This window comes from Eretmochelys imbricata, chromosome 2 (assembly GCF_965152235.1).
Source record: "Eretmochelys imbricata isolate rEreImb1 chromosome 2, rEreImb1.hap1, whole genome shotgun sequence".
Classification (NCBI taxonomy): Eukaryota; Metazoa; Chordata; order Testudines; family Cheloniidae; genus Eretmochelys; species Eretmochelys imbricata.
This window is the reverse complement of record NC_135573.1, coordinates 207,951,888-208,023,976: the sequence shown is the minus strand read 5'-3', so window position 1 is coordinate 208,023,976 and position 72,089 is coordinate 207,951,888. Positions and strand designations below refer to the sequence as shown.

Below are 72,089 nucleotides of genomic sequence, written 5' to 3'. Positions count from 1 at the left end.
GCCTGTAGCTTTTGAAAGTCACCGCTTGCACAGATGCAGACACGGGCACAGATAGATAGTTACCATTGAACCTCTATTGTTCCACTGGCACAAAAGTCTTGTTTACAAAGGGTTTTTACTAAACTCAGCCCTGGTTATCTCAAAGGCTTTCCAATCAATAGATAACAAATGGGAACAAAGCAAGTGCAATTGATATATTACAATACCACATTTGTGGGTGGTGTATTCTGCATGCTCCGTAACCCAGGGGTACCATGAAAACTCAGGCTGATCAATATTAAATAACTGTATGGCATAAACTGCTTTGGTGATCATAGAAATTAGAGGTGGAAGAGCCCATCACGGGATAAAGGCCATCCTCCGGCTAATGCAGGTTTAGTCCCTACAGCTATATGCAGTAGCAGAAAGATTTTGTGTGGGAGCTGGACATGAGCAGTTTTAATTTCATTTGGTGTCACAGATGAGATGTAAATCCAGAGTCCTCTCTAGTGGCCATTAACGCCCCCAGTGGTACTTGTCACCAAGGAGGAAGGTTTGCCGAGACCAGGTTTGTCAATGTTTTGGAAGCATGGACTGAGGATTTCAAATGCATCAGACCTCAGATCCAAGGTTGGGTTTGAGACTTGGGACGAATATCATGTGCAGGTCTATTCAGATTGTTCATTGAGTGCAAGCACTGCCTAGTGCTCTCACAGTGTGAGTTGTGAAAGCTCCCCATGACACCCCCTGTATAAAAGCCAGGCAGGATTCCAGTCCCTGCACTCTTGGGAGTGCAGGGACAGCTCCCACTCTCACCCTGGAGGGGACATGGCACTCCAGAAAGGGTGGTGGCTATGCAGAGGGAGTACACTGCATCCCATTAAGTCTATGCACCTGGGAGCTCTGGGAGGCACTCTCACTTCTTGTGGCAACATATGCCTTCTGGGTCCTCCCGCTCTGGGCTGGTGCAGTTCCCCACTCCCCCATACTGCAATCAAGCCCTAAATGTCATTACAATAGCTCAGTCTGAGGCTATCATTTTGTTAGCATTTCTGTTATCATGACAATAAATTCCTTTTCTGAGGGAGAATGAGTCTATGAAAAGGCAGTGTCAATTTTTCCACTGATGTCACTCCACTGACTGTTTCCTCACTGCCAGCCCTATCAATTCAACTTGGATACTGAAAAGCAAGACTGCCTTCTTCCACCAGTTTATGCCAATGTAATTCCATTGGCATCAATGAAGAATCAGGTTCCCTGTCTTTAGTGAGCGTGTACAGTTTTTATGCTTTACACTCCTGCTATCGTAGCTCTGCAGAGCCAATGCAGGTAGGGAGAGTGTAGTAGGGGACAGACTCAGGGACGTGCTCAGAAGAGGTTTATTTCCTTGTCCCAGAGGCCCTTGTTACAGAAGAAGTGCAGGATTCTATGCTGGTTTGAGCATCATTGAACAGACTTGTCAACTAAGATCCTAGTCCTGCCATCCTCAATAGCAGTTTTGTCTGAATAAGGACTGAAGGATCAAACCCCAGGTTCTTTTTTCACACTAATTTTATGACTGCTGAAGTGACAGCTGGAAAGAACACAACCCAATATTTACATACCTGGTTGAGTTTGCTGGGTCGGTCGTGAGAAATCCCATGTTTTGACTGGTAAAAATTGAGCAAATGTGATATAAGTGGTCACTGAGACAATACGTCTGGCATGCTGCAAAGCCAGTTTTCAGGAAACAGTTTGGAGCAGAACATCACTTTAAACATTTAAGAAAATCATTTGTGTGCTTCATGATCCTTCAGTGCACAACACTACTGGTAGGGAGTCATCTTAGTGCAAAGTCAAGTCTGACTTCATAGTGTCCTAGCATCCCTGCTGTGTAAGCACTTCTGAGGTGCTTTCAAGACAGAGCCTTAACATAATATATTGTGTTGGCTGTAAATTTCATGAGCAATCTTGGACAAATAACTTAACCCATCTGTGAGTCAGTTTCCCCATCTGTAAAATGAGGCAAATTCTCTCCACCTCACAGGGGTGTGGTAAGAATTAGTTCATTAGTACCTGCAAAGCTCTATGAGACCTTTGGATATAAGTCGCTCTGTAAGCACTAAGTATTGTTTTTATTGTTTTGTTACCTTTTGGGTAAAATTGCATGTAATGTGGTATATGTATCAAGTTGCATTAATAAATACAATATAAAGCTGTAACATAGGACAAATTTCTCACCATATTTTAAGCCATGCATCCATCCTCATTTTCCTGCACCCTAGAAAAGAGGTGGAATCCTTCAAAGAATGACCTCCTTTAGAACTGGCTCTCATCTTATTTATTTCTAGATTCTGCCATCATTCATTACATTAAAGGTTATTTTTTTAATGAAGCACTGTGGGTAGGAGAAATAACTTTTGCCTTCTGCTCTAATTGATGAATGATGTGTGAACTAATCAGAAAGCTTTGCTGTAGCCACCATTAAAGCAACAGATGTATGTGGCTCAGGAGAGATTTGTTGAATGGCTTCAACCTTTAAGTGCAGAGGATAAATGGATGGTGACATCATTATTCCCTGACAAATAGAAATTATATCATTCTCTTTTTTTCATTACTGAAGGATGATTTATTTCTATGGCTTTCATTTTCATAAGCCCATCCATTGTCTGTAAAGTTAAAGCCTTTTAAAATTGCAATATGCAACTAAAGTAGCTAATAACGTAACACATATGATTAAAGAGCATATTGTTTTCTGAGCTGTTCTCTTGGAAAATACTTTTCATAAAACAATACTATGAGTTACACTAATGGAAGAAAAAAGTATGTTTGTGTCCTACACCTGGGTTTATTTAAAATCAACTACAATTCAAAAGTATAACAAACTAGAAGACTCTTGAAATAGTGACATTTCATCTTCATCAGCTGCTAGAGGATGCTGCTGTGTTTGGAGGGTTTTGGAATTGAATCCTAAGAATAGATAGGATTGTTCTGCATAAAAGTTTTGTGTCATAATACATGGGCAAATGTTCTCCTGTCATTGATGATCTACCTGTATATCCTGGGCTGTTGTCTTATTTGATCATATTTCGCATAGTCATTCAGATGAACTGCAATTTCCATGACATTTTCAGTTATTATTGAATTATTATTATTCACCTGGAGGCGAATGCCTGGCTGCAAAGATGGTGTTGCAAGGAGGGCTTCAGCTTCCTTGACCATGGGATGCTGTTCCAGGAAGAAGGACTGCTAAGCAGAAATGGGGTCCACCTATTGAGGAAGGGGAAGAGCATAATTGAATACAGACTGGCTCAATTAGTGAGGAGGGCTTTAAACTAGGGTCGAAGGGGGCAGGTGACCAAACCCACAGGTAAGTCAAGAACATGAAGACCTGGAAGAAGGCTTGGAATTTGGGGGGAGCATGGGCTGTTATAGCAAGGATAAAGGAGAGACAAGACAGAATTGGGGGGCAGGAAATCAAATCAGTATCTTAGATGTCTGTATACTGCAAGAAGTATGGGGAATAAGCAGAAAGAACTCAAAGTAAATAAAGACAGCTATGACATAGATGGCATCACAGAGACCTGGTGGGATAATACACATGACTGGAATATTGGTATAGAAGGATACAGCTTGCTCAGGAAGGACCGGTAGGGAAAAAAGGGAGGAGGTGTTTCCTTATATATTTAAACGTATACACTTGGACTGAGATTGAGATGGAAATAGCAGACTTGTTGAAAGTCTCTGGGTAAGGATAAAAGGGGTAAAAAACAAGGGTGATGTCATGATAGGGGTCTACTACAGACTACCTAACCAGTTAGAAGAGGTGGATGAGGCTTTTTTTAAATAGCTAAAAAAATCATCCAAAGCACAGGACTTGGTGGTGATGGGGGACTTCAACTACCCAGACATCTGTTGGGAAAATAACACAGCAGGGCACAGATTATCTAATAAGTTCTTGGAACGTATTGGAGACAAATTTTTATTTCAGAAGGTGGAGACAGCTACCAGGGGAGAGGCTGTTCTAGATTTGATTTTGACAAATAGGGAGGAATTGGTTGAGAATTTGAAAGTGGAAGGCAGCTTGGGTGAGAGTGATCATGAAAAGATAGAGTTCATGATTCTGAGGAACAGTAGGAGGGAGAACAGCAAAATAAAGACAATGGATTTCAAGAAGGCAGACTTTAGCAACCTCAGGGAGTTAGTGAGTAAGATCCCATGGGAAGCAAGTCTAAGGGGAAAAATAATTGAAGACATTTGGCAGTTTTTCAAAGAGATATTATTAAGGGCACAAGAGGAAACTATCCCACTGCATAGGAAAGATAGGAAGTATAGCAAGAGACCACACTGGCTTAACCCAGAGATCTTCAATGATCTAAAAATCAAAAAAGAGTCCTACAAAAAGTGGAAACTAGATCAAATTACAAAGAATGAATATAAACAAATAACATAAGTATGTAGGGACAAAATTAGAAAGGCCAAGGCACAAAACGAGATCAAACTAGCTAGAGACACAAAGGGTAACAAGAAAACATTTTACAAATACATTACAAGCAAGAGGAAGACCAAAGATAGGGTAGGCCCGTTACTCAATGGTGGGGGTGGGGGGAGAGAAATGATAACAGAAAATGTGGAAATGGCACAGGTGGTTAATGATTTCTTTGTTTCAGTTTTCACAAAGAAGGTTGGTGGTGATTGGACGTCTAACATAGTGAATGCCAGTGAAAGTGAGGTAGGCTCAAAAGAGGCTAAAATAGGGAAAGAACAAGTTAAAAATTACTTAGACAAATTAGATGTCTTCAAGTGACCAGGGCCTGACGAAATGCATCCTAGAATACTCAAGGAGTAGTTATCAGGGGTTCACAGTCATGCTGGAAGGGCCTAACGAGTGGGGTCCTGCAGGGATCAGTTCTGGGTCGGGTTCTGTTCAATATTTTCATTAATGATTTAGATAATGGAATAGAGAGTACACTTATAAAGTTTGTGGATGATACTAAGCTGGGAGAGGTTGCAAGTGCTTTGGAGGATAGGATTAAAATTCAAAATGATCTGGATAAACTGGAGAAATGGTCTGAAGTAAATAGGATGAAAATCAGTAAGGACAAATGCAAAGTATTCCATTTAGGAAGGAGCAATCAGTTGCACACATACAAAATGGGAAATGCCTGCCTATGAAGGAGTACTGTGGAAAGAGATCTGAGGGTCATAATGGACCACATGCTAAATATGAGTCAACCATGTAATGCTGTTGCAAAAAAAGCAAACATCATTCTGGGATGTATTAGCAGGTGTGTTGTAAGCAAGACACGAGAAGTAATTTTTCTGCTGTACGCCACTCTGATTAGGCCTCAACTGGAGTATTGTATCCAGTTCTGGGCACCACATTTCAGGAAGGATGTGGACAAATTGGTCAGAGTCCACAGAAAGGCGAGAAAAATGATTAAAGGTCTAGAAAACATGACCTATAAGAGAAGACTAAAAAAATTGGGTTTGTTTAGTCTGGAAAAGAGAAGACAGAGGGGACATGAAAACAGTTTTCAAGTATGTAAAAGGTTGTTACAAGGAGGAGGAAGAAAAATTGTTTTTCTTAACCTCTGAGAATAGGACAAGAAGCAATCGGCTAAAACTGCAGAAAGGGAGGTTGAGGTTGGACATTAGGAAAAACTTCCTAACTGTCAGTGTGGTTAAGCACTGGAATAAATTACCTAGGGAGGTTGTGGAATCTCCATCACTGGAGATTTTTAAGAGCAGGTTAGACAAACACCTGTCAGGAATGGTCTAGATAATTAGTCTTGCCACGAGTGTGGGGAATGGACTAGATGACCTCTCATGGTCCCTTCCAGTTCCATGATTCTAAGATTGCACTTTTTCTTCTAAGGTGTAAGATTGCACCTTACAAATCAGAAATCCTAAAAATAAATTGTGCATCTGTCTGGCTACTTCATTCTCCACAATAGATTAAAATGACAGAATAAATGTTGGAAAAGTTTTGAACTAGTTACAACAGGAGATGAAAAAAAGCTGCTTTTGTTTGTCTAGGACATAAATGAAAGAATTAAGATGATGTTGGATCAGGGTGAAGTTTGCAGGATAAAATGGGTCATGAGCATGTAATATGGAAATACGTGTATAACGAACAGATTAAAGGCCTGATAGACCTTTTGGTGTGCTGGAGGAAATAAGATCAAAGTTAGCTAGAAGGAAAAGAAACTTGGGAAGGTTCAATTGAAATGGAAAGACAGATCATCACAGCTGGCAGGGCTATTCTGTTGGCAGTCTCAGCACTGAGGACAAGGGCTGAATAACTGACCTAGCCTCTCACCTCAGAGGTGGTACCTGCCAGACACGGCTAAGGCACACTGGCAGTTCCTCTACAGGCTCTGTGGATAGATAGAGGACCCTATACCCAAACTTTTACATATGGCTGCCTAAAACTAGGCACCTTAAATCCATATTTAGGCATCTAAATAAGTGACCTGATCTTCAGAGGTTCTGAAGATCCACAAGTCCCCTGGAAGGAGTGAAGGTGGGACTTATTTTCAATAGGTGCTTGTATATGGATTAGGTAACTAAGGGTATGTCTACACTTAAAATGCTACAGCTGTGCAATGTAGACACTAGCTACAAGGACAAGGTGGGTGGGTGGGATTTCTCCCACTGGGAAAGGTATTCCACCTCTCCAAGAGGTGGTAGCTATGGCAACCAATGAATTCTTCCATTGACCTCTCTACAGCGGGTGTTAGGTTGGTATAGCTGCATCTCTCAGGGATGTGGATTCTTCAGACCTCTGAGAGAGGTAGCTATATCAATGTAAATTCCTAGTGTAGACTAGCCCTAAGCTTGAAAGTTTGGGCCTTTCTCCCCAGTGTCAGCCCCTTTCATGGATGTTAAATTCAGTTCAAGGTGGGGAAGGCAATGAAAGAGCAATTTACTATAAATGTGTATGTGCTGTAGTTCATCTGAAGTGATGGGCTTGATGCTAGCACCTCTGGCCTGTGTTATGCAGACTAGTTGATCACAGTGATCCCTTCTGGCCTTACAATGTATGAAATTACTCATTGCGTCAGATCTTGCAGTCTAATCCATTAAGAAATGTAATACAAATGTTGAAATAATCACATTTTCCTCTGCTAAGGTGTGACACCCATTTTAATGACCTGGGTTTTCTTTAAACCCACTAAAAGAAGAGCATTTCTTACTAGAACTTCTTTTTTTTCATTTCCACCTGCTCCCAACAAGGAAAATCTCTGTCTGGCTGTACACAAATTATTGAGAGTAATGCACATGACAGTAGCACATTGTGTAACACCCCGAGAGCACTGGAGGCAGGCAGCAATTACACAAAAGGAGGGTGTCAAGGTTCCTCCCCCACTCTGAACTCTAGGGTACAGATGTGGGGACCTGCATGAAAAACCTCCTAAGCTTCTCTTTACCAGCTTAGGTCAAAACTTCTCCAAGGTACAAAATATTCCACCCGTTGTCCTTGGACTGGCCGCTACCACCACCAAACTAATACTGGTTACTGGGGAAGAGCTGTTTGGACGCGTCCTTCCCCCCAAAATACTTCCCAAAACCTTGCACCCCACTTCCTGGACAAGGTTTGGTAAAAAGCCTCACCAATTTGCCTAGGTGACTACAGACCCAGACTCTTGGATCTTAAGAACAATGAACAATCCTCCCAACACTTGCACCCCCCCTTTCCTGGGAAATGTTGGATAAAAAGCCTCACCGATTTGCATAGGTGACCACAGACCCAAACCCTTGGATCTGAGAACAATGAAAAAGCATTCAGTTTCTTACAAGAAGACTTTTAATAAAAATAGAAGTAAATAGAAATGAAGAAATCCACCCTGTAAAGTCAGGATGGTAGATATCTTACAGGGTAATTAGATTCAAAAACATAGAGAACCCCTCTAGGCATAACCTTAAGTTACAAAAAAGATACACAGACAGAAATAGTTATTCTACTCAGCACAATTCTTTTCTCAGCCATTTAAAGAAATCATAATCTAACACATACCTAGCTAGATTACTTACTAAAAGTTCTAAGACTCCATTCCTGGTCTATCCCCGACAAAGACCAGCATATAGACAGACACACAGACCCTTTGTTTCTCTCCCTCCTCCCAGCTATTGAAAGTATCTTGTCTCCTCATTGGTCATTTTGGTCAGGTGCCAGCGAGGTTACCTTTAGCTTCTTAACCCTTTACAGGTGAGAGGAGCTTTCCCCTGGCCAGGAGGGATTTCAAAGGGGTTTACCCTTCCCTTTATATTTATGACAGAGGGATTTTACAAAAATAGCAAGCACTAAAATAAACATGAAAACACACACTCAAATGTTTTAATTTGGGATGGGAGAATGCAATTTAGAAGTTCTAAATTATTTTAAAATTACTTCAGAGCCATTAGAAGTTATTCTTAGATGGTTCATGAAACGTGGGGTCATTTTTATGTTTTCAAGTGAAACCAGTGGTTCCTCCTAGAAAATGGCTGATGAGGGAACCCCACTTTTGTTTGCTTGATAGAAGTTGTTATGATGCTAGTGGACCAGGTGCCTGTTCTTGCCATGGCTGTAGGCTTAGCTGAGCATTGACAAACTCATAGCTGGAAACCAGACTGGCTCACCTGTATATTAGTATTGTTCAAGATACAGGTTAGACTTGTAAGGATGTGTTTAGTGTTTAGACTCTGTAAAATGCTTATAAGTTGCTGCATGCATTAATCTTACTTGTAATGTCTGTATCCCATGTTATAAGGTAATATGTAAGTTTTGCTTTATAACTCTAAATATGCCTGCTCTGAACTTGTGAACTCAGGCAGGAGAAGGGTTCGCCCACCGACCAAGAAGGATTATCAAAACTAAGTAAGCCATTGAGAAGCATCAGAATACATAGACTGGGCTATGGGCCTCTCATGCCCATGAAGGTTGCTTCGTACAGGAAAGCTCGTCCCAACAACTTGAATACTGGAAGAAGGAAATACAGACAGCTGACATGAAAATTCTTCATCTCTTTGCTGTTTGGACACTCACACGGCTGGAACTGGGAAACAAAGGCAGAGATCCCCAGGGTCAACCCTAACAAGACAGTCGGTGCTGGCAGATTACCATATTTCTGTCACCTTTTGGAACCATAGACTGTAACTCATTTGTGTATGTATGTTGCCTGCTTTAATCTTAAATAACCCTCTCATTTCTTTTTCCTAGTTAATAAATGCTTGGTTAGTTTACTATAGGATTGGATACAAACATTGGCTTTGGTGTGAGATCCAAGGTACAATCTGATGTGGAATAAGTGACTGGTCTCTTTGGACTGGGAGCAATCTGAATCTTTTGTGATCTTTAGTGTACGTGACCATTTATCATTAAGCCCAGCTTGCCTGGATCGGAAGATAGACTGGAGAGCCCGGAGGGATGGTCTGTGACTCCATGGTAAGACTGTTAAAGTGATCCAGGAGTTCACATTTGTTATGGGGTTGGTGAAATCTAATTATAGAACGTACCACCAGTTTGGGGTATCTGCTCTGAGGCTGGCACTCACAGCCATAAACCCCTCCCGACGGTGTGACAATTGTATCTTTACTCTCTACACAATGTTAACAAAATGAGGAAACCACATAGAGACAGTTGGGTTCCAAATAACCATGTTAACTAACTATATTCAAACATACAAGGCCAAGCTAAATATATACCCTGTTGCTTGCCAGCTAACAGGGAAAGATTCAGCCAGAGCAGGGACTGCAGCACTGAGGGGACAGGGGGTCTCCATTTGCTCAAGCATCCCTCTGGACCTAGTGCAGACCTTTGGACACACACTCTGGGGTCACTAGGACCCCAGTGGTCTCCCCCAACTTATGAGAAAACTACAAAAAGGAGTGGCCAGAGAATCCAGCCAGTAGGGGAAGAAACAGCCAAAGCAGGGACCACTGGATCTCCAGACGTTCACAGAACTTTCTACAATTTTGACTGGACTTTCTCTGCCCAGTGTTGTTTGGCTGTTTGCTCCATCCCTCCTCTTCTCTCTCCTTCACAGCCTCACTCTACTGTCCCTCTTACCCCCTTCTCCCCTCCTCTTTGCCCCTCCCCTTCTATTTTCTTTTCATTTAACCGATCCCTTCCTAAGAGCAACACTCCCTGCCCTCCCCAGGAATAAATAAATAAATTGAACTAACATGCTGTTTGCTGCCATCACATTGTTCACTCCACTTGTGCGTTCTACACGTTCCCCCAGCCCATGTCTGTCTAGTCTATTTAGGTTATGAGCTCTCTGAGGCAGGGACTATCTCCTACTCTGTGTTTGTTCAGGCTCGAGCACAACGGGCTTTAGGCACTCTGGTGGGCCTTTAGGCCCTACCACAATAAACGTGAAATTATAATGCTTTGCTAGGTTCTGGTGGCTTCTGCAACAGTAGACCCGGAGGCCCAAAAAAGAGCTCATAAATGGTTGAAAGGGTATTACCCAATTCCTAGACATTACCAAGTTTTTTTTTTTTTTTTAATTTAGATTTTAAGTTCTTTGGAATAGAGACTTTTATTTTGTGCTTCTCCAGTGTCCAGCATAACAGGGCCCCATCATGATTGAGGCCTCTGGGTACTCTTGTAATACAAATAATAATTGAATATGGCCGATTAGTCCCATCATAGTGTGTGTGCTGTAAAGTCTGTACCGTGAATTGGAATGTTGCAGTCCACTAGAATTTATCTCCCATTGGATGAGCATGTAGCGATGTACTGTTTCTCAGAATTATTGTAGGTTCTGACTCTCTAAGGAGACACATCCTAGAGAGGCATAAGCACGTCCAGGGGAGGCCAATGGTATGAAAACATAATTTTTTGTTCCTTTCATACTGGATCATTGTGACACAGGACTGAACTAAATAGAACAATTTGTTCAATACTGAACATTCATCAGAAACTTTGGCTTTTGATGAGTGTCAGAGACATCTCTCCAAAGTACTAGATGTGCTTTAACACTGGTTTCTCATTGATTTACTGTTGCAATCATCACTCAGGTTTTATTTTGATGTGGATTAGAAGTCTCCAGTGCCTTTTTATTTAATGTAACATGTCTGGAATGTGGATCAAATACAGCAATATATAATATATCCATTGTCAAGGTACTTCTAATTCTTAAAGTAATTGTGCTAATTATTACCTACCACAATGAGTGTCCTCCCCCCCCCCCCCCGAAAAAAAAAAGACTGCATATGGGATTTGGCCCGTTATTTCACTCACTATTGTTTATTAAACCAAACAAATCCACACTTTTGGAAAGTGGAAAATAAATTTTGTTTCCTTATCAACACATACTTTCCTCTAGTATTTTCCTCTACCAGTTTGTAATAATATTGCTAAGAAATTCTGGGTTAGTGGCACTAATTTAGTCATGTATTTAAAACAAAACAAACAAACCCACCACCACCACCCTTGAAGCACACAGCTCTGGGAAACGGTACTTGGAACAACTTTGAAGTACTTCTTTCTGGTCTAAAGTCAGGTTTTACCACAGAGAATTCCATCCCTATCCCTTTAAACACGTCTGCAGGTTGGACTGCAGTTTGGCCAAGCAGGGCAGCACAAGGGTCCTGTAGTTCATAGATCTCTTGGGATGTAGCATGCCTCTTAGTTTTAAGGCGGTGAAAAAAACATTCCTTTCAAATGTAATGGGTCATGTCCAATGCTTGGAGTGGAGATACCATAATACTCCAGTAAAGGAAGTCTGGGTTGGCCATTTTATCTACTCTGGCTTATGTTTCAAACTCCATTTTGCTTTCTCCCCTGGAGAACACAGTAAGCTATAGTGGTTCCTGTCAGTTGGCTTCAATAATTCAGAGGAATGCAATCTTAGAGCCCGATCCTCAGCTGGTATATATCGAGGTGGCTTCACTGAAGTCAACAGAGCTACACCAATTTACACCAGCTGAGGATCTGGCCCATGGTATTTCAGTGGAAATCTCTGTGTTGGTGTGACTCAGTATCTGTGCACTACTGCCTACTATCCTTTCTTTAGCCCTTTTCTACGTATGGCTCTCTTTGATCAGCAGCGTTATTTGCAACAAAATGACTTCCCAGAACCAGCAGCTTCTTTTTCAGATCCCAGCACCAACTTGCTTCATGTATTAAAATTAACAGGGACACAGACATCTTGTTGACAGCTAAAGCTGAATCAGAGAAAAATTTTGAAGGTTTCCTACAGGATCACCTACCTCACTCATTGAACTGCTTTGCCAGTATGCTTTTGTGCATCTGCAGATAATGCTTAAGCTACTGAACAGGATAGCTCACATTTTGACTTTTGGAAGACCATACCTTTCAGTTCCTGGAAAACTCAATCAGAGAGAATGGTGTCCAGGCATGTATGTGGTGCACAGAAGAACAATGACTCCATTAAGCTGAATTATACTTATGATTTGATTATGAACTGCATCTTTGAAGCAGTCCATTTATCATTTGCCAGTCTGTGTGGTTCAAGTGATCTGAGGCTTTATTAAAGATCATTTATTAAATAGTATTTAACGTGATCAGAAGGTGAATTAGAGGCAATGTAATCTAGTGGTTAGCACACAGCTCTGGGAAACATTACTCCTGGGTTCTATTACTGACTCTGTCTGTGACACATGCAGGACACTTAAACTATTGGTACCTCAGTTTACCCATTGGTATAATGGTTATAATAACATGTATCTACCTCACCCAGACGTTGTGTGGCTTGACTAACATTTATAAAGTGCTTTGATTCTTTGCATGAAAGGGACTACATAAAACCATGCTGTATTTATTATCATAAGTATTATTAATTTTCTCAAAGGAACCATTACATATCAGTATTTACCTTTAACATTTTAAAGCTGCACATTTGAATGAAGGTAAACACGAAAGTTATTATATTTCTGATGGTCAGTATCTGGGAAGTAGCATTTTCTCTACTTGGAGTTCATCTGGTATAGCCTTAAGAATATTTAGATTTGTGTTTCCCTCTGTCATGTCTTGCAGAATTTCCCAGCAAGCAATACAGAATGCTATCTGTACAAAGTGAGAAAGACACGGAGACAGACAGACACCCCATGGTTCAGGAGCCTTTGGTTATAGCTGGAGTGCATTGCTGATTTGTGCAAACTGCTGTTTGAGAAGCTGATTGCAAATTATTTTTGTGCTTCCATATACATTGTGAGTAATATTATGTCAAAGTCTCTTCAAAGATTATTATTTTGTCAATAAACTGGTACTTCAGTATGTAAATGTGCCTTGTAATTAATTTTATGTTTAACGCCCATAGCACCCTAGAGTTGTTATTTCATTTTTGGAGCATAATTTATTAGGCTTCCTGTAGGTATAATGTGGACCAAAGATGTTACCATTAAACAGGGAGCACTTTGTGACAGCCTATATGTGGGGAATGGCTTTTTCATTCTCCTCCTCATTCTGAGCACATACAGTGCAAAGAAATGTATTTTAGCTGGCAATGTTGCTGCAGCCTTCCCCTGCCTGGAGTTGAAAAAATCAGAGAGAACATCAAATTATATAGGCACTTTCTTGGGGTTAGTTGGGGTTAGTTAGTATATTTATATAACTATTTTATTCTTTCATTTAAATGTTTTCTCTTTTCCACGGAGGCACTTTCATTAGCCCAAATACTAACTCCCGTGTCCTGAATCTGACCACATTCCAGTTTGGTTAATTACATTCTGCCTTGCTAAAATTTTCCTTCCGTTTCAGTTGGATCCAATATTTTTCTTCACTTCCTGTTCTAAACTGTTATTACATACTTTAAAAAAATCCAATATGGCTGTAAATAATTAGAGAGTCTGGCCAAATAGAGATGATTTAGACCCAGGATTCCCCTCCCCCCCCCTTCTTTAATGTTTAATTAAATGTTAGATGAGAAAAAATGTTGAACAGGGTAGGCTATATTTAGGCTAATACACAGCTAGCAATGAGGCAAGATTTCCCAAGGATAAGATCTAACTTTCCCTCAAAATAGGTTTGTTTTGTGTTCTTTAAAAAGAACCCAATATAAGACAGTGTATATAAAAGAAAAGACGTAAAAAGACTTGAGTGAAGCAAGGTAGAAATTTTGCATTCATCTGGACATATGGAAGGAAGTCAATAGGTTATTAATAGCAGAGTGGTTGTGGTTGGGTCTCAATCCTGCATTTCTTCATGCATACTTTCACTGAAGTCAAGGATTGGAACCTTGTTTTGGAAAATATCAGTTTTCTCATCTTTTTCACCTCCTTGCCTACACTACTGGCAGATATTTGAACAACTGAGTAAAAAGCCTTCTACTTTGCAACTTTTTAAAGAGGACAAGAGCTGGATTAAAATCAAACACATTCAGTGTTCGCTTGCTACTACTACCCCCCCCCCCCAAAAAAAAAAAAAAGAAAGAAAAAAGTGTCTTAAATTCAACAGCAGCTGTGTTCTGGATATAGAGAAAGCAAACCTCCAAAGCTGATTTTTTAAAAACGCAACCAAAAGCTTTTCAGAAATGAAGTCAGGAGAAATGAGAAATGCTTTCCTCCAATGTTGCAACATAATGATAAATTGCTTTTGCCTTTCCAAAACCAAGTTAGAAAACCTCTGCTCACCTCTATTATCTACTCCTGGTCTCTAAAGACATATTACCATATTAATTCATTGTGTTATACAATTTGAGCAACTAAATGAGCTTACCTTATGCCCTCCTAATAGTATTTCCTTTTAATGTTAGCTTTAAGTGATACATTTTAGGGGATATTTGAAGCAGGATGCATCAAGAAAATGCATTTAAACTCAATTTTGTTTAAAAATTATGAGTTGTCTCATCTTGATGAACAAAGGATAGAAAAGCCACATAGGCTCCTCATATACTACACCATTTATCTTCCAATGAGACATTGAGAAGTCAGTTATGGACTAGGGGCGAGATTTTCAAATGAGCCAAAGTGATTTAGGAGCACTAAAATTCAATGGGACTTGGGTTCTTAATTCACGTCAGCTTTTTAGAAAATCCCACCCTAAAGTGGGTCAATTTGTGAAAAAAAACTGATTCAAGAATTAGTTCACACTTCTGAGCCCAGAGTTCAATTCACTACTGTTCCTGAGCTCATCTTACTAGTTAGGGAATATGTTCAAGACTCCTGAAATGTTCAGACATTAGCAGAAATTATTGTTCAGCCAAATATTCATCCTGCAGTTTGTTCTGTTATTCATTAAGGGCCTGATTCAGCAATGTCCTTAAGCACATGCTTAATTTCAAATATGTGCTTAAGTGTTTTCCTGAATTATGGCCTATACTCTCATGTAAAAAGTTTCAGACATTCACACAGGAAGCAAAGACAATGCTGGGTGATTTAGGCAAGCAAATAGTTAACATAAACAGTTTGCAAACCACCTGAAAATAATTCCTCCAACTTCAATTACTTACAAATAATGAATACATTAGAAAAAAGGGGGGCTGGCACATGAAGCAGAAAAAGAGAGTAAAGCCCCCAATCCTAAAACCGGTGGGACTCCTAAAATGTGTAAATTTAAGCACGAGTGTGCAAATGTTGGTAAAGAATATTATTGGCAACGAAAAATTTAACCAGAAGGATTACGGGCAGAGTTGTCAAATATTTTTCGAGGCCAATATTGTATATCACAAAATTATTATTATTCTGTTTCATGTTTTTCAAAAATGTCAATTTGGGGGTTAAAACACCCTGAATTGGCTGGCTATCTATCCTTGTTTAATGCTATTGTCTTTTGAGTCACCTGGCTATTTTCTTATTACAGTGAGCAATATAAATAGCACTATCTTACTGCCAAACTGCATGTCGGTTCTTGTCTGACCTTCCAGTGTGTATTAAACACCATCCAGTTTTTAGGGGAGTTTTATTTCATTTGTGTGACACTGACATAATAAGTAAATGGGAGATGTTTCCTATAAGTACATGATCGTTAGATTCTTAAGTTCAGTGATTTTAATGTAATAGACTTATCCCTGTGCTGGCATGGTATTCATTTAAACTGACCTTACTTTATTTGAATTATTGCTCAGATTTGCACAAGTATAAATAGCCTAATCTTCCAAAATACATTTTCTGATCGACATAAGCAAACAGTCTGAAGAAGCAATTATGTAAAAGAAATGGTTTTAGGCAACAAATGGCCCTATAAATAAACAACTACTTCCTAATCATAGGCTAAAAGAATGTGCCATTTTTCTTACTTTTTTTTTCTTTTTTAATAAAAAGTAATCAAAGTGAATTAGTTTTAATGCTTGTGGAAGTAATAGTGCTGTCTGAAGGCAAGTATAGTGCATGCAAATGCTGTACAAGCTTTTATTACCTAGAGTTTGGCCAATGTACCTAAATCTGACCAGTACTGCCTCTGTCATTCCAGTTCTGGACTTATCAGCAAGAGATTAGCAAACCTATTTTCATTTGCTACATACTGTAGCCTCACCAAATTCTTTTATGCAAGCTTTCCAGAGGTGAAAGCTCATGCTTTAACCCATGATGCTACCACCCCACCTTCATGTCTATTTTGTTTTCATCATGGATGCCATTCATGGCTCCTATTACTTATTAGACTTATATATTTTGGCTTAACGTAAATAAAGGAAGGATGGTGAAACATATGTTAGAATCTTATTTGAGGAGGGAGCATTCAACTATTATTGGAGCTTTGGGGGAAAGCGTAATTGTTAGCTGGTGAGAAAAGAAATTGGGAAATCAATATAGCACAATATCGTGGTGCAAGAGAAGAAAGTCAGTAATAGGTGTGTGAAATCAGCTCTCACACAAAGATTCTGATTCTCTTCTCAGACTGGGCTAAATGAGGAATAATTGAACTGAAGCCAATGGATAGCTAATCTAGTGTACAATTGGTAAGAGAGGAGAATCAGGCCTAGAAAGAGGAAAATGAGGTCAGAATGAAAAGGCAAAGGTCAGTAAAGACAGAGAATAAGGAATTACATTGTGGAAGAAGGGAGTAGTTGTTCAAGAGAAATAAAAGTAGGTTAAAAAGGCAGGATCCATTTGTGCAAAGAAAACAAAGAAATCCATCAACAGAGACGGTAAAATACAATATACTTAACAGGGAAAGAGAAGAGTCAATAAAAAGAGAAACAAACACCAGGAAGTTTGCCCTGATGTGGGAGTTTGCACTAAAGAAGAGACTGAACCCAAAATGCAGATCCAAATCCTCCCTGACATTAGGTGGACATCAGATCTGAATTTTGTTTTGGATTCATACACTGTGGCATGGGACCCATCTCTAACAAATGAAATAGTTCATGGGTCTTACCATATATTTTCAGTAGTTTAATGACCAGCCTTTCAAGTGTCTACCTCTTAAAATCAGGTTTGTTTGGTTTTGTATTATTCCCAATGAACAGATGGAGATATCTGCAGAGGGATTTGATGAGGATCTCATCTGCAAATATGTTAGGGCCAGATCCAAAGTCCACTAAAATCATGGGGAATCTCTTTCCACTCTCCCGATGGACTTTTGACCAGGCTCCCAATATTCATGTTCTATAGGATCCCCTAGACTTAGATGATAAAGGAACAACAGCTTAACCAAGGTGCCAAGCCTGAAGACAATTTTAAAAGACCCCCAATTACAACTGCTGGTAGAAATATCTGATAGCAACAGTTCTCTAGAGCTTGTAACTGCCCTACTCAAAGAATTAAATGCCACGAGACCCTGTGCTATGAGGGAAAGTCATGCTCATTTATCTCCTTATTTAACCACCATCTTGCAAAATTTGTAAAAATGTTGTGTCTTAATGGTAATCAAAAATAGAAGACAGAAACATCAAGAGGGTCTGATCCTTCTCTCAGTGAAACTAGTGTAAATCAGGAGTAATTGCAGTGAAGTCAGTGGAGTTACCACAATATAAAACTGATATTTGTGAGGGGGGAATCAGACCCCCTAATTTTGAGCTGACAAACCATAGTTATAGGAAATGTGGTCTGAAGAATGTGTGGGGAGTTGAGAATGTGTATAATTGCAGAAACTAGTAATTTATACTCTTGAACTGATTTATGTCTCACCTGTCCAAAGCTTCCTAGCTTTGGAAATGTTAGGAAGTTCTTAAAAAGGCTCCTAAAGTTTTAGAATTCATGTTTACATTTATGTCATTAATATTCGCATTGGAATTTCTCTGTGCATATTAGTGTTAGTGTACAGTTGTACATGCACGTTTTTATATCAGGAGGTATCCGAGAGATGCTTACAGAATAGAAGAAAATGTCAGAGGGCCAGATTATCTTCCCAGCCCATGGAAATTTGTCTGGAAGGAGGCTCAGAGGGAAACCTCTCTGAGTTTTCTCTTCACTTGCCCCTCTGACGGGAGAATGTAATTGGGAGGAGTATGTGTGGTGTGGGGAACTGCAGATTTTGGGGGCTACACATCCTCTCAAATCTATAGATCTTTGGGATCCACAGGGCTGGGTCATGCTGTAGCTGCTCAGTAGAAGCCACATGGGATGCAGAAGGAGGCAATTAACTCCTAAATGTATTACTTACTGCCTAGATTTCCAAACAGAAGCCTGGGAGCCTAAATGGGATGGCACCATAGGGAGTGGCACCTCTTTCATTCTCTCTGGCTGCCAGAAATGTCTGGAGAAGCCATGGAGGGACTTCCACAATGGATGCACAGTTCCTAGGAGGTGGCACTTGCCCAACTCAGAAAGTGTGTGTGGGGGGGGGGGAGGCGCCCTTCCACAGCAAAGATCTCCAGTGGACAATCTGAACCGATGTTTGGACCACAACCAAATGTGGACAAATAAATGGCTTTGTCAATTTAAATACGTTGCTCCTGGAAATGGCTTTTCAACGGAATGTCACATAAGATGAAAATAAGAAATTCAGTGTCCTCGTCGGAAGGAGCCCCTTTTAGATGTACCGATAAGCCAGTAATTTAGAGCTGTTCTGGGGATGAGGAACATGGTGGTGGTGGTGGAGGAGGAGGAGGAGGGGTGGGAGAAAGTAGCTGTGACAGAGGCAGAGTATTATGCAAAAATTTAGGTATGTCTCCAGGATACATGTTGCCCTTTCTAAACTGAATACGTTTGTGCAAAAGACAACCAAAAACAAAAACAAACTCCGCCGCAAAAAACAACCCTCCCCCCCACCCCCAATCAGACTATTTAAAGGAGAGGCACAACATAACATGCTAGGCTGTTCATTTCCTCAGACTTCTGGGTTTCTCAGATACCCCGCTTTGCGTGCTTTGGACCATGGAGGGTGTTTCCATGGTGACAAATAGATGTTATGTTTATTTATTGGGCAGCAGGGAAGAACAGTGTCAACGAATGGTATTTTTGTTCCTTTCTCTTTCTGCCCAGAGGAGATTTGTTTTTGCTAATGAACTAGCAGCAGCAGCAGCAGAAGGAGCTTATTCTTTGCTGTGGCAAAAATAAACAGCAGTTAATTTGCTTCTGTAAGTCTCTGAACAACACTCCGGAAGCCTCTTGCTCAGGCCTGTATGCAAATGCTTTTTGATGTGCAGGGTGCTGGCTGCAGAGTGAAAAGCAATATTTCATGTCATGGGATATTTGCTACACTGGATAGGTATCCCCCTGGGTTTGTATTGAGCTCTTCCACCTATTTGGTCTTGTTGATGGCTTCTGCTTCTTTGTCCATAAAAATGGCCTTACCAAAGGTTAAGACTGTTGGAGTAGATGCTGCCGATGGAAAAACTTTGTGTTTCCTGGAGACCTTAATCACTAGAGATGACGTAAGGCTTTAGAAAGAGGCTTAGTAACTATAGAAATCAAGAGAGAGCAGGTCTGAAATGAAAACCACAAGGTTTGAGCAGCCTGGCTGTCTTCTGGATTTTATATCCAAGAAGAGAGACTTTTCTGGGTTTATATATGAATCTATTTAGTTACTAACAATCAGATACTGTTTGCTGAACTCGGGTGAAGAGACACCCAAAAGAAATGGGTGTTAGAAATGCCTTTGGATAGGGTAAAAGAAAGCATGACCATTAGGCCAAAGAGCATCTGGACTGGTCTGATGCTTTAGGGCCGCTCTGTAATATACTAACAATTTACTTCCTCTCACCCTTCACAGTAGAGGGCCCAAGATGCTGTACAACAGAATAAAACCAAATGCAATATAATGAAATACCACCTTGTTACAATGGGAGCACTGAGGGAAAAGGGGGCCTGATCTTGCAAACACTTTCAAGTCAATGGGACTAGTCTTGACAGTAAGTGCTATGCTAGTAATGAGTATTTAGAGGACTGAGCCCCAAAAATTGGGACCAAAAGGGTAGGAAGACTTGACAGTAAATAAAAGGCCAGCAGTGGTCGTTTCAAAATGACCTTTGAGAACAATAAAGAGTTATAAAGTGAGGCTAGATGAAATGAGGTGAGCTTCAGGGGAAGCAAGGTCCATCCCGTGGGTATGGCTACACTGCAATTAGATGCCTGTGGCTGGCCTGTGCCAGCTGACTCAGGCTCCCAAGGCTCAAGCTAAGCGGCTGTTTAATTGCAGAATAGGCAGTCCAGGCTTGGGCTGCAGCCCGGGCTCTAGTACCCTGTGAGGGGGGAGGGTCCCAGGGCTCAGGCTGCAGCCCGAGCAGGGACATCTACACCGCAATTAAACAGCCCCTCAGCCAGAGCCCTGCAAGCCTGAGTCAGCTGGCATGGGCCAGCCGCAGGCGTCTAATTGCAGTGTTGACATACCCTGTGGGACTCACCAGGACAGGCAGCTTATTGATCTCCTGAGTTAGCCCCTATTCTGGGAAGTCTTATCCCCTAGATGGCCCTACGGAACTGTCCTGTTTAGAGGCTGCTTTGCTTCCGTGTCAATGAAGCCTCAGTGCTCAGACTGGGGGTGGGGAGTGGTTATGGCTATGCCACTTTTTTCACCACTGGTAGGTAAAAATTAAAAAGGTGGGTGGGAGGAGGAGCTACTATAGGTTTTTTCCCTCAGACAGAGAGCAGAGACCCTCAGGGCAAGGTGAAAATGGGTGAGGAGGAGAAAATCACTACCCTGTTGCTGCAAGTGTTTCCTAGGTCCTAGAGAGAGACCACTTTTCATCTGGAGGAGCTTCCACACCCCCACACCAGGTTCTGGGCATTTCAGTCAGATCTGCTTCTTCTTTATTAGCGACACTTATTACCTGTATTGTGGTACTGCCTGGGAGTGCCAGCCATGGACCAGGACCCCATTGTGCTAGGTGCTGTACAAATACAGAACAAAAAGAGCTTAGCATTTATGAGACAGATCCTGCTCTCAGTTACAGTGGCCAATGGATTCAGTATGCAGTGACACCAATATGCAACCAAGATCAGAATCTCAGCAGAAACAACGGGTTATGGTTTTTCATATTTGTTGTAAGGTCAAAATAGCTACACATTAAATTAGATCCATTGTAGGGACACCTTAGTTATTCCTGTGAAGGCCAAAGAAATGCCATGGGGGTTACGCCATAATGATCAAAACATGACAAGAAGCGGAGCTGATACATGGGTAAGGAGAGAGTATCCAAAAGGGACTATTGCTAACAGAGATATGTTTATTTTTGATAGTCTCTTTGATATTAGCTTTGTCCACTAGGGGATCCAAAATGATTCTTTCCAATGACAGGTTACCCCCTTGCCTTCAAGTTGCCTGCCTGCTGTGTCGTACTTCTGCCTGAGTGGGTTTAGGTGGGAAGTTTGTTTTACCTGTTCTTTCTTGTTTGTTATGCAGCCTTTTTATTTCAATAGTACACTCTCAGATATTACAGATACAGCAAGCAGTGGGATAGACATAATGCTAGGCACCAACAGGCAACTTAGAGGGATATAGAAGGGTGCACAACAGCTGGAGTCCCCAGGAAGAATTCTGCCTCACTGAGCCAGATTTCCTCTTGGAAGCTCCCAAGGAATGAATTGTACCCATTGCACAAACCCTGAGGAGAGTGCAACTCCTTCTCAGCCATCTCTGTTGGCCAGTGTGGCTGGGGGGCAGTGGATCCACCCTGGTGCCACCCCACATCTCATTCTCTTTCAGGAAACAAGTGCCTACAGGTGAATGATGAGAGATCAGGGACTATGCTCCTCATTGGGATTCTGGCTAGTTCCTATCTGAGTGAAAAATTATGGCACTTCATCCCTTTGTCCTTCCCCTTATCCGCTTGTGCGGGGGCTGGTCAGAATCTGGTCCCGTCTTTCAAAAGTATGGAATCATCATTACAAATATTACCATGTAATATTAGCAAGCTGTATGTAGAATCAGGCTATAAGGGGAAATATTACTTTGATTCCCAATTAAATTACAAAACTAAACTTCTAAAGTATTTAATAAGTCAAAACTCAATGGACTCCTTCATATTGTAGATCCACTAATATGCCTGAGTCCTAAAATTTGCTATAAAAACTCTCACTTTAATTATCAATCAAATCTGAAAAGCAATCATATAATGAAAAGTAGCAACATAAAAACCAAATGAACATATCCCTAGGCAAAAGAGACGGTATTAGCCCAATAGCCATGGTAAAAAGCTGAAATGTTAACATATAAGCGTCTGTATATAAGCAGTTCCTAATTAGGAGTGCATTTTGTGTTTCTGCCATTCATTCAGGTTTTCAGGTCTGCTTCAATCTCAGAGGATCTTCCCTGACAGATCTCTGATTTTAACTGGCAACCAATTTGCAGCACTGTAGTCTGAGAATATATAGCATTTCCCCTCATGTGCCAGTATGCCCCTTCATGTATTTGTGAAATTAATGTAAGATTCCACACGTGCTACTTTTGATGGAGCTCTCGCTTGGCCTGCATAAGTTTGGTTAGACATGAAACTATAATACAATCAGCTAACAAAATCACCAAACAGGAGCTATTTCAGTGATGACCCCAACAATCATAGATTAGCGCAACCTGGGGGCTGCTCTAACCTATGCCAACTGGCAATGGCCCTGCATGGGCTGACTACATACTATTAATTGCTGGAGCACAACAATGCTCTCATTCATGCCCTCTGCTTCAGAGGCTCCCCTATGCCAGGGAAGTCCTCAGCTGGAATTATCCAAATGCTTATGTGGCCCAAGACTACACTGTGTGGGAACTCTATACAAGCAAAAACAAAGGGTCAGGTTCTCTTCTGTGATCCTGCCACGTAGCTACACAATTACAAGAATGAAGAGGGAAAACTCCCTCTGTTGCATGAGATCCAAAAACCTGGAGTTCTCTCTGTCATGTGATCAAGTACCATACCTCTACCCTCCTCCAATACAGTATTTATGTACTTTAGCAAAGAAAGAAGTACAACCCGAAAGAGGTGCTTGGACTAATGTCGGATGGATGCCTTGGATGCTCATTACAGTTTTGTTTGGCTTTGGCTGCGAGACAAGTTACATTGTGCCAGGGTATCAAGAAAAAAAGGAGAAGGAATAAGAGTGAAAAAATAGAACTGGCGAAGCCAGAGTGAATCCCATGACACATGCTGCAACTTTGAAAAGTCCTGGGACAGCTGCAGTGCTGCCTGCCATGGGAGGGAAGGTTTGTTTTGCCACTGGCGCTCTGATACCTACACATTCTTTCCAGACAGGCTCAGCCCTGACTCCCCCTCATTCAGGGGCAGGGAAACCAGACACTGGTCCTCAGCCAGGTTTGAAATTGTATGCAATGTTGTTATAGCCGTGTTGGTCCCAGGCTACTAGAGAGGCAAGGTGGGTGTGGTAATATCTTTTAGTGGACCAATTTCTGTTGGTGAGAGAGACAAGCTTTCGAGCTTACACAGAGCTCGTCTTCTGAAATTGAACAGTCTCACCTACCTCAGGAAAATGTTGAGACAAGTTAAGGGGGGATTGGATTGGATTGGATTTATTTTCACTAATTGGCAAGTTGGTAGATTTTAAAGTGGATTTTTGAATTCTGTGAATTTCATTGGTCTCTGCGAGAGCAACGCACCCAGGCAATTCTGGATGAGGTCCACTGTCTGTGGGTGAGCTGGTAAGAGGAAGATATGGTTTTGTTGCACATTTATAGATATGTAAAAATACACTGTCAACCAGAAAATCTCTACAAAGGCTCTTCAGGTAACATTGCTCTACACACTTTAAAGTGTTCCAGCACCTCCCTCCGACAAAAACCAGGCCTTTGTGCTGTCACGCAGTAACAATACTTAGTGTTTTTATATAGTCTGATCCAAAGCCTTTTCATAGTGCCTTCCGTTTGAAAAATCACAAAGTACTACATAAGTGTGAATTAATTAAGCCCCACAATATCCCTGTGAGGGCATCAAATATGATGGAGAACTGGCAAATCAATGTCAGAGTTGGGTTTAAAACCCAGATGTCTTGACTCCCAACCCACCCCTGCCCTAACCACTAAGCCACAGTGCCCCTTTGCACATATAAAGGTAAGAATCATTGGCAAAATCAGCTTCCCTAGTCCCATTTTCAATAGGGAAAAAAAAAAGCTAGATTTGAAAACTTCTTTCAATCATGGATCCTCTTATTGTCCTAAACTAAAAGTGAAGATGGTTAGATCAGGCCGGACTTTATCCAGCATTTGCTTAAACCATGCCTTCTGAACTGCATGCAAGTGCAGCTAGATGGAGGTGGGAAGGACAGAGATAGTGCAATAATCATCCAGAGTGAGCATACAGCTTCTTGAGTGAGGGAAGAGGCCAGAGAGGGTATCAGGAGGCAGGCTGGCCACCAGCTGGGAACAGGGGGAGAGCCAGACAGCATCACCACGTTAGTCAGATGGGTTTTTTTGTAGGAGTCAGGACAGTACAAATAATAATGTGGCAAAAATAACTAGCTCTGAAGAAGCTGCTTCCATTTAAGATAAGCGCCCCACTCCTGTTCAGCATGAAGGCTTGCTTGCTGGCAATAAGTGCCAATCTGATTTGGGATTATAGCTCATCGCCTGAGAGAAGCAAGATGCAGGAGCATAAAGGTACAGCTTTACGGGTTTATGAAAGTCTTTGCTCTGTTGTTGAGGGCAACTGGTTCATGGAGTGTGAGGCATCAGTGTTCCTCTCCTCCTGAGACGGATCCTTTGCAGTTCTGGCCATATATAGATTATGGTTTAGAATCCTCCCTGTTTTACATGGACTTAAAAAAGCCCCAATCTAATTAAGATGGTTTTCTATATGAGAGCAGAGGAGAAGGGGGAAGAGTATGTATATTGCATACAAGCTATTTTAATCCACCCATTTTCATAGTGTGTGGTGGGCTCGCGAGGGACGGGGGTGAGATTCTCCCAGTGGCAGGGTGGGGTTCTCTCTTGCTGTACTTTTCCAGACCCAAAGCCTGGTCCATATTGATCTTAGATGGTCAAACCTTTTCATCTTGGCTCCCAATTCCCTCCTTATTTCCATTGCTCTATCATGGTGACTGACTAACAATAAGCAGTGAGAAAGGAGCACCTCCTCTCAGGCTGCCAGCAATGCTGAATTGTAAAACAGAATAGAAAGCTTGAGGAGCTGTCATAGGCCGCCTTTTCACTGGCAAGATATGTTCTTACTCAAGTTACCCTGAGGTAAAATCCTAGGTGAAGACAAGGCAATTTGAAACTTTCCCATAAGTGGCAGGTCAAGGTAAATCCTAGACTCCCTCACCATCTTTAACTTGACCTGCTAACTCAAGGGAAAACTACAAACTGCCTTGTCTTCACTAGGATTTTACCTCATGTTAGCTATCTCACATGGAGAACATGTTTTTTCCTAGTGAAGATGCATCCAAAGAGTGAATGGCCATCCCTCTTATCACATGCTCACCCTTTGAACCCAAGGCTGATAACATATTTCATCTCCACTGGCCAGGGAAAACAAGAACTTCTAGACATCTTCCAAACCCAACAATCTGTATGGTATGGTAGGTAAGTATGGTATGATGGAATAGCCTAATTTTGGCAATTAATTGATCTTTGACTATTAGCGGTAGATATGCCCAATGGCCTGTGATGGGATGTTAGATGGGGGGGATCTGAGTTACTACAGAGAATTCTTTCCTGGGTGTCTGACGGGTGAGTCTTGCCCACATGCTCAGGGTTTAGCTGATCGCCATATTTGGGGTCAGGAAGGAATTTTCCTCCAGGGCAGATTGGCAGAGGCCCTGGGGGTTTTTCTCTTTCCTCTGCAACGTGGGACATGGGCCACTTGCTGGAGGATTCTCTGCACCTTGAAGTCTTTAAACCACGATTTGAGGACTTCAGTAGCTCAGATATAGGTTAGGGGTTTGTTACAGAAGTGGGTGGCTGAGATTCTGTGGCCTGCGTTGTGCAGGAGGTCAGACTAGACAATCATAATAGTCTCTTCTGACCTTAAAGTCTATGATTCTATGAGTACCTTGATTCCCCCCCCCCCTCTTTTTAGTGGTATAATGAGAAAATTTCTCGTCATGCAAGAAGGGAGGCCCAAGGAGCAGAAAAGCATACGAGTTGTTAAAAGTTCTCCTCCTGCGTTACAGAAAAGGAAGTGGTCAGAGGCCTATGGATTTTCAAGTTTTCACTCTCAATTCTCACAGCCAGCTCCACTGCAGAAGAATAAGCTGTTTAAAGGACCAAACAGAAAGGCTGTGTATCATACCTGATATAAAATGTGTAGACAGCCACACATTACAGGAATGTCCCCTTTGAAACATCAATGATCGCATTGCAAAAATCCCTAAGAAACTGCTTATTTGAACAGGGATGTGGTTATATTAAAGAGTAGTGGTTAAGTTAATTTATATTAATACCTAAAAGAGTCTTTAAAGAAGAAAGCTTAACAATAAACTTTGAAAAGGCACAGCACGAATGGTGAGTACAGGAAAAGTTAGGATCCTTTAAAAGAAACAAATCAGGAGATCCCTCAGAATAGCATTATGTTCACAAGCATTTTCTAACAACAGCCTCAGTCTCTAGTGTGGAACACGCTGCTGCCGTAGTCATTTAAAATTCTGCTAAATCATTTTGTGAGTCTCTAACCAATACTAATAGCTTTTAAGCTGGCTGGAAATTTCTCTTCAATATTAAGCCTTGCACTGACTTTAGTAACCATTTGTTTGTGTGTGTTTGTGTACGCATGCGCCTGCATGAGAGAGTATCATATATTTCATTTTGTGCTCTGGTTGGCTTTTATTGGAAAATAAATTAATCACTTGTGATTTCTGGAGGGAAAAAGGGGATTCATTTAGAGTAAAAAAAAAAAAGGAAACTCAAAGATGAAATTTTCTTCCCTGACTTCATTTTCTGTTTTAAACAGTAAATTGTTCTGTCATTGCATGATAATTGGTAAATATACTGAAATGGGTTATTAGAGTTAAAATAGACTCTCTGGATATACGATAACTATATTTTGTAATGTGCCCTTCAGGTATGATTGCTAATTACATTTCTGTCAGAGAAACATGCATTATACTTGAAAGCAGGAGTCTTCTGATTGTGAGGCTGGCCCTACCGATTCTCTATGCCACCAAATACACAATCTAAACACAAAGCCAGGGGTTTGCAGCAAAACTGAACATATGATACATTCATTAGACAATAATTTGTGAAGTATTTTACAGTGGCTAGCACCCTGTTCTGAAACTGTATACAATTTTAGTTGGTGGAGAAGAGACATGTATTTTGGATAAACACATACACACAAAATAGCTGTGCACAATTATACCAAGAGTCTGGTTTGATCTAACAAGTTAACGTGTAGAGATGTAGGGACAAATTCAGTGAGATGAGCGTAAATATATGGTAACTTCACTGAAGGTGACAAAATTACTCCATATTTATGCCAGTGTGATGATGAGCAGAAGATGACTGCAGCTGGTAAATTATATCATGGGTTTCCAGAGCGATATAATGAGCCTAATTGTGATCTTATCTCCACATAAAATGAGGAGTGTGACAGGGTCGGGCCAGATGGCTACAGGAGAGTAATGGAAGGCAGATATATTAGCTCCAGGTTAAGTAGGTCCCTTTTCCCTGGATAAGGTAACAGGGAAGGTTCCAGAACAATCAGGAACCTTCTGGAGACAATTAAGATAGACAGGCTGATTAGAACACCTGCAGCCAATCAAGAAGCTGCTAGAATCAATTAAGGCAGGCTAATCAGGGCACCTGGATTTAAAAAGGAGCTCACTTCAGTTTATGGCGCATGTAAGGAGCTGGGAGCAAGAGGTGCTAGGAGCTGAGAGTGAGAACGCGGACTGTTGGCTGAGGTGTACAAGCATTATCAGACACCAGGAGGAAGGTCCTGTGGTAAGGATAAAGAAGGTGTTGGGAGGAGGCCATGGGGAAGTAGCCCAGGGAGTTGTAGCTGTCGTGCAGCTGTTCCAGGAGGCACTCTAGACAGCTGCATTGCACAGGGCCCTGGGCTGGAACCTGGAGTAGAGGGCGGGCCGGGGTTTCCCCCAAATCCTCCCAACTCCTGGTGAGACACAGGAGGAGTTGACCTGGACTGTGGCTTCATGAAAATGGCCAAACTGAGAACTGCTGTGAAGCTCCAAGGCGAGCAAATCCGCCAATGAGCACAAGACCCACCAAGGTAGAGCAGGAACTTTGTCACGGGAGGAACTTCATTAAGGTCAGTAAGGTTGCAGTGGAGTAAAAAATAGTTTAAATGAGATCAGAAAAAGGCTCATTAGCTATGTGATTGGGGACTGAAATAAATAGATACCTCTCCTGTTCTCTGCTGGTGGCACATAACAGTTTAGTCTCCTAAGGCCTGAAATATTTTTGTCTAACCCGACCTGAAGAAGAGCGCTGTGTAGCTTGAGAGCTTCTCTCTTTCAGCAACAGAAGTTGGTCCAATAAAAGATATTACCTCACCCACCTTGTTAGTCTAACTAAAGTCATTGGGCTTAATATAGGGTTATCTGGGAAATGTTTAAAGGCTTAACAAGAAGATCAGACTAAATGATTTGATGGTCCCTTTTGGCTTTAAACTCTATGAAATCTGAGTTAGCTTTGGTTGGCATTCACAGCCTTCTACACGAGTCTGCTAATACTGCTGCTGTAAGCTAACGATAGTATTACCAACTCTCTTGCAGGGTGAGGGACAGTTACATATTTTTTCACTGATCCAATAATAACTGGGCATGGGGACAGAGACTTTCCTATGTTTGGAGCTTACCACTGCAATTAAAAATCAGTCAGTCGCAGCTGGCATCTTTATCCTATTCTACACAGCTGGTGTTGCTATGGCAGCACTCCCCCATAAGCTGGAGGGTAGGCCATATAGCCTCCTTCTCATCTGCTATTAACACTGCTCCAGGGACTGGTCACTGATCATGCAATGGAGCAGCTGGCAGTCTTCCCCATTGTCACCTCCACGAAGCTCTTTGTTTCTCCTGGAATGGGAGTTATTAAGGACCCTGAAACCCCTCAGTCTCCATGTAATGGCTGCGCAGTGTGCTTTTGTCATTGTGTCAGCTGCAGAGGTGGAGCCTAAATTCTTAGTCTAGTTCTGGATTCATTCCCAAATATATTTTCTGATTTTGTACATTCAGCATTTGGCTTGATGTTCCTCCCTTCCAGCCATAGAGATTAGTTTTTTCTTAAAGGGACAGAGCTGAAGCCTGCCTTGTCTTCCCTCAACCCAATGTCTTCACCACACGTTTTGAGTCAGGATGGAACATACGCTATAAAAACTCTCAGGCATTCAGTACAGGGGAAGTGAATGTTTCCAGTCTGAATGATTGCATTTCTTCAAAGGAATTGGAAGCCCGGCCCAAATGCTGAAGTACTGTCTCAGACATATACTGGAAATGTTGTTATGGGGTCCCACCTTCGGGAAACCTTTGCCCCAAAGTTTTCCATTTTGGGTTGTTTGTTTTTTTCAGTGAAAGGGCCACATTTTCTACAGAAAACACATACTTTTCAGGAAAAAATTTCATTTAGTTGAAACCCCAATTTTCTCTTGAAAAATGGTTTTGACAGAAAAATTGAACCAGCCCATGGCAACATATTGCATAACAACAAGGCTGCCAAACCAGTCTTATTAAATGAACCTTTAAAAATAATATTTTGAAAATGTATTAGGTATATTTTTCTAAATACATATTGAATCTAAAAAATAAGCTATATGTTTGGCAGTGGTCATGTTTATACTGTAGTGATATTGGTTTGTGCTGTGATTTCATCCTTTCTTAAAAACTAAGTAAGACTGGACTGCAGCTTTGCCTACACTGGGTTTTCTACCCACCAGCTTCAAACTGGGGTAAGCTGCGTTGGTGCAGTTATAGTTCACACCAATGCACTGTGTCTACACTAGGGGTAGCAGTGGTGCCACTAAATCAGAGTAGCTGCACTCGCTAAGAGCTCCAGTGCAGACAAGTCATTATTTGAATAAGAGGTCTTTCTTGGTGCTGGAAGAAGTGATGGCTGGGATTCAATAGGTGGCATTTTTCTCTCTGAGCTAGTATGTTTCATCATGGATGCTGCTGAAGGCAACACCTTTCAGATAAGATGCTAAATTAAAATTCTTCACACTTGTGATCACTAAAAGCCTCACAGCCATTTTTTACAATAGACTGGGCATTAACCGATGTATCTGACATAAATTCCTTTTGGAGTTCCGTCTTGATACAGTATTCTTCCATGTATCTTCTTAACATCATTGTATAGTGTTGCTGTGTGCTGTTAAACAAGAGCTCTCATCCCAGAGATGAGTGTATGTCAATGGTGAGTGAAGTGGCCTGCCTATGTATCCTTTGATTCCCTCACAAGGTTGTTTTTTAAAGTAATTATTCTTTTAAAGTGCTCCATGAGCCACAGATGAAAAGTGTTCTACAAACAAAAAGGGTCATTATTACCAAACTGACTTACTACAGCACTAAGACATATGTATGGTTAGTCATTTCATTATGACTCCTATAGTACCACGATGCACTGGGTAAATCAATCAAGTTATTAAAATATGCTAATTTATATGGCAAATTAAGGATAAATTAAATTCACTGGTCATACAAATTAGGTATTTTATTAATAAAAGTAAAAGGAGTTAGTTAAGAACCAAATTAAAAAGTAGTCAATTTCAGCTTAGTTGTGTAATTCAGAAAGAGAAATGTAAATGTAACCCTTCTGCCAGGCCAAGTTGATAGCAGCAAGGGCCGGGTTCAGTACACAGGGGTTCCCTCTCATCAAAGCAAATGCAAAACTGGCTCGAGCCCCCACCCAGTGACCTGGGAAAATCTTACACACCCCCTGGGCGCCTCAAAGAGGCAATACTTCCCCTCTGGCAAGCAGAGAGTCTTGGTGTAGCAGAGAATCTTTAATAACATGAGGTAAATGACATCAGCATTAAATTGGGGAAACACCACAACTAGTGTTCATTAACCAAACCATGAGCAAAGACCCACCCCAGAAAATTGGGCCACATCCTTTCCCTCGAATTCTTGAGTCCCAGAATCCAGAGTCCCAGAATCCAAACGTCTCTTGAGTCCAGCAATCCACAAATCACCCAAAGTTCAAAAAGTCCAGCCCCAGAGTTCAAAAGTTCATCTGCAGAGTGTTGCTCCCCAGTCTGGCTAAAATGTGCCTGTGTGTGGGGGGAAAGAGGTAAGGGGTACCTTAGGTGTCCTGAAGCTGACTGCCCCACAGGGCTCTGCTCCACCACGACCGGCTCTGCTCTGCACAGCTTGCCATCTCACGAACACTTCACTCCGCCGTCTCACAAACAGCTCTGCTCGCCGTCTCACGAACACGCCGCTGTCTCACGAACGGCTCCGCCCTGCACAGCTCACCGTCTCACGAACACTCCGCCAGCCTATCCATGAACAGCACCACTGCACTCTAGTTCTTCCGGCTCCGCACTACTTGACACAGTGCTCAGTGATTCCAGCTCATAGTAGGGGGAGCCTTAGTGCTGGTGCACCATAAGGCCAAAGTGAATTCAGCACAGTACCTGTAGCAAGACTCTTAATAGACCCAAAATTAGCTCTGACATTCCACAGTGGAGAGAGACAGAGGTGCAATTGGTGTTTCAGGCCCTCACAAAGGGGCCCACACCACCAGGTACTAATACCTGTCTCAAGCCTTTCTCAATTCACAGAGTTTTGGAACCCATGTCCCTTGCCTAGCGAGTGCTGCTTAGTTGATGGTGAGTCCCTCCATCATAACAAAAGGCCAAGTACAGTTCCAAGCACAGTTCCCATAATCAGGGTAATAACAATTTATTCTTCCCGCCCCAATAACAGAGACACTGGGGATCCCACAACAGCCAAAGTGACCATTTGGGCAGTTATGGCCTCATTCTAGGCGGGGTGGGTGTGCCTATGCAAATGAGATCAGCCCCTGAAGTTCTTTTCCACAACTTGCCACACCTCACCACCAGATGTCAGGGTGGAGCTCATCCTGACTCTGCTTACATGGAAAATGTATTATTATTAGGGCACTCTCTGTGGCAGTGCAACCTTGGAAAGAATTCAGACACACTGGGGATCTCATACTATGTTGTTATATCAGACATCTTGTATTGTAAATTTAGATCTGCTTAACAAACAGGAATGGAGTAGGTCAAATCAGCAGGAAATCCATGAAAGCAGACACACCTTAATTTGAATAACAAAAAGCTAATGAAATGTTTATATCAAAGGCCTTTCGAAACTTCTAATATCTTAAGACTCAGCTAGGGCTAAAGTGCTCTTGGAAAATTGTGGATAGAAAGCAAGTTTCAGAAGAATTATACAAATTAAAAGGAAATATATATATGAGGTATTAATGTGTAGTTTTTTATTCTGGATCAACATTTCAAGCAGTTAAATTTTAAAACAACAATTTTCTTAAAAAAAGCCTGGCTCACAAAAAATTAGCCAGATTGCTTATGAATAAAATTTTAAGCCTTACTGATTTATTCTGTTGATTAACTCGGTTGGATTTATTGGTTGTTAATAGTCTGCTAAAACAAATAATGAGCCACTTGATGAGAATAAAAGATATTTGCAGACTCTTAAAGTATTTAACTACTAACAGCAAGTCAGCCCAGGGAGACTGTATGTGGAGATTGAACATTCGAGGGCTTAGATCCGAAACCTAAGTCAAGAATAGGAGTAATAGCATTACTTGGAGTGTTTGCAAGGCACCCAGAAGAGTCTATTCATGGAAGCAAGGGATTGGGGAGAAAAACAGGAACAGAGAAGGGGAGTCACTAAAAATGTCCAGTTTATCTTGTGAAATATCTAGTCATGATGATGTTGAGCAACATTAGCCATCACAAAGGTTCTGTTCTCAGCCCCTGAACTGTGGGTTAGGTTTTAGACATTACCATTAATTATTGAAACTCAGAAGGCTGCAAAAACATCTTGATTCATTGGCAAACTGACAAACATATGGTGTGTTTTGCAAACCTCTAGTTTTCTGTTCAGAGGAGGAGAACATTAATTGCATACAAATTCTACTGGGAGTTCTGAAACCAGCCATCGTTAGCATAGTTAGATGTTGTATCTGGTAAGCTCAATGCATTTTAAAATCCAAGTAACAAATTAGAACTTTTACAGAGGCTTAGGACAACCAAAGTGCTTAAACGTAATAAACCCAAAGAACAACAACAATGTATCAGACAGCTTTTCTTTTGATTGATAGTCTGGATGGCATGTATATTTACTGGCAATCGGAAGCTGATGTCTGGAATGTGTAGTTTCATGATGTTCCTGGGGCCCTACCAATGCTACTTAAGTCATTTGATTGTCAGATTGACATTTGAAATCCCATGAATATCAAGATTCCAGATCCAGAGTCACTCAAAACAGAGTTTAATCATGAGCCACTGAACTGTGGACACCCTCCGAGTGCTGGAAGATATCACATGAAAAATACTCACATAGAGGGGAGGCTCTAATTCAGGTAGGTTATGGAGAGGCAAGAGCTATTCCATACTGAAAGTTGTAATAATTTTTTTTAAAGCTGAATATCAAACCTGTGTTTTGATGGATTTTGGTAGGAGATCAAATTTACCCTTACTCTAAAGTACAAAAGTACTGTGGCCCCAGTATCTTCAAGATTGCCCAGGGCCAGAGATGTATCCTGAAGTAACGGAGATCTGCCTTTGGGAGTAACCCTTTTTACTAAATTGGTGGCTTGTAGTAGAAAGGACGAGTTCTGTTACTAGGTTTATGACTGATTCCTACCAACTGCTTCCTGGATCAGAAAAACACAATCTCAGAGGAGGCTGCTTGCTCACACACCTGAAGAAGAAGAGTGCAGTGGCCACAGCTATCAGAACAAGGGGTGACACAATCTGTGAAACATGTAGGATTGAATTAATGTAAGCAGATGTACCTCCATGGACTTAATTGGAAGTCACACTCTCTCATGCCAGGGCTGAACTCATTTGCATGACTTTCCAGAATGAAGGTCTATAACTCTGCAAAATCTTAGGCAGAAAGTAACAAGCAGCTATTTAATCATCCCTGTGTACTACACAATTTTCATCCAGAATGGGTTGTTGTATTTATTATTAGTTAAGTGCCAGCAGCGTACTCCATGCTAAATATACACAAGACACAAAAGAAGATATAGTCCTTGTGAGGAGTTTAGAGTCTAAATAGATGGACATAATGGAAAACCAGGGACATCTCAGAGGGTGTTTTTTTCTTCTCCTTTTTCCACTGCCATTTTCTTTCTCTCCCTTCATTGTAGTATGTTGTGTGGGTGACACAATGAGGCTAGCATTTAGGACATCTTCCAATATAAAAAGAGCTGTGGGAACCTTAATGACCTTGTTTCTACGTCTCTTGTAAAAGAAGGTACCAGCAATACTTGCCCCAAGCACCACCTGATACCAAGATGGAATTCTGAGCATAGCAGGTTTCAGAGTAGCAGCCGTGTTAGTCTGTATCTGCAAAAAGAAAAGGACTTTTAGTCTCTAAGGTGCCGCAAGTACTCCTTTTCTTTTTGAGTATAGTAGAGACTCAAAGGGAAGAATGTTAACTATGCGACATCGCTCTGAATTCCTCTCATTAGTAAATATTCTAAGTATATGGGATAGCTTTACCTTTTGTTTTTACAAAAGTTAGGAGAACTACTGGGTGATCCTTTTTTCCTGGAAAACTCCATGGGATTTCATGATAGGACAAAAAGGAGGATGGTACTATCAAAATTTAGAATTTGCTGAACTGAATGGGAGTTGCAACATCCTGGATTTAGAAAATGCTAATAACCTAGTGTGCTTCCAGGAATGCCACCTTGATCTGCATCTGGACAGTATTTCAGTCACTCTATGGTCTGTAACATTCTGTTAGTTAGATTATTCCAACCTACCATTCCCACCAACCCAGTCACAGAAATATTCCTTACTTTTTTCACAGCCACAGAAGAAATCAGCCAAGCTCCATTGATTCCTTTCTGCTCCAGCTCAGGATTGACCCAGAATTTTTCATTTTTATTTTCTTTTATTAAAAAGGGAACTACAATATTTGACTTCTGTGGGACAAGGATCAGACCCCAAAGTGAGGTAGAATTTCATGAGACCCTCTGTTCTGAAGCTACTGTCTTCCAATAGCCCAGAATTAAAGAGGAAAGAACATCTAGATTCATAAAGAATTATGGAAATTGCAGTGTGGGAGAGTTGGATATGTCTGTATCAAATTATGAACACTATTTTATATTATGTGTTGAACACATGACTAAACTTACCTGAGGGCAGTTTATTGTACTACATTCCAGATTGCTACCCTGCCCTGAAAAGGGGCTTGACTTCTCGTTGAAGGTCTATCACAGAGAAACCATCAACACAGCAATCTAGGGCTATCATCTTTGAATAATGCTCAACTGCTGGCTCACCTCTATGGAACAATGGGTTTTCTACACTAGTGGGGCCAGTCTGTCTAGGGGAGGGGCTGGAGCTTTCCAGATGAATACTTGGCAAAAGGAGATAGAGACTACTTAAGAAAGGGTTCCGCTCTGAACAGGAAGGCAGACCAACACATGTAAGAAAGACTTGCAGGAATAAGAGGGGGCAGAAGGGACTGTTGACATACCTCAGACTCACACAGAGGACTTGTTTATTATTCAAAGATCTGCTTTTAAGAGTAAAGTGACTGTAATTAAGAAATTCCTTTGTTAAGCTTGTGTTCCTGCCACATTCTCCCTGAAGGGACTAAACTAGAAGCCCAGAGTGCCCACAGCCTTTGTGGAGCTCTGAGAGGCCATGTGTAAATGCCTGTGGATGGGATGTCGGTGATCTGAGAAACTTACTTCAGGATCTAGGCTGGCAGAACTGTGGAGTCTCAGATCCTAAGAAAAGGTGTCAAACAGGAAATCTGAGCCTGGGAGTCCCAAAGCATAACTGATCCAAAGCTAGTAGCACTGAGTGAATTCTGCCCAGACTCAGAGACTGGGTTCACTCACAGTGGATTGGTATCTATACAGAGGGATACTGGGCCAGGTTATAACAGAACTGGAAGACCACCTAGGTAATCTTCCAGTCCATTCATCCATCAGTGCCTTTTACCACATTTTCCAGTTTAAAATTATTCAAGTGACAGAGTTTCCACCTCACTTCTAAAAGAGTTAAATTCTACATTATTTAGCGGCTATTGTATATCCATGTTAATGCCCCCGTTAAAGAATATCAAGTACTGTATACAAACCTCAAATTTCATTGCCAGTGACCAAACTCGGAGAACAAAGCAAATCCACTGTGCTTGTGTGTGCATCATTGAGAGTTCTTTTCTGCTGTGCTCTTTGAAACCGAGAATGCTGGCTGGTTTTCTTCTTCACATCCTCCACATCACAGTTTTATGTGTGTAAATTTTAAAACTTAGCCCCAGTGTGCTTATAAAATGCCAGGTTATTGACAATGGTAGTGCTCATTTGCTGTGGCCAATTTAGCACTAATAAGCTGAAATTGCGCTACGGGGATTCTTCTACATGGAACATAAACTCCTTTCCCTTCACTATTAAGAACACTTTCCCATAAAATGATGGCAGCCTAATAGTTTCTTCTCCATGTTAGTAACCAATCTCTGTACATATTAGTGCTATTTTCCCCAGCAGGTTTCACTGTAACACATATTAGCTCTATTACAAGGCACTGAATCAACGAATACACAGTATGTTGTCCATTGAACTGCTCTGCCAGAGTATTGGGAATCCAGCATGTAATCCAGCATCTCACGTATTCAGACTATGGTGGTTCTTGAAAAACATCCAGTACTGGAAAAAGTGGAATTTGCTGCAGTGAACCATATCCACAGCTTGGGCTGGTTGCGGGTTTTCTGTTTTTGTTTGTTTGTTCCTATTAACAAAGGTGGGGTCTAGTCCAGGGTCACTTTCAGAAATGCTGAATCTGGGCCCTCCCACCCCTCCAAATGGGGAACAGCACCAGCAGTTGGGAAGGCATTCACACCCCCATGACGTCATTATTCACGCAACTCTGAAACTGGCACTCTGCATATACTTTCTCCTTTACTGGGTGGATATACGTTATTGCTCCTCCTTCAGCCCTCCCTTCTCTTATCACTGCATCCAATCGGCTATCCCAATTCACTCTCCTTCTTTCTTTGTCATCCCTGTCCCTTCTCTCCCTTTATGTTTCTCTTCCTCAGTTTTCCCTTCTCTTACTCCAACAATCCGTTCCTCTCCCCCACTTCAAGCCTGAGTCCAAAAATAACCAATATCATACTCCTAAAGCTACTTTTGCTTTATAAATAAAACAAATGTATAAACAAAACTGTAAGGAAAAAGGACATATGGAATGAACACGACATGTGCCTTATCTCATCCTGATCACTTTGCTAGTATGCACCTCCACCCTTTGGATCCAGCTATTCCACAAGTTTAAACCTACTGACTTCAATGGAGCTATGGGAATTTACACAAGCTATAGATCTGGCTCCTCCTCTTCTTGTATGCTTTACAGTGCCTAGCACAATGGGGCCTCTATCCTGAGCAGAGCCTCTGGGCTTAGTAAAATAAATAAATAATCTAATGAATGACGTTCCAGCAATGAAGCTATGTAGGCTGATCTCTCATTTATTGAATAATACACGTGGATCCACTTGTCTGCTTAGAATCCAGCACAGGGGTTATTTCATTCTGTAATAAAATGACTCTCATAATTCTCCCCAGAATAAATCAACTTGTGTGACATCATTAATACCCTGAACATTCTGAGCAGCCTTAACTAACCACAGTCTCCAGACAGAAGATGGAAGACACCACCATCTCGCTTCCTGAGCTTCACAGGGTCTGTGTTGTTAGGAATTAAAAACAAAGCCAAAGCTTATTAATTTTGTATTAATTAAACTTGTATTATAGCAGTGGTATCATTTCCCCTGTTTCCCTTGGCAGTAATCAGATTCCCTCATTGTGATAAACTACTCGGCCTTCGGCCTCGTAGCTTATCCACCTGAGGATTGAATTATTGCCTCATAAAAGAGAGGGCTGATTATATAATCACTTAATTAAATGTTGTGCTCAGTCATTGCTGAGCTACTCCTAAAATGCTTTTGGCATCTATATTCACTAGTGGAGTTTAAACATCAGAAGACTTTTTTTTTTCAGATGTACTACTTTAAAGGTTATTCATCCCAGTGTTCTTTTGTTTGTACTGCTTGATTATCATCCATCTGTCTGACTCACTCCCAGTCACAAAGGGGATGAAGTGCTCTGTATATTCCTGTCTGGCTTGCAGACAGCAGTCAAATTCTTAATGTTCTTTTTATTTTGGAAATGTTTTTTTCTCTTTCTGGCTGTAAAAACTTCCACAGGTAAAGCTCCCTCATCCATCTATTAGGCAGCTCTATTCTGAGCAAGTATCAAGGACCAGATCCGAAGCCCATTGAAGTTAATGGGAGTCTCTCAATTGACTTCAGTGAGCTTTGGATCAGGGCTTATAAAGGAAAAATCCACATGTGCTACATTATGAGAGTGAACAGTGTTTGTTACAGCTCCAAGAGTTCTCCCTTGTGGATGGTCACTGGGTTACTATATTAGACCCAAATCTTGAGTCCCATGTACTTTTAAGACTACTGAGTCTGAGTAGCATCCAGACACTGGCTCTATGTCTGGTCTTTCAGGCACACACATGGGGTTCAGACTCCAATGCTGGTACCCCTTCTTAGGGTGTGGAGCCCCTCAGCCAAGCTGCCATCGGTCCCAAGACCAGCATAGACCCTCAAGTTTCCCCAGTAGCTCCCCACACATGCCCCCTCCAGAGCTCCATCCTCTTAGGTACTCTGGATCAGTAGCTCCCCTTCAGGGATTTTCTGACACTTAAAGCAACAGAGACTTTGCAAAGGCACTTCTAAATCACACACACTTTACTCATCAACAAAGCCTAAGAGATAAACAGATCTATGGAAACATTAAAAAAAATACTTTCCTGCACATGAGACCTTCCCTCATTTTTTTCACTCCCACAGAGAGCTTTGGATATTAGTCAGTGTCTTCCAGGGAGTCCAGGATTTTTCTGCACCCTTTCTCCTCCTGTCCAGTATTGTATTTTGAGTCTGGTCTTCTCCTCTCTCATCTACATACAGAAGCCCTTCTGCATATAAGTATTGGTGTGAGACCTCATGCCCCAGCCATGCTGCATTCATTTGCATAACCTCCCTTGGTTTCAAAGGGGTGGGGGTGGATCCATCATTAGCCAACCCACTGTCCTTCCAGGTAGTCTCCATTGTCCTCTTAGGGCAAGGGATTCAAAAGCTGATAGCCCTTAATATCTGTCCCACTGAGGAACAGACCCCAGGTGTCAGTCCCCTCCTCTTAACACAAGATAGATAATGCAAGGATACAGTGAAGGATATCAATAAGACAATAAGCACACAGAGTTCATAAAATCAAACTGGAATTCATAAGTTCACATAGGTAGATCCCCAAACTACCACAGTGTTTCTCTGACATCATAGTACCATGTGGCAGAATGAATCCAAATCCATTTCTGTGGCTCCAAACTGTCCACTTGCCCTGAATTAGATTTTGCAGTTGAAAATTAAAGGGAAAGAAAAAAAGATACCTGAGGAAGGGGTTGGGAGCTGATCAGATACATAGTCACAAACTAAAACAATTTGGGGAAAAACTCCAGTGATTCTATTCTTTTGGCTGTGGAGGACCAAGGGTTTCTATGGCTCAGCTTGTCTAAATCAGAAGGCTTTCTACACTGTCCCTGTGCAGCTTGAATTTTAAGCTTTGATCCCATCTATGTGCTGAATTGTACGGAATAGGGTATTTCACTCCTTCCATCATCAGTGATGGAAGGCCACTCACACTTGACATTACATATGCAAAGTCAGGACCTGACAAGCTCCCTCTGAATTCATTGGGAATCTTTCGACTGATGTCAATGGGAGCTAGATAGATCACCAGCACCTTTGGCAATAGGGAAGGAGTAGACTGGAAAGCTTTCATGAGCACATTGAGCCATCTCCAATTATTTCACTGCCCTAAAAAGAAAAAACAAGTTCCTTTGCTATAGCCACTTGCACCCTGCTCAGATGTACATGTGTGAGAGATGAAAGATGGAAAGGCTATCGTATTATTTAATTTAAATTTTAACTCAAGTTGCCATTAACATTCTTTGGCACATTTTAATCAACAACGGGCCAGATTAATAACTGAAATTATAATACTGATGAATTAGGCCCAGTACTTATTGTTCTACTGACATAAATGAAAGCTTCTGTACGTTCTGGGATAATGTATGTGTGTGTGTGGGTATGGGAGATGGGGAATAGACTCATAGTTAAATCATGTTTCATTGAAACAAACTGCTCATGTTCTGCCTAGGTATTGTAGCCTCTCAAATCTGTTTCTCCCTGATCTCAGTGTAACATGTCAATAATTTCTACAGGATTAACTACTCTCATTTGTCAGTGTGTGCCTTTTTCCTCTTCACAGGGGTCTGCTCTGGACAGTGTATCTTCTATAAGCACGTGTTTGGAGTATAAATTACTTTTCAATCATATCTTTTCAATTCTAAAAACATTCTCTGTATTGTAGCAGGTGCTTTCCCTAGTGGTTATTTATATAGACTCTAATGGCTTGTCATCTGTCTATGCAGTCACTTCTCTGCCAAATATATAACAGAGAAATTTTCTAGTAGCATAAGCCTCTGGTAATTTTGGTTCTTTAAAATCTAGGATTTTTTTTAATCTAGTTGGACATAGCTCTTGTTCTGCAGAACTTTAATAGATATCTTAGAACTGTGCAAGAGTTCTTTTGGAATCCTGAACCCACCTAAAATCATGGTAGATTCAGAATCTGTTCCTTCCACCAACTTTGGGATAGGGTTGGGAATTAGTTGCTGCTGGGTATGCAGCCTTTGCACCCACTCAGAACCACTCCACTACCACCGGCATGTCTAGCTGAAGGGGACAGTAACTTATCCCCCTCACCCCCTTCCTGCTCTATCCTGGTGTTAAAGGCCTGCAGGAGAGGGCACATAATTGGAGGAGTTATTGACAGTTCTACAGGCTGGATCTTTGCTGCACTGTCTGGTAAGGATTGCCATACTCCTCCTCTTTACAAGTTTTTGGATGCGCATGTGGACAGGATACGCGTTTGCAGTCACATATTAGGTATTCAGTGTCCACATGACAATAACTGTTCCTGCAGAAATAATATTAACATATTTTAATTCTCTCTCTCGTCATCGGTATATACCCTAGGCAAAGCAATACATAAAATAAAGTAAGCAAAGCAACCACCAGGCTTGCTCATCCCACTAAGCTTTTTCTGAGGCTTGAGGTTGGAAGCTGTGTTCTGTATCTTATCTGAAAATGGTTTTTCCAAGTGCAGAATGCCTCCCAACCAGTGTTGCCATAAGTACTGATAAAAAGGACTTGAGTATAAGTGCCAAGTACACCCTCACAGAAGTACTTATAAGTACAAGTATGCTGAGAAAATAGCACTTATGTATTTATAAGTAAAAGTTCAAGTACCCGTATAAGTGCAAGTACTTTCAACTCCTGTATTCCCTACGATTGTGTGGTCAATATATGGACAACTGGCTAAATAACATAAGCACATAGTGGAAGAGAAAGAACAAAGAGCAATGGTTAAATTTTATTTGTATACACAAATAAGCATGGAATAACAATGCAAGAAATCTCTTATACATGTAAATAAATGTATTATATTTCATTTCCATTTTATTTATATTTTTACACACACACACACAGTATTATGGACAGACAGCATATCATTCCATGAAATGGGTATTTTTCTTCAATAACAGCATAATCTCAAACCTGACAACGGTTCCTTCTTGGCAAAAGGATTTGTCCAGCACTACTGAATAGTTTTTTCACAGGAACAAAGCTTGTGGTATGAAATTTGATAACAAACTTAGTAACTGCTGGTTATCTTTTCAGTTGATCCTGTTCATGCGATGAACCACTGAGGAACTGCATTCTAACAATTCTTAAGAAGGAGTCAGATACAGCGGCCTCCTGATCATGAGAGCTATAGAAATTAGTGGCAACACTGGAGCATGCCCAGTGGCTGCTAGGTGTTTCCCACCCCTCCCTGCAGGGTATGCAGCTATTGGGCTTGTTTCTCAATGCAGGACACCGAGAGGTATGTGTCTGCCAGCACTGGCCTCCCCAGCCCAACTCCCACTTATCCACCCTTCTGGTGTAGCTGGGTCAGGCCGGGCAGCAAATCTCTCCACTGCTGGTTGCAGTGACCAATCAGAAGTGAAGGAGGGAGGGCTGCCATCCTCCTGGGCTGGTGCCACAGCAAGGCCAACAGAAAAAACGGTGGCAGACGGAACCCAGAACTTGAATCCCCCACACCACGGCAGTGGGTTCTGGGAGCCAATCAGAATCCGGGACGGTTGCGAGGGATGTGATCGCTTCAGAAAAGTATTTTGAAAAAGTAGTTGCAGATTTAAAAAGCTACTTATGCTTTAAGTACCTTTAAAACGTGCTTAAATACAAATGAGAATATTTGAAGTACTTAAATATAAGTGTGTTGAGTGATTCAAAATACTTAAGTATGCGCTTCAGTACAAATGTATTTAAGTACATCATAACACTGCTCCTAACATCATGCTGGGACGTTGGTTCAGTATCGACCAGGGGGTAGAGTATTACAATACTATTTCCTGCCCGACCCACTGGAGCAAGGTAACAATTAAAGCAATGCTAAAGAGACTGGAAGGTCAGATAGAATACTGCTCCACACTAATACCTTATGAGAAAAGCCCCTATCCATACATACCCAACACCTCCTTAAGCCTTACCATAGACACCATCATGAGATCTTGGTGGCCCGATTCTCCCATAAACCCTGTTTGACTGAGGAGCCTTCCCATTCCCCCACCCCAACATCCAGTGAAAAAATCCCAGTCTGGGAGCCTACTTGACCTCATCCAGAGTGGGAGGTAGGGATCTTTTTGGGCAGAGGCTGAATCCTGTGGCCTGAAGAGAAGAGGTCACCTGAGGAAGCATTGGGTGACCTTGCATGGAAGAGAGCAGGGGCTGTCCCTGTGCCAACACTTGTAAATGTACCTTAGAGGTTTCAGTTCTTCTAATCCAAATGAATTGACTCCTGCAGGAGTATGTTCAGAGAAGCATTCCCTGGGCTGCCAGGTCCCATGTCACTAGAGTTCTGTGACACAGTGTTAGCACTGACAGCGAATCTGAGGAAACAGTTGTTACTGCTGAATGATTTCAAGAGCCTGCATTCCTCTGCTCTGAAGAAACTGCTTACAATTCAGGAGTTGCTGCGAAGATGACAAGCACTACAGAAGTATGGATGTTACATAAGGTGGCATTGGGACTGATCTTTCTCTCATTGACTTCAGTGGTGGAGGATAGGGCTCTTTGAGAGAATCAAGTTATGTCTCCTGTATCTAACCCAAACAGTCTTCTATTTGTCTGCAACAATGGGTAGTGAGAGGTGAGGCTAGGGACCAGTTGGTTCTCAACCTATTTACCATTGTGGGCCATATATGCAGCTCTGTGTGTGTTACGTGGGCCATATCCACACAATATATATACTACCTGCTGTGTTAGAGTCACACACCGTTACGTGTAGTGTGAGATACAAAGAAGCGGAACCATTGGAATCAGAGTATCTTCAACCCAATTAGAGAAGATTCTTTTTCATTTTCTTGGTCCCCTTTTTATATCCATGGGATTACTCACACAAGTAAGGGTTTGCAGGATTTGGTCTCTCTCTTCCATACTATAGCAGAGGTACAAAATACTGATCAGAGATCAGGCAAGACTGAGTTTAACCCAGTTAAACATCGTAAAGGCTGATCAGGGGGATGGAGGTTAGGGACTGTCTTACATTGTTGTTTAGTGACCTTTTCTGGTGAAAGCATGGAAGAGTATTGACAAGTTTCAGAGGCAGTACTGGCTAGTCTTTCTCCACCAGAAGGAGGGTCAGCATAATGCTGAGACCTTGAAGAACAGTGGCATGGAGGGGGAGGAGTGTCTTAAGTGCTGGAAAGGGCCATGAAGATTCTGTCTCTTCAGCCATAAGACAAAGGATATTGACCTACTGAGGTAAATTGTTGTGGGTAACTAGTAGATCAGATTACTCAGGGGTATGGAGGACATTTGACTCGCCAAGATTTGTTGACCTTCAGCGCACAATGCAAAGTCCACCTTTTTAAAGCAACATTGGGCTGAGCAGCTGGGGAGCTCTGGGCTGGTGCTATGGCATTCTCAGACTGGCTGTTTTATGCCGGGAAGGATTTGCTGCTGGTTGAACTTTACGGTTATGGACTGTGGGATGCACAGAGCTTGTGATAGGCATTGTGTAAAAAAATTAAAATAATAAATAGATAAATATACTTAGAAGGCTGTGTGTATTTGTGATCTATCAAAAGTTGTTTCCCTTCTGGTCTGGTTCTGTGCTTGTTTACATCAGTGTAAATCAGAAATAACATCCACTGAGCTCAGTGGAGTTACTTCAGTAGAAACCAGAGTCAGACCCTGCATGTCATTTCACAGCGCCTGCTCTGTGTCCTGATCCATGAAGTCACAATTCTGGCCCTCATACTTCAGATTGTTTTCTAGAGCAACAGATTCTGATGAAACAGCTGAAAACCAAAGACTTCTTTTTCATTGTGGGGAAGAAAAGCATGCACTCCAAGGAACAGATGGATCTTACCACAAACTTACATGTACGCCGCTGCATTACAATCAGTGTCATTTCCAAAATACATTTATTTCTTTTGAAAAAGAACCGGCAGCCTCAGAAAAGCAAAATAACTGCAATTCTTAAAAGTTCCAGCTGGTGGAGCTACTACATTGCCTGTGATAATACAGTAAGACAAAAACAATTGCAGTACTTGAAAGGGATCTGAGGAAATGTCCCCCAGACATATCCTGGCCATGGCTGTCCATGATTCCCTTTTACTGAACAAGGGATTGGAAACCGTTTGTGCAGCTTTCCACATAAGGTTTTGGGACAAAGAGTTAAATATCTGATGCTTTCTATCGCTTCCCTCTGTGAATGTGATTTATCATTTGTTGTATTAGTAAATCTATAAGCAGACTGTATGCATTATGGAATGATGTACATAGTATTATGCACTCTTTTAAGGCTACATCCCTGTTGCTATAGAACCCAGATCTTTCACTTAAGTCAATGGGAGCTTTGGGTGCAAAAGGAATGCAGGCTGGAGCCCTTATTTGTTAAAAATGTTATATTAAAATAACACAAATATTAAAAATTAAACTGTTAAATAATCAACATAGTGATACCAAATTTTGAACAGAATACACTGAAAAAATTATTTTAAGAGAAGATCTTAAAGAAATAATATAATAATAAAAATGGCAAGCTGCTCACAATCAATATGAACTCCCCAAATCTTTCCTTTTAGAAAGCAGAGCTACTGGTTTCTACTTGTAAATGTTCACAGCACAGACAGTTATTAACTAGGGGATCTGTTTGCATGAAGGGGAGTTAACTGAAGAAATTCCCAGTAAATCAAGAGGACATTAAATCCTTAATCCTCCTTACTCTCACTATATAATACAAAGATCCTGTTTAACTGGGTTCTGTTGTTTACTAGGTGCTGCACTTTAAACACTTGTAAAAGCAAAGAAATAAAAGCCACTTTTATTTGGACTCACTAAGGGCTAGATTGTGACTAGCCCAAGGCAGATGAGCAAGGGTGTGGTAGGACGGAGCACTTCTCTCTCCCACTCAGTCCGTGGGAAGGAGATTGGCACAGTCATAGTCCTTGTGCTGCCTTGAGCAAAGGCTACCCCAAGTAAGCACTTCCAGTGGCACTGGTCTTCTCAAAGAGGAGAAAGAAGATGGACTGGTTGCCCCTCCAGGTGTGGGGGAGCATAAGCTGCACACGAAAGGATGCAAGATCGCTGCAGTCCAAGTGTGTCTGGTGCTCCAGGGCATATTGGGTCAGCTTCTCAGCTGGTGTCAAATGGCACCATCCCATTGCTTCAATGCTAACTATGTCAAGTTAGACTGCTGAGGATTCAGCCTGGTGTGCCTGACTGAGGCAGCGAGGCTCCCACACACCCCCGGACTGCTGTTTGGCTTCACAGCCACAGTCCAGCCCTTCATATATTTATGAGAATTATCCGTGGAACTATCGTATCCAGAGTCTGTGTGTGGCTGGCATAAAAACCCAGTTCAAATGTTTCTCCTCATTGTCTACCTCATTCTAAGTAAAATCACTGTCCAAGGGAACCATCTGTCTTACTAACACTCCGATGAAAACGGTTACAAAAGCACTCCCCTCCTGTCATTGTCCCAAGAGGCATGTGCCCTGCAGTAGTGCGGGGGTGGAGGCAGATACCATATCATGGGCTTTTCAGAGCACCAGCTGAGATATCACATCAGAGTGGCAGCTCTCTGGAGGCAGCAGAGAGTCGGTTGTACCTGTTTACAATGTGTTTAGCTGTTATCAGGATTTATATAGTAATTCAGGGAATGGAGACAGGATGGCTCTGGGGATTGCTTGTGGGATATGAGCCTTTCATCTCTAGGTCATCTAACAGCTGTTTAGTGGCCTACAGTGTGTGTGACATGAGTGATGGTCTGAGTCCAGTACCTCAAAGACAAGCGTCCACATCACAAAAACCGCCTTCACAATTAGCACTAATTGGCACTCCCATTGGTAGCCACCTCAGAGAAGCCAGAAACTGAATGACCAGATATAGGGTCTGCTGTGCAGAATGTACTTATCTCTTTAAAAAAAACTGGGTATTTGGCTTGAAAATTCCTCTCGGAGTTCTTGGTTTGTAAAGGTCAAGTGTGTCCTGGAGCTGAGGTCATGGTTCTGAATCTCTTTGTTCCAATGCATTTCTTCAGTCTCAACACCCAGAAACACATACACTGGGTGAGTGAAAGACTGGATCATTTCCAGAGAGCTTAGAGGACAGATAACCTCGTAGCTTTCCATCAATGCATTTCAAATTGAACAGATACTAGCACCTATGTGCAATAAAGAATCAGGTTACCTTTTTGTGAAATGAAGTGACGTTTGTGGGTAGTGAATTGAAGGTAAATTTTACAATACCATTGATAAAATATCACTCTGATTCTGTGCCCAATGGCCTTGGCAGGAAGGTTGGACCGGAACTTGGCACGAACCATGCCACTGTTTCCATGGGCACGTGTTACTTTCCCCCAGATCACTCGTGTTCTGTTGGGCTTCCCACCAGGAGTCACGGTATTGTTTTTAGCTTTGTATACATAGGCGCATCTCTTGCCCAAGTAGAATTCAGTCTCATCACGGGCATAAACTCCATCAATTTTCAGAAGGGCAGTGTGCTCCCTCTGATTTCGGAGGCCACGCTTATAGCCAGCAAAAATGGCTTTGGACCACAGTCTTCCAGACATGGTGTCGTCCTGAAGTCCTGCGCCATCTTGGGTCGGAGGCGCGGGGGCCTGCTGGGAGCAGGACTTCAGGACGACACCATGTCTGTAAGACTGTGGTCCAAAGCCATTTTTGCTGGCTATAAGCGTGGCCTCCGAAATCAGAGGGAGCACACTGCCCTTCTGAAAATTGATGGAGTTTATGCCCGTGATGAGACTGAATTCTACTTGGGCAAGAGATGCGCCTATGTATACAAAGCTAAAAACAATACCGTGACTCCTGGTGGGAAGCCCAACAGAACACGAGTGATCTGGGGGAAAGTAACACGTGCCCATGGAAACAGTGGCATGGTTCGTGCCAAGTTCCGGTCCAACCTTCCTGCCAAGGCCATTGGGCACAGAATCAGAGTGATGCTGTATCCATCTAGGATCTAAATTTTTACTATTGATAAAATAGCTTGCCTCAAACATTTCACAATTTTTTTTTTTTTTTTTTAATATATTAGCATCAAAGAAATGTAGGGCTGGAAGGAACCTTAAGAGGTCATGAAGTCTAGCCCCCTGCACTGAGGCAGGACCAACTAAACTTTACCATCCCTGACAGGTGTGTGTGTTTTTTCAACCCTGTTGTTAAAAACCGCCATTGATGTGGATTCCACAACCTTGTTTGGAAGCCTATTCCAGAGTTTAACTACCCTTATAGCGAGAAAGTTTTTCCTAATATCTGAACTAAATCTCCCTTGCTGAAGATTAAGGCAGTTACTTTTTGTCCTACTTTCAGTGGACAAGGAGGACAATTGATCCCCGTCCTTTTTTAACAACCCTTAATATATTTGAAGACTGTTAACAGTTTCCCCCCCCAGTCTTCTTTTCTCAAGACTAAACATACACAGTTTTTTTTAACCTTTCCACATAGGCCAGGTTTTCTAAACCTTTTATAATTTTTGTCACTGTCCTCTGCTCTCCCATCTTTCCTCAAGTGTGGCACCCAGAACCCAGCGCAGGCATGGCTCCACTAATTAGGTGCCTGGAGAAGAGGCACATGTATGGTGAGGGGGTGGCCTTGGTGGGAATAGGGAGTAAGTGAGAGGGGGCAGTGAGGTGAGAAGAGGGGGTTGGGGGAATTTGGGATGTGTGAGGCTGCGGCAGCCAGAGAAAGGGGTGACTTTCCCCAGCTCCAGGCCTGCGGCTGCCAGGGAGAGACAGCCCTTCTTCCCAGCCTCAGCTCTGTGGCTTCTGTGGTGGGGGAGAGACCCCCCCTCCTTCCCAGCCCCAGCTCGGGGGCTGCGGCAGCCAGGGAGAAAGGGCACATCCATCACATTAGAAAGGTAAGACTACTGATATTAAAATATGAGTTATGTGCGTTTATTTGTAGAACCAAAAAAATGTTAATTATTATTAAGTTTTTTTTTATATAGTGCTTTTATCCAAACCACTTTACAATAGTTAGCTAATGGTACAAACAAACTTTTTTTTCCACGAACCACTTGAAAATGGCTGAGGGTCTCAGCGGACCACTTAATGATCTTTCCAAATGTTGAGAACCACTGCTCCAGAGTGCATGGAACCCTTCCTAGCTTGGTGTCATCTGCAACTTTTATAAACACACTCTCCACTCCATTATCTAAGTCATTAATGAAAATATTGAATAGTACTGCACCCAGGACTGACCCTGCAGGACCCCTCTAGATACATTGTCCCATTTTGACAATGAACCATTGAAAAGAACTCTCTTGTATTTTTCCATTTGCTAATGAAAGTAGCCATAGATTCTTCTTTTTAACTGAAAACCTCATGAATAGGTGAAATTTTGCATGTTAATAGTTGTTTTGCTAGAAAATGCAGATTTGAAGCTACCACAACTATTTGCGAATTTGGGGTGATTTTGGCAAATAGTTTCAGTTAAAAAAGGATTTTTTAAAAATTCCAAAATGGTTAATTTCAGCATTTCTGAAATGATAAGTTTCAATTTTTCATTTTGGAAAGATGTTTCATTTGTCAATTTCCCTAAACTTTTAAAAATAATTAAATAAAAGTAAAAAAGAAAAACAACTCAAAGTGAAAAAAAAAAAAAAGTTTCAAAAGACCAAAAATTATTTTTTCTACATTTTTGTTTTGCCAAGAAATGTAGAATTTTTTTTTGTTTTGGTTCAATCCAAAGATGCTTTTCTCACCGTATTTTTTGGTTCAGTCACTGAACCAAAAAATTGATTATTTGCCCAGCTCTGCTCACATGTCTCTTGGTCCATTATACCTTAGCACACAGATTTTCTTGTGCATCTTTTTGTTTTCTATCAGATTCAACTGGGATCTGATCCAAAGACCATTGACAACAATGGGAGTCTTGCCATTGACTTCAGTGAACTTTGGAGCAGGCTCTTGTTAAAAAGAGATCTAATTAGGTCTCAATACATTGAAATGTATTTGTCTGAATCAGTGACTGACCACCGATGGTCTTTATGTTGATACTACTGTACCATGTTATTTGTGTTGATTCTGCCTTGTGTAAGTGTGGAGAGAAGCAGTGCAGTATAGTATAGGATCAGGATTTGGGAGGCCTGTATTTTATCCCAGCTCTGGCATGGACCTACTATGAGACCCTGCTCAAGTCGCTTCACCTCTCTATACAGTACCTCTGCTTTGCCTCCCACCCTTTGGCTGTCTTGTCTATAGAGATGATGAGCACTTTTGTCCAGGGACTGTCTCTCACTATGTATTTGCACAGTGCCTAGCACAATTGCATTCCAATCTCAGTTGGGCCTTTAGGAGGTCCTACTGTAATAAAAATAATAATAAAATAATAATAATAATATTGCTTTTAACATTAGTTCTGTTTTCTTTTAACTGCTTTCAAAGCACATGAAAATATATTTCAAATGAATCCTATAATTACCACTAATAATAATCTTAACACAATTTCATATGGTTGTGGTTATGGAATGTCCTTAGTTCATGTCAGGTGAAAAATTGCAGAATGCAAAAGGAGTTTTAGACCCTTTAAAATAGGATAGAAAAAATGTTGCCAGATGAGAAATTATTCAAAATACATTCAAACCACGATCTCAATCCTCTTTCAAAGGCTCTTTGATATGACAACCTTTTTTACTTCCTTTCCTGCCAAAAGTTGTGTAGAACAATCTCTCTAGTTTCCAAGGAAATTATTGTTGCTTGAGGTCAACAATAGAGAAAACTGCATACAGTATGTGAAAGTACTTTAGAAAAGTGAAATACATCTCAAGCTGCGGAGGTAAAAAAAACACAACAATGTGTTTGTATAACTGCTGCTCAGTTACCACAGAAAGAAAAGGAGTACTTGTGGCACCTTAGAGACTAACCAATTTATTTGAGCATAAGCTTTCGTGAGCTACAGCTCACTTCATCGGATGCATACTGTGGAAACTGCAGAAGCACACTGCAACATTCCAACAAAGACAATAACCCCTTTTGATCTTACTTCCAGGAGTGTTGTTTTATCTCCTTAATAAATAGCATTACCATGTCACTCTCAGGACTGCTGGTAGAAAATTGTGTTCCAGTGCAGAAAAAGATGTGGCATCACATTGGTGGACAGGAAAAGGCTTAGGTGAGAGATCACCCACTTGCCCATCTATGCATTAGTTGCCATCCCTATTCATGAAGAATCTTAGATCTTTGGTTGAAGGGGAGCAAAGTGTTTCTAGTCAAATTAACTAAGTGCCAGATACCTTTATTCAAACAAGTCCCTTTGGCTACAGTGGGACTATTCAGAGTGAATTGCTGTTCATCATAAGTAAGTGTAACAATCTGGCCCTAGTTTAGCACAGCCAGGAAAGGGTTAAGGGCAATCTTCAAGTCACATGACCCAGCAGGGACTTTAAGGGAAGGATGTGACCTTTTTCTAGGGGAGGGGGCAAAGAGAAGCAAGGGAAAAGCTTCTGGGACTGCATGGGTTGAAGGAATTGCTTTGTTTTTGTGTTTAAGCGATCAGTTGTGCTCTGAGGCAAGGGTCAGAAACGGAATTGGGCATGACACTGGTTCCTTCCTGAGGAGAGAGCCCACTAGCTTACACTTCCTTTATGTGTGGGCAGTGCCTATCACATTGTGAGTGCTATCTCAAAAATAAATCGATGTCAATGCTAATGGATAAGATGGGCCTGTTTTTCAGAGACATTCCCATTGACTTCAAATGGAGTTTTAGGAACTCTTTTGAAAGTCAAGCCCATCTGCATATTACTAAATCCATATTTTCAGCTGCAGAAAGGAGTTCTTCACAAATCCTTCCTTTTCCTTTGATTGGTAGAATAACAATATCATTTTGTATAGTACCCTGGTAATGTATATTGACATCTATTTATTTTTGAGATAGCACTCACAATGTGGTAGGCACTGCCCACACGTAAAGTGTAAGCTAGTGGGCTCTCTCCTCAGGAAGGAACCAGTGTCATGCCCAATTCCGTTTCTGACCCTTGCCTCAGAGTACAACTGATCGCTTAAACACAAAAACAAAGCAATTCCTCCGACCAATGCAGTCCCAGAAGCTTTTCCCTTGCTTCTCTCTGCCCCCTCCCCTAGAAAAAGGTCACATCCTTCCCTTAAATTCCCTGCTGGGTCATGTGACTTGAAGATAGCCCTTAACCCTTTCCTGGCTGTTTTACCCCATCACAGAAGAGAGGGCCCCCCCCAAAAGAAAAACAAAACTAGACTGTCTACAAAGATAAAAACAGAGGTGTGATGAAGGGGTACAACAAATAAGCTAACAGGATGATGACAGGCACATGTCATTAGGTCTAAGGGAGTAGGTGCTGGTTGGGCGGTTTATTTGTTTATTTGTTTTGAAGTGTGAAAGCACTCCGGTTTTGTATGGAATGCCATAGAAGAGGCATTTTACAGGCAGCAGTTCCTTCCCTTTCATCTTTGAGGCTCCCAGAGTTGTTAAAAAACGACATCACTCCATTGAAATGCAGCCTCCTTTGGGGGAGGACAGTAATCAGTCAGTGCACAGCACACTGTAGAACAGAAGAGAAGAAAGTCTTGCTCAGGAGCATTGATGCAAACCTTTAGTCTGTACAAAATGAAATTTTTAGGGTCAGATATTCAAAGGTAACCACACATACAGCCTGCATCCAGTTTATGCATACAGACAAATAGTCTATGTATGAGAGCAAAGCTGGTATCTGTATGCATAAGTTAGCTGTTCTCAAGTGTCTATGCACAAATGCATGTAACTAACTTTGAAAATCTCTCTCTTAACCATCATTTAAAGTAGACAGGACTTTAATATTTCATGTCCTATTCAAGACTTTTCAACAAAGCAGAAAGGACTGCTACTCCACTTACAAACCAATGAAGAATTTGGACCCTGGAGTGTAATATTTCATTTTATTGAAGGTCTCTTTATTGTACTGTGACAAAATGCAATTAAAGAAATAGATTTCAAAAATCCAGGGAAAAGGTTTCCTGACAGAGGACGCTTTTGAAAAGGCAGAATGCTATCCTGAGGTCACTTAAAAAGTTTTAAGATTCAAATGATCATTCAACAAAAAACATTCACAATGCCTTGCACTTCTTTATATTCACCATGATGTATATGCACACAGTAAATGATTACTCCCTGTGTAGCATGGGCTTTGGCATTCATTGCCTAAACTTTTTTATCACATTGCATATTCCCCATCATTTTGCACATGTGGGAATAAGATTAAGATATAGGGTATAATAGGCCCTGCAATCGTTCTTCTTTTATGATGTTTTTACTCTTATTTAACCCCACTGACTTGAAGGGAGTCACTCCTGATTGAGACAGAATCAGGCCTGCTTCCTATTGCCTGTGGATCTGATAAATCAATAGGGGCTTTGTGCACACAGCAGCTGTAGAACTGAGCCCTAAGGCTTAGCTATGAGTGTCTGGTTACTATTGTCCTCTGACATGCTGGGTTAACCTTAGGGGTTACAACCTGAAAACAAGCAGCATTTGCTGGATACCACCCTGTAAACAGGTAACTTAAACAGCTCTATGGATGAAATGGGGTTGCCTTTGTGCCTAACGCTTTATTACTAGAGCTAGAACAGGTCTGTACTGTGATTTATGGCTTATTTTTGTTAGTGAATAACATAAGTTGTGAGGTCTCAGAGTAACAGCCGTGTTAATCTGTATTCGCAAAAAGAAAAGGAGGACTTGTGGCACCTTAGAGACTAACAAATTTATTTGAGCATAAACTTTTGTGAGCTACAGCTCACTTCATCGGAGGCCCTAATGATTAAGCCTGATCCTGAAAGATGCTGTGCTTAATGCTAAGCACACAAAACGCTCACTGATTTCTGTAAGAGCTGAGAAGTGTTCCTGTGAGGATCAGGTCTCAAATTAGGCAACGGACCAGCATGATAGAGTATGTCTACACTGCACAGTTGTTGCCAAAACTTTTGTGTTTCGCGGGTACTTAAAAAAGCCCCCCTGCAAAAGACAAAACTTTTGCTGATACAAGTAGCAGTGTGTATGTGGCTTTGTTGGCAGGAGTGCTCTCCTGCTGACAAAGCTTATGCCGCTTGCGGGGCTGGAAGTATTTTGTTGGCAAAAGTGCTGACAAAATACCACAAAAGAGCGTTCTCACACTCTGAGTTTTAGCGACAAGGCTGTGTGGACACAGTCTTGTCGCAAAAAGCTGCATAGGGTAGACAAGCCCTAAGCAGTTGAAATTCAGTGTAGGCAAGAGACAAATGCAAAGTAACACACATAGGAAGCAACAATTTCAACTATTCACTAACACTGTCACTCCTAAGCACTCAGGAGTAAAAACCAAAATATAACTTGGTCATCAGAGTCAGTGGCTCAGTAAAAGCATCTGACTGAATCAGCATTGGCAGGCAATGATAAACAAACCAGATATTAGACTGTGCTAGGAGAAAAGAATACTGAAAATATTATAATGACATTATGTTACCTTAAGTTACGTACGCCACTCATCTTAAATAGCATGTGCAGTTTTGATCATGCCTTCTCAAAGAATGAGCAGCAATAGAAAGCTTGTAAGAAAGCAAACAAAATGGAAAGCCTTTTGTATGCAGAGAGATTAAAAAAGTTATTCATTAGGATTATTTTGTTTAGAGAGGAGACGATTAACAGGGGACATAAAGGTATATAAAACAATGAATTATATCGAGATGGCTGGGAGTGGGACAGGGACCACCCTAAACTATGAATTTAATAGTGAATGATATCTTCCCCAAAGCTTTTAAGAATCGACTTACAGAATTCTATAGCAGGGACATGATTCACCATTAAATTGTGTACAAAATTCTATAGAAAAGTTACAGTTTTCAGTGAACTGCTAGCTGATTTTCCCACCAGGGAAGACTGATTTTGGGGGTGCCGATACTTCACCACTGGTTTTTACTTAACCTTTCATCACTTGTGGTGCCTTCATTGCCCTGCCTATCATACATATGGGGCATACTTTTTCCATTCCTTCCTAATGTAAAATTTCAGTAGAGCTATCACATAGATCCTATGGGCTTAATGCTCCTCTCACTTAGGACCCAATCCAACACCCATTCAAGTCAACAGAAGGACGCCCATTGATTGTGTTGGGGGCTGGATTGGGTCCCAGCACTAGTATAAACCAGGAGTTACTGAAACCAATACAAGTGAGAGGAGATCAGGGTCAGTGTAGCTTTGTAGTTATGTACAACTAAGCAATAAAAGCTGCAGTAATTATTTAAGACCCTGATTCTACCACCTTACATTGACTAATATCTTACTTAAGTAAACCCACAGAAAGCAGGAGGACTATTCACAGGTACTATTCAGCATGAGTATAGGTGGCAGAACTCGTCTAAATTGAGTAGAGCTGCCAGTTTTTTATGTTTAGGACTGGACTATGCTACAACACAGGCCATAGCGAGGGGTGGAGCTACACTGTCCTCTGAGCATCCCTGAGAAAGAATTGTGGGTCAGGAAACCACAATTCTCTCCCTGCTCCTTGCTCCTGCATTATTCCAGGAGGGTAGTTAATTGCAACAGAGCAGAATGTGACTGGCAAAGCCTCCTTTACAGCCCTTTTAACTAAAGGTTTTCAGACCACTTTTGCATGACCTCTCATGTGTCATTTGCTATCAACTTCATATTGATCTTGAAATTAGTTAGGGGCCAAGTCTATGCTAATTTATACTCCACACAACTCCATTGACTTTGGTGCAGTTGCCTGGGGTTTAAGTCTGTCCCTTTCCAAATTTTGCTGTAATTTAACGGCCAGGATGCAGAGCCTTATTTTCATCTTATTTACACAGCTTTTACACCGGCATCGCTCTCTTTATTTAAATATATTGGTGCAAATTAGGAGTGAAAGCAGAATCAGGCCCACAGAGATTGAGAGAATCTGTGAGTGTTCCCTGCCATCCAACTTCTAAATCAGTATTCTCTGGTAAGTCTGCTTTGAATTTTGTTTTTGGACTGGTAAGAAGGGAAGAAGGGTTTTGGTAAATACTGTGTCAGTTCTGACCAAAGCTGAGTCTCCATCAATAATGGCAATAGGCAGTGGGTTAGCAAATAGCAGGCTGAAGCATGAAAAATCATTTGACAGGCTTGGCTTAATTTTTATTCAACAACATACTCTTAGGGATAAATTCTGCTTTCAGTTCCATTAGCAGGAATCTGCAGTAACTCCTTGGGAGCGAATGGACTTACCCAAGATTTACACCACTGTCAATGAGAACAGCATTCGGCACATAGAATAGTCTGCTGATAATATTTTCCTTTGAGTTGTAACAATATATGTAGCACAGGGGACTGATCCTGATTTCATATCTGTGTAGTTCCATTGTCTTCATTGAAATTACTCTGGATTTACACCAGTGTAGGTGAGAGCAGAAGCGGGCCCTACATCTGTTAGCAGTTGGCATACTGCAGGCCAGATTTTCCTTTACACTCTATCCCCTTTGCACTGCTCAGGTGGTACAAAGGGGTCAGAAGGACCACCAGCAGAGAATCCCCTTAAGAAAAGAAATGCTTGGCCAAGTTTTAAAGCGGGCAGAACAGCTCTTATGCCAACTGCTCCTTCGCTTCACCATAGGGGACATATTAGAAGAGGGACAGGTGTGGTAGAATGCCACGCTGTTATATCAACCCATCACTGGTGTAAAGTCCCTTATGCTCCTGGGCTGCTCTGATGCCAGGGCCAAGCCAGTACAGAATCAGGGAGCCATAACTGGCTTTTCCCTTCTCAGCACCAAACAGAATGCAGATGCCACAGAATAATGAAGCCCTAAATCTCTGTTCTCTCACAGTCCATTTTCTCTTATGTCAGGTGATGTTTCTCCAGTTATCTTTAGTCCCGGCACAGTGCAGTTTGAGTTGTTCCCATCATGTAATTGCTCCATACCTTCTTTTTCATTCTACTTCTCTCCATCATGTTGATCTCTTATGAACTGGGTATTGTTTCCACTTTAACAGCTCCTACCAGCTGTTTTCCTCTGGTAACTTATTGCAGATAGAATTTCAAGGCCTTCTTAGGTGGAAGCTGCTGAAAGCACTACAGCTCTCGGACTCACTTCAAAGCAACTTTCATCATTTTTCATGCACTGTTTTTAGAATTCTCCTATGTTCTGGCCCCAAAACTGATTCTCAGAAAGATCAGACTGTGTGGTATTGCTATTGACAGCACGTCGGCAGGAGACATTGTAGTGGTGACGGTGTTTTGGTTTGGTTTTTTGTCTGATTTGTCCACATCCAACTGACCTGTAAAGATTAAGGAGGCACCATTTTCCCCCTTTTGATTATAATTTGTTGTTTTTTCAAGGGAATGGGTGGGAGAGGAGATTACTGCAGGAATTCAGCTGCCAGAAGTATTTTAATTTACTTACAACTTTAATTTACTTGAAACTCTTATCACTAAAGGTACTAGAGCTCCTGCACTAGACCATCAGGGCTCATGCTTGGGAGGCCTTGGCTTAACACCAACACTAATTGTGGCTGAATTATCCTCCCAAACTCTAAGGGTTTTCAGCTGAACTCGGAAGAGAGTTAGTCCATAATTTCCTCAATTGTCATCCCAACCCTATCTCTGAAGAAACAGCCGACCACATCTAAGCTTTTTAATGTTCCTTTCCACTGACTGGGCTTAAAGCAGGGTTGCCACTGTAAAGATCAATAGGATATTTCCTGGAATTTGGGCGGGGGGAATGGCAAAGTTCTGGAAAATAGTTGGCCCCAGACAGAAAGGGCCAAATTCAACCTGGCCACAAAGGGGTGTGACTAGTGAATTCAGTGAAGTTACACTCCCTTATCCCAAGGGCGCATGTGGTTCAATATCTACATTTGCTTGGAATAAAAAGCCAAAATGCAGAAGGAAAGAAATGGAGGTTTGAAACACAGGCCATGGTGTGATACAAACTGATATGATTCCTTTTGGTAGCACATAGCAATTTGGCCCATTTGAGCCCAATTATCTGCCCTTAATTTCCTTCTCTGTTGCAGGATTGGGATGTCCTTTTTACAGACATGATTTATGCAATGCAATTCTCCTTGAAGGACAGGAAGAATTTTAAAGGACCAAGACAGTATCAGCTCCTTCTTCCATTATTTTTTTTGTGGACTAACAGATATTCAAGGCCCAATTTGCCTTTCACTTAGGCCTGGTCTACACCAAAAAGTTAGGTTGACCCAGCTACGTTGCTCTGCGGAGTGAAAAATCCACACCCCTGAGTAACATAGTTAAACCGTCCTAACCCCCAGTGTAGACAGCATGAGGTCAGTGGAAGAATTCTTCCATCAACCTAGCTATTGCCTCTCAGGAGGTGGATTACCTATGCGGATGGGAGAACTTCTCCCTTTGAGGTAGGTAGCATCCATACTGAAGTATTACAGTGCTGCAGCTGTGCCTCTGTAGTGATTCCAGTGTAGTTAAACCCTTACACTGGTGTGAACAGGGAATAAATCCACTGAAGCTAATCGTTACACTAGTATAAAACTGGTGTAAGTGAAGGGCGAGTCAAGCCGAGTGTGCTGCATCGTGTGAAGGACACGATGCACTATCCGAGGGTATTGCCTAAAAACCTGGGAAATTTACAGCATCTATAATAGTAAATCACCATAATACTTAGCACTTTACATTTTCAAAACATTGAACAACATTAATGAATTAAGGCCCAGATCCTGCGGCTCACTCCTTGGATATGCAGAGCCGCAAGTGCAGTGGAAATGCTGCTTTTGCGCTGCATGCCTCGCCAGGCAGGGGACAGTATGGCATGTTGTGGTGCAGAGCCACCCATGGCACTCAGAGATGAAGAGAGGACGATGTGGAAGCTGGCTTGTGGGAGGGGGGGAATGCTCTCAGTGCACCATGCTTGCTGTGGAGGGAGGGTGGAGAAGCTGGTCGGTGATGCTGCTCCCCAAGTAGCTGCAGAATTGGGCAGACACCTAGGCGCCTGGGCCCGAGAATTCTGTCCTCTGTGTCTAAAAGATCAAAGGCCTTTACATGAGTTTTGGCTCCATCGCTCTGGATTTGGGGCTATTATTTTTAGTCCTTCTAAAACACTCTGCTGGCATCTTTTTATCTAAACAGTTGACCTTTATTTGTTCCTCCCTGTCACCTAGTCAAACAAATGAGTGTAACAATTACAGAACATCTTGTTGTTATAGCTACCAAATGTTCCTGAGTGATATTGCCCATACACCCCAGTGGATGACTGCCAGACAAATCATCGGTAGTTGTTTTCTTAACTTTAGGAAGGTTATAAAGAAGTTATTTGCAGGATGTAGGGCTTTTGGACATTTTCTTCAGGTCATTTTAGCTCTGAAGGCATTTATACCCTTGATTTAGGGCTGAGAAGAGAGGTGTGTATATTTAAGTTGATGTGTTCTCCCAAATACTCCTTGGCTTAGGGTGGAGAAGGTAGGATTTGGTGGCATTTTGGTCTGGTTGGTAAGACAGTACAACTTTAAAGGGGCATAGTGTGGTCCAGTGGGTACTAGACTGGGAATCCTAGGTTCTATTCCTAGGTCTGTTGCTGAATTCCATGGGACCTCCCCTAATCTCTCTGCATCAGCTCTTCTATTGATAAAATGACAATAACTCCATTACATACCTTTGTTGAGCAATTGAAATATATAAGTGAAAACTTACATAGGTAAGTGCTAGGTGTTTTTATTAACTGAAAACTGGATAATTTTTGCCATCATAAGAATCAAGATTTTTTTTTTTTTTAATAAAAGCCAGAATGCACTCACAGCCTTCTGATGAATGGAAGCCTGGCAACTTCTGGTGCTTAGCTTGGACAAATAAAACCTGCTGGCAAAATATTACACTACAATAGATGATACCCTTCACAAAAGCTTTATATGTATGTTTGAACTAAGAGAGGCTTTTCCCAAAGAAAGGTGACATTAGTGTCACATAGGCAAATTTATAACATCATTGGATTTTGGAGGTAACATAAACTCGTCTAGAACACTCTAGCATATTAAGAGAGGTGGCTGATGGCAGGCATAGAGACTACAGCCCTGTAGCCTACGGCTTTTTCTGATTGCATGGAAAAATGATTTCTTCAATTTTGCAAGATACAAACCAAATGCCTTACAAATTGGTCACATTCCATTTAACTCATATTAATCTACATTGCATCCCCTAAGGGCCCAAGGTGCTGTATTTTTCTTTTTTCCTCCAGAATAAATCTTTTTTCCCCTTTAAACTATACTGGAAGCTGCATGAATTTTAGGGAACATTCATGGATATGTTTCTCATTGTCCGTTCCTTGCCTATACCACCACACACATGCTTTACTTTATGCTGTAGCTCAAGTTCAAGTAAATCAAGTTTCTGGATTAGGCCAATAGTAACCCTTTCTTTAAAAGGCAGAGTACTGGATATATCTGTACTTCTTTTTCTGCCTCAAATGGTAAAGAGATTCCTTAAATGCACTAAAAAGCAAATTGTAACTGTAAGGCATGGTCAACATGATGGAATTTATCAAGGCAATTCCAGTGTAGAAAATGTGAATGAGGGATCTATAATTCAACAATATTTTGATCTGGAAAATAGTTTTTTTCCTCCATCTAAACAGCTGATTAAGCAGTAGAAGAGCTTCATATGAGGTTGGACTAAGTCAGAGGTGAGCAAACGGTGGCCCGCAGGACTGTCCTGCTCCTGGCCTGGGGGGCTGCCCCCCCTCTCCCGCAACCATGCCGCCACGCGGCGCAATGTTCTGGGCAGCAGGGTTGCAGAGCCCGTCCTGACCCAGTGCTCTGTGCTGCACGGTGCGGTGCTGCTGCCTGTCCTGGTGCAGCCGCGATGCCAGCCACCGGTGCTCCAGGCAGCACGGTAAGGAGGCAGGGAGGGGGTTGGACAGAGGGCAGGGGAGTTCGGGAGGTGGTTAGGGGCATGGATAGGGGTCGGGGTGGTCAGAGAGCAGGGAACAGGGGCGTTGAATGGGGGCAGGAGTCCTGGGGGGGGCAGTCAGGAAGGAGAGGGGAGTTGAATGGGGTGGGGGGGGCAGTTAGGGGAGAGGGGTCCGGGGGTGGTCAGGGAGAAGGGGTGGTTGGATGGGGCAGGGATCCCGGTGGGGCAATCAGGAAGGAGGGGGAGTTGGTGGGGTGCAGTTAGGGGCAGGGGGTCCAGGGGTGGTCAGGGGGACCGAGAGCGGGGGCAGGGGGTTGGATGGGGCAGAGGTCCCTGGGGGGCTGTCAGGGAACGGGGGGGTTGGATGGGGCAGGAGTCCCAGTGAGGCCATCAGGGGGGCGAGAAGCAGGGGGTCAAATGGGGGGCAGGGGCCGGGCCATGCCTGGCTGTTTGGGGAGGCACAGCCTCCCCTAACCGGCCCTCCATACAATTTCAGAAACCCGATGCAGCCCTCAGGCCAAAAAGTTTGCCCACCCCTGGACTAGGTACTCTAAACAGTCTGAATCAGAATGACTTTAAGACTAGTTTAAATTAAAGGGGACATAATTTTATACATTTAGGACCAAGTTTTGCTCTCATTTACACCACTGTAAGTCTAGAGAAATCCATTGACTCTGGGCCTTAAATATTATTTTAGTATAAGACAAAAGGGCCCAGTCTCTAAGCTTTAACCAGGCAAATGCCACTTCCTTCTATGTCAAGAGGGTTTTTCCTGAATAAGGGTCAGATCATGTATTTTCTTTACAAAATTGATGGGAGGCTAAAGACACTTGGAAATTCCACAAGCTCATATATGCAGATATTTCCATGTATCATACAGCTGGGCACGCACTTTAGCCAGCTGTGGAGCAGGCTGGGAGAAAGGCCCTGCTGAGTGTTGGGGGTCCTGAGGTTTTCAGATGAATCCTCACAGATCTCAGGGCATCCCAGGAGGTTGGGGCCCAGGCCCAACATGATACATTCCAGGTCATCCTTTGCTCATGTCAGCAAAACTAGAGGCTTTGAGGCTGCTGTAACTTAAGCCTCCAGGATCAGAGAATCAAAAAGGTGCCTTTAAGAGCTTTGTTCCCCTCCTCAAGTCCTGTGCACTGAGTGCAGCTTGACCAAACCCAAAAGTCCATCCTGTCATCTCCATCTTGACTAGTTGAGCCTCAGTCAATTACCCTGTTTAATCCCCAATGACCTGTAAATACTGGGCCACCTTGTTCCATTGCATCAGTGGAACTAGTTATGATGGAGATATTCAGCAGGGTATTCAGCTCTACTGAAGTAACTCTACTGAAGTGAGTAGTTCCTGCTAGTGCCCCTTTGAGTTGCTCTAGTGGTACCAAGGGAGAGTAAAGCTGTTTTACCCAGCCAGCTCTGGATTCTTCCACAACCTGGGAAAATCCTCAAGTGCCATACAGGCAGCGAAGTTGGTGTATCTCCCCAGTCCCGCAGGCCCTCTCAAAGGGAGTGTACTGGGGATGTGGCCAGAGCACTGCTGCCCTCCTGTGATCCCCAGCTAGTGTAACAGCTCGTTGGGTTTCATTGGGTGGCACAGGTTAGAGTAATTAACCTGCCCTGAGGCTGTTCTAACTTGCATCAACACCCCAACTAGCCTCTGGCCAACCTCACCATCAGGGTGGGGGGGATAAAGCCACCGTTGTCCCACCTCACCCACCCACACACACACACACACTTGAGTCCTGCACAGAGCATAACTTGGCTGAACTCGATCTTTGGGCCCAATGACTTCCTTGGAGTTACCATGGATTTACACCACTATAGCTGAGACCAGAATTTGGCTCACTAATATTGCAAGGAGAATCTGAGATGAAGTGCAAATTCACTGGGTCTGATTCTCCTCTCACATGCACTAGTTCTAAAACAGCCTAACTCAGCTGACTTCACTGGTACCCACTGGTATATGTGGCTTGTTATCTGCAATCCCTCTAACCCCTGAAATGAAGAAATATATTTGCCTGTAACCCAAGGAAAGACTTCCCTTCCTCCCCCGACTTTTGGATAGAACAGTCAGTATAGTGAGATCATCATGGTGAATACAAGCAGATGCAGAGAGGAAAATGGAAACAGCAGCAAAGGTTATTTTCCCTCCCAGTGCCGTGCTGTTGTCACTGCTCATGCCACATCTGTGCTTTTGAAGGGAAATGTCATAACATTGCTAATCAATAAGAAGAGTGACAGGACCATTTGTCAAGAACGAGCCAGCGCTGCAGCTGTTCTAGTCATCCTCTCCCTCTGTTCTGCAATGAGAGACGGAGGGAAAGGTCTGATTATTTGCCTCAGGCAGCACCAGTGCTCTTGCGGACAGCCGCTGTGTGAAAATAGCAACCATCAGCTTGCTAATGTTCTGCACAAGGCTGCAGCAGTTGGACTGATGGAGAAGGTAAGAGCTTGGCAGGAAGGATAGGGTTTCTAACAATGGGATGTAAAAGACACTAGACACCCTGCAAAGGAGAAACGATCCTCAGTGTCGGAGAAGTCTTGACCTTTAATCCCCAGATCACTGTTGCATATGCATTTCTTTTGAGCTGCAGATGTTCCTTGCTGGTCCACTGGTTTGGAGGACAAGCAGTTGATCTTTAAGAGAAGAAGGCTGGCTCAGAGAGAACTTAATGAAGACTTAGATTTTAATTGGAATGTAAAGGTTAAACAACCAGTATAGCACAGGATGGATCTATAAATTCCTGCAGCTGCTCTGCCTACAGTAGCTGCTGAGAGCTAATGTAAATGCTGATGGGTCCCGCTCTTTTGAGCAATGAGAGCAGTCATGCATTTAGTGGGTTGTTTGCACAGGTGACAACACTGAGCTGCCCTTTCCCACCCCATCAAAATATTTTTTTAAATTAGGAAATCTATCTTAATCTACTCACCTATGTGTTTCACAGTTGCAGATTATGCTCCGTAATTTCCCAGAGACATCTCTAGAAAAAAAAATCAATGTAGTTTAATAGGTACAAGGAAGCAAGTTCTGTTATGACACAGAAAGGTTAGTCTTTAAACACTGAAAACATGGGTTTGGCCCTGAATATACTTTTTACAGGGGAAGGTAAATCCCACGTAACACCACTAAAGGGTGCCTTTTCTGTGCTTTCTTTAAAATTTAAAGCAGATTTCAAATAGTTCCTAACAAAATATTGCATGTGTCCTCAGAAACCTGTGCATAATTATAGCAATACTAGCTCTGCTTAGGGTGCTGTAGAATCAAACAAACAATATTTACAAGGAAGTATTAAGCCCTTTACAAATACCATTACCAAAATGTAAGTAGACCATGGATCCCATAAGGATACTGCATGTAAACATCCAGAGTGAAATGGTTCAGTGTCCCTTTTAGGTAAACAGAGGGAACAGATCTTCAGCTGGAGTAACTTGTCAGAGCTCCATTAACATCCGTAGGGCACTGTACACCAGCTGAGGATCTGTCCCAGGGTCAGATTCTCCGCTCTGCCCACCTAACATGGCAGAGTCGGGGGGCTGCCATGGAGTTGGTTACAGCTCTTGATTCACTGCCCCAGTCCAAAAGACCACAGGTCCTTATTGTGCTCTGATGCTGTCTTACTGTGTCACATTAGACAAGCCACTCACCTTCCTGTTTCTGAAATGGGGATAGCACTACTTTGTCCACCTACCTCATAGGGGTGTTGTGAGGATTAATTAAAAGTTTTAATTAAATGTTATAAAATGCTAAGTATTGTCTCCTATTTCCCCATATTGTCAACACGTTGCAAATCTTCAGATTAGCTCTGTGGATTCTAATTTGGCTGTCCAATCAATAGGAGTCTTAAATTAAAAGCTGAGCTATCTGATGGGCCAAATGTGATGAGCTGATTTTTAAAAAAAAGCATTGATTTTCACAAATACATATTCCTACTGCAACGCATACTCCATTCTGCCATTGGGCTGCATTGCCCCCTTTGCTCTTTTATGGTTCTAGTTCAGCAAAACATACACGACACACAGACCTTGGTGAAGATGAATGGACTGCTGAACTGAGGCCTATATCAGTGGTCCAAGTGTTTAATATTTTTGTAATGATTTTGTTCATCTTTAATAAAATATTAGTAACTTAAAAAGATTTCATTGAGCTTTTTACCCAGAGGTAAAGTATTACTGGTTTCAGCAGGTATTCCCTGCTCAACATTTACCTGCCAATAAAAAAGTCCAAAAGGAAACTTTTTAACTGCATTCCCCTGTAATAGAGACAAGGTGAGGGAGTTTATATCTTTTATCAGACCAATTTCTCTTGGTGGAAGAGACAAGCTTTTTTGCTACACAGAGCTCTTCTTCAAATCTGGGAAAGTTAACCAGAGCATCACAGCTAAATACAAAATACATATTCCCCTGTAATATGCATCTGGAGAAAACAGAAGTCAGAAACTGAAAGTGCATTCATTTATATGTGTAACTCAGAATTTGTTCTATTAAAATCAATAGTTACACCGGTATTAGGGTGACCAGATAGCAAGTGTAAAAAATTGGGACGGGCGTGGGGAGTAATAGGTGCCTATACAGGAAAAAGCCCCCAAAATTGGGGCTGTCCCTATAAAATTGGGACATCTGGTCACCCTAGCTGGTATAAATCAGGCCTCTGGGGTGAAATTCTGGCCTACTGAAATCAGCAGGAGTTTTACCACTGACTTACTTCACTGAAGTCAGGAGTTTGCACTAGAGAGAAAGATAATCAGAAGGCTTGATCCTGATGTCACTTACACTGTAACTTATACCTCTGTAACGCCACTGACTTTAATGGACTTGTTCTTGACTTAAATCGGCGTAGATGGAAAGCAGAATCAGGCTGAATATATTCTAAAATGGAAAACTTAAGTTAAAAATACGACCTAATTTCTCTTACAGAAATTTTGGAATTTGCTCACTTCACCCTGACTAGGGCTATAAATGTTGTGTTATGGAACAAGAAGGATATGCTTTGTGGATTTTAAATTTTACTAAAAGAAGAATAAACCATTAAACACAACCATTAGTACACAATGAAGCTTAGTAAAAAATTAGAGCATGCAGCCTATTGTATATTATGAGACTTAAGCTCATTTGGCTTGGTGACGGTTTTTGAATGGGTTCTCTCTCTCTTGGCTTAAAGATCTCACTTGTGTCCGCTGATTTAAGATGGTCACTTGGGAACTTTTTATTTTCCATTGAACCACTGCTGTTCCCTCATGACCAAAACAGTATAGAGTACCAAGCGAAACCTTGGTTTAGATGTCTGAGCCCTTCTGTTTAGTTGACACTGAAGATACATGTGTCCAAGGAAAGGTAAAGAAACATATTTGTTTCTTAAAACTGGGAGTTCATTCAGTAAATTTGCACACAAGAAAGTTTCTGAGGTTGAACAAAATGTATGCCGCTTGCTGGAAAAGGATTTCTTGTGCTATTATAAACCTCAATTGTTATTTCTTTATAAAGACATTTGATTTTCATTCATTTGTTTTTGAAGCTAAGATTACTATGCACTACTGAGGTTTTCTAAAGGGTCCACTGCGGAAGGGAAATTTGCCCTGGGGTAGGTAGGATATATAATCAAAGGAACTGAACAAACAGAATGTGTACATGCCCTACTGAGTAACCATGGGATCTTATTGTTGTCTCCCCTTCCACTTCTATCAGTGTGTCATGCTAAAGCAAGACCATATGCTCTTCTGGGCAGAGCGAGTCCATGTGTTATCTTGCTTTGCGAGCTACCTGGCACACTTCAGAGTACTTGAAAAATAACAAACAAAAATATATAGTAAATCTAGAACAAAAATAAAAACAAAAGAAAAGCAGAGGCTGAACCTTATGGGAGACAATAGGATTCCCACAGTGATCACTCTCCTCAACACCCCTGTGGAAATGTGTTTGTAGGTCTGTGGCTTTCCCTTTTCGTGTGCTACTTAGTGAAAAACGATGGCAACTATGGTCGTCCTCACTGAAGACCAAACTGTTCTAAATACGGCGGGCTAACCTCAGTGAGGTGCTGAACCCAGGGATAAGCAACTCTTCCAGCGCACAGCAATCTGTAGAACTCCTCTGGTATACACTGTGGTGCTGACACTGTCCCATGGCCAAGAAGTGTGGGTTTGAGCGAGATCAGAGGGGTGGCTTCCAGACGACCTTCAGAAATAGTTATGTAAAGTATATAAAACACTGAGCTATTGATAGAATTCTGGAGGAAATACCTCTATGCAACTAGTATGAAAAGTAATTGGAGAAATAAAAAAGAAAAAGAACAAATTAAAAAGATTGCAGAAACACCTATAAGGAAAAGTGCTAAGAATCTTGGTAATAAAAAGGTAGGCAAGCAAACAGCATGAGTATTTTTTGCCGTATTTTTTGCCTGCCGTAGTTTTTTTGTAGGCGTAGAAGGCATACTCTAGCAAATTATTCTATCACTTGTTTGCTGGTTGCCTCCTAAGAGCAGGACAGAACCCAGTGGTGTGGGGTGCTCTGCGCCTTTCGAGGAGACACTGAGCATCTCTCAGGTTTGGAGTCCTTGCCAGTGCTACACTGAGAAGAGCAACTCATCTAAGGCATGCAGAGGAGAGGGTGAAAGATGGACTAGCAACACACTTGTATCCATTTGCAATAGCCTCGGCTGATTTGTGGACTAGCGTAAAGGAAAGCAAACTTGTGCAAATATTGGCTGGCAGTCAGTGAATGACTTAGTGTCTCCTCCCATCAAAGGGAAAAATGCAGTACCTGTGCAAAGTCCATCTCACAGAGTTATAGGAGTAATTACGCTCTCTCCCACCCTGCAGGTTTTTTAATGAGAGTGGACTAATTAGTCCTAAATACTGCTGGAACCTAATTAAACAGGCTAAGGCAGGTTTGGAATCTACTTTACTGAACATGGTGTTTGAGATTAAAGAACCAAATTTCCAGCCTATTTGTAGTTAATCTTAGATTCCCTATAGCCTCATCTACAATCTGAAATGACACCTGCCTGGTTTATTTTCTTTCTTTTGAACTGGCAGGCATGTTGTTCTTATAAACCAAAAAATAATAAATCTATTTCTCTGCCAGAAATGACTCACAGGCTAATACACCTTATTATACACACTATATTCTTTTACATCTAGAGTCTGGGTGGAGGTTGTTGTGGCTGTCTCCTTTCATCACTTTCATATTAATGAATTGAGGAATTCCTATTCCTAAAAGGCCCCCACTCTTTTTTAACAGCAGATTAGCCATGACGGGAGCTTCGCTAAGGAGTGATGGCAACCTACAAGAGCTTTTTCACATGCTTGGTTAGGCAGATGAACCTGCCAGAGGGTTTGATCCTGCAAGGTGCTGAGCGCTCTGGCTCTGGTCTAGAAAAACACTTAAGCATGTGCTTGACTTTAAGTATCTGAGTAATTGACTTCAGTGGGACTACATGAGCCCATGGTGAATGCAGCTTTGGAGCCTACGTAATTTTCTGAAATGTTAAAAAAAATCTTTTACTTCTTCCTTTTCTTTCATTCTACCTAACAAAATCCCCATTCACTAACCAGCTGCTTGTTGTGCTGGCAAGGACCAGACTGTACATCTTCATCCCCCGAATCTTGAATATGTCTCTTATTTGGAAACACTGCCGCACTGTCTCTCGTCTTGAGGTTCTTTCTTTTTGTTTATTCTTTTGTCTTTCGCTGCTGGCCTTTTAGGGTTGGCGCTCAGATTTGCAGAAACAATGCACAGGCAGACTAGAATGCCTGTAAATCAAGTATAACCCTCACCCTGCCACAGTGTCGCACTCTGCAGCATATGCTGCAAAAATACACAGCGCACAGTAATAGAGAGGAGGAGGAAAATCCTGACACAGCCGTTAAAACACCATGTGGCTGACAAGAGCAATCTGTTCTGTTCTGAGGAGTCAGCTGGTTTGGAAGCAATGGAACTGATGACCTCAAGTCATTACTTTAGTGAGACTGTGCCTGGATCTCCCTTCATCAAATTAACATTGCACTAAAATGCATGAAACACGTTAGTGTCTTCACACCTCCATTTCATGAACAGTCAAAACTCCAGAAGATGGCATCTTGCTGCAATGTTGCTATGAGAAGAAGGCAGAACAACAGATGGATAATAGACATATATAGCACATTTCTGTCATATCTATCCATTTTCTGGATGCTCTCTAGAACTATGTTTAGTTTTTATTTATTTTCCCTAACATTTTACTGTAAACTTGTCCTTGCTTGAGTAAAAATGATTTGTAAAAAAAGGGTCATCTTTCCAAACTTAATCTGAATAGTTATGGCACTGCCTGACCAGTGAAGGGATGACATGTTTCAGGGAGAGATCACACTGTTCAAGGTGAGTTATCATATCACGCTTGCTTCCCAAATGCTACAACAAACAGCAGCCATTTACTGAGTGAAGGAAACATTAACATTGGATGTGCTTTCCATCTCGTTATGTTTTCACAACATGATATATGTGGCAGGTGAGTTACTCTAATTTGTTGACTGAGATAACATTTAGGTTAAATAAATGTGACTGTTTGGTTTGGGGTATTTTCAGCTTCATGAAGTGGGCAATCAAGCTTTATGCTAAGAACTGCAGGGACTTGTGCATTCTGGTAAACAAGCCTTTTGCAGGGTGAGAGTTTTAGCCTCTCTGTGACTTTGTCTGCACTGGTGACTCTGGGAGAATCTCCAGTGGTAGCAGCAGAGAGTACATTAGTAATTACCAGTCACCAGGGTTACCACCACAGCATCTAGCCTCATGGACAAAGGTCAGGGAAGTCCCCTCAGCCCTGTCCACCTATTGCAAAGTTGTATACCATGCAGAAAATTCACCTGTCCTCTGATTCTTTAAGCACAGCATATCATACCTCTCAGGGGGCCAAGGCCCAAATGCAGGATGCAATATGTAAATAATTCTCCACAATAAAGTGGTGGAACTCATTTATATGGAACATAGTGAACTCTGGGACTTAAAATGAATGATGGCCCTTGAATTGAGGGAAAGGTATGGAATTTACATAATGTCTCCACGTAAGTTCCTGTTGCTGTTTGCATTCAGCAGCTGTCAGTGATTTGTTGCCTCTGAAGCCTTCATCTGTTAATATGCAGTAGAACAGTGTTTCCATATTCAGGTACACATGAATTGGATAGGCTGGGCTGAATACTTGAGCATATTTCTACATATTATCATTAGGTATGTGGATTTTAAAGGTGTAACTGATGTTAGGGAAGGGTTACTCTTGTGTTTTTAGTTGGCATCTTTTTGGAGTTGTCTATTTAAATGTTACACAGATTGTATTTTGCACAATGGCCTCTGGCTAATGCTATAACAATAAATTTTAAAACTTCATACTGCAGTGTGTGTGTGTGTGTGTGTGTGTGTGTAATTGTGCTGTTTGCACCTCACTGAGGACCCTTTCTGGTGGTGATGGGACAGTCCAGCATAGACTGGTTGCTCTTCATGGATTCTGAGTCCTGTTTACAGGATTCTGTCAGCCAAGTTCTGAGATAGTCTACATTGTAGTGGTACCCGTTCTGCTTTTCAAACAGCCTTTAGATAATGAGTCTAGAAGAGGAGTTGGAGGAGCTAAATGGGATTTTAATGATATTTTGTCTGACAGGATTACATTGGGGAACATGGATTATGAAGTCTAGCTGACTGAATTGTGTACTCCTATCTTGTATCAGCGTCTGCCCCCTTCCACCCTATAGCTGCTGAGGCAACTCACTGAAGCAAAGCTCTCTTGGGAAAAACAGTGGCAGAATGCAACTCTGCTCACAGCATCCCTGTGAAACAACAGGTATTATCCCCACTTCACATACAGAAAAACAGGCGCAGACAATTTAGGTAATTTTCCCAAGATCCCACAGCATGTCTCTTGCAAAATCAGGAAGAGAACTCCTATTTGACTACAAGTCTTACCCACATGATCACTCGGGGTATAAGAAAATATAATATTGCCTGGCAGCTCTGTTTTATTAAACATGGACCCTATGTTTGAAGCTGCTTTCCTGTGTGGCCTAGAAGCTGGGGGTCATTCCACAGATTCTTCTTGTGACACCATTTTGGCCCCCACTTGGTTTGAGCATTGGTCTGCTAAATCCAGGGTTGTGAGATCAATCCTTGAGGGGGTGATTTAGGGATCTGGGGCAAAAATTGGGGATTGGTCCTGCTTTGAGCAGGGGGTTGGACTAGATGACCTCCTGAGGTCCCTTCCAACCTTGATATTCTATGATTGTCCGAATGTCTAGACTAAGCCCATGACATAGGCCTCTCATGAGGCGAGGAGAGAGGCTTATAGATGGTTTGGTGGATGTCTACCTATGCAGTGGAGGCTCCTCAAGGTAGGAATTGCCTCCCTGATCTTGATTCAGACACACTCATGCTCTTTGCGTGTTGCTGCAAGTGGCTCTGTGTGCACCTTCACATAACACTTAGACCATAAGGAGGGCTAGATAAACACCTTGCTAGAAACCCTTTTTATCTACTCATTTTCAGCTATTACCAGCTTCTAGTGCACCCCTATATCCTTTACAGCCTGAGACACCTTTACTAGGCCACCACACATGCGGATAAGCTCTTTAAAAAAAAAAAAATCACTACTAGCCCACTAGGTAATCTCAGCTATATAAATCTACCTGAGAACAGACCTTCCAGCTATTTAGGTTATACAGGCTCAGTGTCTATTCTGCCCATGGGTTTAGGACAAAATAACCTCATCCTCTCTAAGCATAGGGAGCTGTTTGCCTTTATTCAAATAGTCTCCCTGGTACAGAATATCCCTCTGAAAAACACCAGCACTATGTTTCTGGGCCAGGCATCAGAATGAATAATCACCCCCTTTCTAGCACAGCCTATTCAAACACTGGCTGTAGAACAAAGTCCAGCTACCTGTTCTTACCATATAATCTATCTCCTAATAGTGCCTCTGCCTCAGCCTTTCTCTTATAACTGCTCCCTAACAAGCCCCAGCTGGAGTTGATTGGCAACCTGCACAGCTTCTTCCTACTGCAATTTTTAATCCCTGAGTTGCCTGATTAATTGTGGGCCATGTTTACATCATCACACATCCTACCTAAACTAATCTTGTGTTTATAACCAGATCTTTACATTCTAGGGAAAGGCAGAGGTCAGATGTCTTGAGGAGGGCTATGTTAGCAGGCCTT

General features: G+C 41.9%; 2 pseudogenes; one reads left to right on the top strand and one right to left on the bottom strand.

The window, feature by feature from the left end:
• Window positions 1-41,265: 41,265 nt before the first annotated feature.
• LOC144260186 (large ribosomal subunit protein eL33 pseudogene) lies at window positions 41,266-47,654 on the bottom strand (annotated as a pseudogene).
• On the top strand, window positions 47,648-48,053 carry LOC144261594 (large ribosomal subunit protein eL33 pseudogene; annotated as a pseudogene).
• The last annotated feature ends 24,036 nt before the right edge of the window (window positions 48,054-72,089 follow it).